Consider the following 62,512-nt stretch of genomic DNA (forward strand, 5'->3'; position numbering starts at 1 on the left):
GAGTATTCAGCTGCAAACAATTCAGCCTGTATAGCTATCATGCAACATGTAGCACAATAAACAATTAAAATATCTTCTCAATCATAATCTTCATTCTTACAGCAAAGAAAAAAGACAAGTTAAAAGTAATACCCAAAGCTGGCCATAGGCTGGCTTTAGGTATGAAATTACAAAAAGAAGTGATATCTAATCAATAACAGCCAAGCTATAAAAAAGGGTGTAGTCTCCAAAAATCCAGGGAGAAAATAGATGTGAAATCCAAGGCGGCAACCAAGAAATAGGTGTGATGGTAGATTAATGGCAAAAAATTTAATAACAATAATTCAGGTGAATTTGGTGCCAAATCCTAGTGAAACTTGGAGGAGGTAACGCAAATTCACCTGAATTGTTGTTATTAAATTTTTTGCCATTAACCTACCATCACAGCCATTTCTTGGCCATCACATTGGATTTCATATCTTTTTTCACCCTGGCTTTTTTGGAGGCTGCACCTTTTTTACAGCTTGGCTGTTTTTGATTTGCACCAAACTTGGTACTTTATTTTGCTGCAATACATTCTTAAAGCACACCAAAGCTCAAGAAAATTGAGGTACGCATTTGTATTTGTAAAGTGTGCGAAAAATAATCCAGACCCCTAGAAGTTAAGCCGAATTTTGAGGATGATTGTGTTAGGCAACCTTGGTATATGAGGTGCTGAAGGTGGAGGGCATTTGCAGTACAAAAATGATTCCAATTCAAGAAGGGAGCATGGAGCTACGTATGTGTGAAAATTGTTTTTATTTCTCTCTTCCTGTGAATATACTCATGGTGTGGCTCACCAGCTTTTTTGGCCACACAACACATGTGTCTTGATGTTATAGGGTACTACTAGTAGGCAGGCTTATTAGTTTATTACATCATTATTTTGAAAATTAATGGTATCTTTGCAGCACAATTTAGTACAGTGTATATATGCAAGGTTTATAAGCTTAAACATAAGATCAATGAAATAAAGCTTAAATGTGAATGAAAAATGAAAATAATAAATGTAAGATATATGGAATAAATATGCGTAAACACTGGGCTAGTTACAAGTAAAACTAACAGCTAACTACCTACAGCCTGTATATGTACAAGAACTAAACTACTTACTTACAGGGTAAATACTACAAAACTTAACCAAAGCCTATGCCATCCTCTGGACACAAAGCATAGCGTCTGAGAATCATACTGGCATTATATTTCCATAAGTGTTGCAGCAATCGTTTCCTAGCTATCTTTCGAGACAAATCATTTGTAACAGTGGTACAGTCAGCAATAGCGAATAGAGCAAAAGGTGACCAAACACCAAATGACTCACAAACCAGGGAAATAAAATCACTTCCGTGCATGATTGCTCACAGCAGTTTCCAAATAGTGGAAGTCCTTAGCCTCTTCAAATCAGTGCAATAGAGATTTATTATCTATATGTATGTTCATCCTGTGCTACTGCTGCTGCTGCTGCTGCAAACAATGACGACAATGATGATAATGATGGCGAGGATGACAATGATGATGACAATGACGATGGTGACGATGCTGAATGCATTCAGCTGTTTTTTGTTCTGTAGCTGCTTTTTGCATGTGCAGTACATCTACCAGCTGATGGCTACCTGCAAAAACTGCTGGCATAGTGCTTGGTTTGTAATTTTTTAAAGCATAAATGGCAGCTGTTGCCGTTTACTGGTGGTATTATTCTGTTGGAGATTACATTCTGAATCAGCCAAGCTAGCTAGTTGTTAAGCTAGCTATACAGTTAATTATTACAGTACATCTTAATTGCTATAATGTGTGTATTAAGCCAATCTGGATTGATTCCTTTAGCTAGGAAGTTAAACACCATGAAAAGTCACAAAGCTATGGTGCAGAGAAGTCAGTGCCCAAAGAATCCATTCTGAAGTGAAACCAGCATGCAGCAGGTATTGAAGCTTATAGGTTTTCGTATGGAACCATTTCACTCCGTTGACTTTTTACTTTTATACAGGTCAACCGGCCGGAGGTTTGTATTGGGCGTGTCTGTGACATATTTAACTATGAAAAAAAAAACTAACCAAATAAGGTAAAACTACGCGCATTACCACGTGTACATCATGCGCGTCTGGCGGTTATAAAACTGCCACCCCCATGATAACCTGTCTTCTTTTGGAAAGGTCAGTCATTAACGAGTAGCACAGCAAGTCGTCAAGCAGAGTGATGTCTACTTACAAGTTGTATTACTTTAATGCACGGGGTCGAGCTGAAGTTGCTCGCATCATATTCGCTCAGGCTGGCGTGAAGTATGAGGACATTCGATTCCAGAAGGAGGAATGGATGTCAAAGTATAAAGCTGGTAAGCACTGATATAGTTAGCTATCTACGCCGACGCGTGATAATGTTTCAGTTGTATGAACCAAAGTGTTACTGCCAGGATTACGTAGCGCAGGTTTTCAAAGAACGAGTCGAAACTCGGAAATACTGCTTTGTAGTCTACCGCGCAAAGTGTTAAAATGTGCTACTAAGGCCGTTTTACAGCTTCGCCAGTGTCTGCTGCCCTCTATAATTGTAATGACCAAATCAATCGCAATGTGTTACTGCCCGGATTGCTTAGCGCAGGTTTTCAACGAACGAGCCGAAAGAAACTCCGCATTGCACTAGTTAATACTTTTCCTTTGTAATCTACCGCGCAAAGTGTTACGGAACTGTTATAGCATCGTCTCTGCTGCCCTCCGCAACTGTAACGATTGAAGAAAGATTGGCTAAGCATCCGAGGTATAGCAAGCCAAACCACTTTTTTTTCTTTCGCGTGGGGCTTTTTTTCGGTTACCTCTTTTTCCCACCCCCACACAAGAAAAAACCCGCGGTCTGGTCCCAGAGGGTATCCGCCCTAGATGGGTTTTCTTCTCTCTCTCTCATTACAGATTGCGCATCCATAGTTACAAAGTTTCTAAAATATCCAATAAAATGTGTGCAATCTCATTCTCATTGAGTCATTTTCACATGACATCATAGACTTTGATGACCATTGATATACAATGTGTCTAGTGGATTTCCAATAGCAGCAGCCAGATCTAAAACTTTTGGGGATTATCCTATAATTATTTTTCCTATAGTTACTTTACAAATTGATCTTCCTGCTATGTGGGGTTATTAGTCTTGGAAGTTCTGAGCATAGGGTGTAAATCTAAAACTTTACCAGAGTATCTATGTATATTTTAAATATGTAGAAGAATTACAGGGATTTTGCTGATGCTTTATTCACAGCTGAAACAACTTGTTGCTCCTTATAATAGTTGCTGTTGACACCCTTGTGACAAGTCACAGTTTTCACGAGTTGTAAGCCTTGTTCTACAAATTAAGTGATTCTATTCTTATATCTGCCCTCATGATAAGGTAGCACCCTGGCCTTAATTTATTTAGGATTCGGATTTATTTGAGCCCTGCTTTAAAACGGATAAACACTATTTTAAAGCTGGGCTCAAAAACAGCCTTAAAACACTGTTTTGAAGGCTGTTTTTGAAATGGACAAACTACATAGTACATTTGTCTCTCTTTCAGAATCACCATTCGGACGTAGTCCATACCTCGAAGTAGACGGCACCAAAGTTGCTGGAAGTCTTAACATCGCGAGGTATCTCGGAGAAAAGTTTGGTGAGATATTGTTATATTTATGATATAGTAATGTCATATTAGTGTAGAATATGGTACAGCCTACATGCAACATTGTACAAAAGTGCTCATAGACTATATCAGACCTTGTAAAATTTGCCAGGTACACGAGGTTAGATAGAGTGCACCTTAATCTATGTATGTATGATTTAACTAAAGCATCTGAGCTAAGTTGCTGTCTAGTATTCATACAGTTGATAGTATTACAGCTACATACATGATTCACTAAAGCTCTAATGGAAAGATAGCTTATCAAAACATGAATGCTTACGTTTGGTAGATCAGGGCTTATAGTAAGTGTCTGGGCAAGCAAGAACAGCTGTAGCCGATTGCTCGGAGGTTAAATATATCAATCAATCAATCAGGACAAACTTCCTAACTAGCAGTTGGTCAGATAAACATGTAGTTGGTTGACACACCAATACACTATACTGGGCTTTCAGCACTTGCAATTTTGTACGAAATGCGTAGTGTGAATGTGTTTGCATGCATGTTTCGTAAGCGATTTATCTGGTACTATAATAGCAGAATAAATCGCATGCATATGTCCACATTTCAAGAAGTGCTGAAAAACATACTTTGCCTGTTGTGTGGCCAAGTACCACCTGGATGGTGTAGAGCAACTTTTATGGGGTTTCAGTTCAGTGGAGGGGTTGGCAAAGGTGTGTTTGTGGTCCCTCCTTTGGGTTGCAAGAATGTAGCATCTCCTAGCAACTAACCAGTAATTATTGTTAGTAGAGTAATTAGTCATGCACAGCTCAGACTGTAGGCTTCCCCTTAACTTTGAAAGGTCCTGCCAAATCCAATTGTGGCTGAAAATGTGGTATACCAACCTTACAGTGGTTTCAGCACTTGCAATTTTTGTACAAAAGGCATAGTGTTGTGTGATTGTGCATGTGTGTTCTATATTTGACTGTTCTTGGAATGAAATAACCCGGGCTAGCATATCTGACAATGAAATTGTCGTGTATACAGAAGCCTGAGGTGCTGAAATCACTGTATACTGCTGATCAATGCATGTGTGCATGCACACACCAATATATTAAAAGCATTTTGTTTCACAGAACAGGTTGCTGACGATTCCAGACATTAACAACTTGTTCTGTAAAATGAAACATTTTGAGTCCTGTGTGTGCATGCACACATGTCGCACAATTTTTAAAAGTTTGTGCAATCAGCAGTATAATAAACCCTGGAGTATTTGTGACATTGTGATGTCAGTAGGTAGTAGTGGTTGCATCTTGCCACCACAAGCAACTGCTTCTCTACATGGACTTGTGATCGGCTGTAGTGTACATAGATAGTTGAATACTAAAAAAATGGTAACTATATACAGTGTAGTTCATGATTTATGAGACTAGTCACCAACCTTCAAGATGTTGCATTTTTAGTGAAATGAAAAACTTGTTCACAGGATTGGCAGGCAAGGATAATTTGGGTAATGCTGTCTTGGGAGGAGCATCAGACTACATTGCAGACATTGGTGCTCATTTGGCAAAGATGTTCGGTGTATCTGATGAAGAAAAGGTTAGTATGCACGTGTGTTTTACATATACATGTGTGACTAGATTTTGGGAAATCAACCAGCAATCTTATTGTCATATTTAATGTTTGTGACCCAAATAAGGTACCAGTTTTGTATTAATTGACATTGTTGGTCACTACCTTGAATTACATGTAAAATATCTCAATGGGTGTGCAGTGTTGGGCTGCTACTTTTAAAAAGTAATATATTACTTATTACTCGTTACTGCCACTGCGATGAAATGCACAGTTATATATTACTTCAGTTTAATAGTAGCTAGTAATATGTTATATTATACAATGTATAAAGGTACTTCGTTAGGTAATAAACGCGCTAGTACTTCGTTAAGTAATAATATTACAGTAATGAGTAGTTTTGCGCTATTTAGTAATGCATTACTTATGTGAAGTAACTATCCGTTAGATGTTGGAAATGTAGTGCGTCGTATTACTTCGTTACTGCATTATGTAATAATATTACATAACGTGTTACTAAAGTAGCACGTTACGCCCAACACTGGGGTGTGTGACTATTTTATAATTATTTCATGTGTTACATTGTCTGTTTCTAAAAGTGATCACATATAGAGGTGGCTATCATAGGATATATAATGACAACAGTCTGTGCATGTTCACTATAGGCAAAAATGGCAGCTGAGTTTAAAGATAAGACTGTGCCTCAAATGTTTCCAGTTATCCAGAAACATGTGAAGGATGGACACGTCGTAGGATCTGGTGGAGTAAGTTTTTATTGTCGTGTGTAGTGGTCATTACATCATGTACATGTTGTTATTATTTCACTGTAGAAGTTGTCATGGGTGGATATTCAAGCCTACTTTTTGTTCGATATAATTTCAAAAGATTTTGGTGTTAACTTGACTGACTACCCTGAATTGCAGAAACTTGTTGATGGAGTGGCATCTGAGCCCAACATCAAGAAGTGGATTGAATCAAGACCCAAGACTGACTTTTAAAGGATACCGAACTGTGAATACTTAGCCATAGACATAGTTAGTAGCTGAAAACCCTTAGTAGAGAGCATCTTGTGAAAACTTTAGTTTTTAGTTACGTGTACCTTAGTCTCATTCAGGTATATCATCTGTCCTGCAGCTTGATAAGATAATCTTGAAAGATATGTCCAGTTACTCCACCCAACTCATCTTACTTGACAGCCACTATTAGTGTATGTGAAAGTTTGTACAACACATGGAACAGCTGCCCTTTTAATAGTGGGGGAGACAGGATGTGACTCAGCACATTCCTGAATACAATACAAAGGTCATCACAGTATAGTACACACATGCCTTAATTATGGCCACCACAAATCCAGCTATGACCTTGGACAGAACTGAAGAGTCTTGTGGTAAGCTAGGGTTGTCACCAACACAGCCTTGACCTTAGAAAATGATAAGTAAGTAATGTGTTTAAGTTAATAGTTTCTTATATTCACTAAGAGACAGACATTTCAACATGCAGAAGTGTCTTGGTACTAAGGGACTAAACCTCTGCACATGTTTATTAAGTAAGAAAATGTCCAGCAAATTAACTATAGGTTACTGCTTTGATAGCTGAACTAACTACCAGCTTTATGGCCCTATAATTATGCAGATTCCCAGCTTTCACCAAAACAATTCCTTTACCGCGGCAGGGTGTTAGTATTGCACTGATGCTAGACATGCCAAATAGCTAACTGGAACAATTGCTCAAGTTAATTGCTTGGCTTTCTTTGAAGTAGCATTATGTTTTTGAATGCCCTATTATCTATGACGAGAAGCCGCCTCACTAAAATTTTGTATACATATCTTATGGAAATTAGGATTTTCAATCGTGAAAATGGTGCCATTTATATTCTGCTCAGTTCATAAGCAGAGTCATAGGTTTTAAGTGGTTATACAGTGGAGGGTGTGACCACCAACTAACTAGCTCTAATTGTCTTGAAATGATAGGTGGCTATCTCACACCTGGCTGGCCATCTGTATATACATGTGCATGAAGTAACATCTAATGTTGCAAGATCTTGGTAATTATCTCCTGGTGTGCTAATGACTGCATGATATTGATGGGCCCAGGGTAAAAGATATTTCATTGTAGTATACTCATTAAGTTTACATACATACAGGTAGACTGGTGAGTTGTGGTGACTGTTCAGTGCCTTGACAATTTACCTGACTGCTGTATTAGGGTACCTTGATCTTGCTGCTACACTACTAAAGATGCGTGATCGTGAAAACTATTTGCTGTATTATGGTAGCACAAACATTATACAACTTATCCACCCTTATACAATTTCTTTTCATGCAGAGGGCAGATACTGGTATTCAAACAAAGGACACATGCAGATGTAGTATATCCTATAATTAATTCACGTGCATGTAATTCATGGAGGTGAGTATTATCACAAACTCACCAAGTATCTTCTCAGCTACTTTAATTTGTGTTATATTGCATTAAAATTTCTATTTTCTATTCAAACAAAGCTCACAACATAATTATGCTCATTGACTCATTCAACCTGAAGCGTTTTGCTTCCTCATAGCCTACAGGGCTAGCTATGTAGATTTGCAAGTATTAAAGAGTTTGCTGAGAAAGATGATGACAATACATTTGTGTGTACTCACACTAGCTATGTTTGTATTCCAATCCCAGGGTCACAGCTAGTTAGGAAGGTTAAAATCCCCCTTTGAAATTTGACGTGGGCTTACAGCAAGAGTACCAGTTAGTTTGACAACCAAATGTAGGGAATAGAGCAGAGCAGTATAGCTACAGTGTAATAGGAAACTTATTTACTCACAAAGTGACAAAGTTATGAAATGTTAATAGAAATTGAGATAGTCTAATAGAGCAGTCAGATGCATGCATTCTGACAGGTGTCAAACTACTCTAATAGAACATTCATAACGGAATACAATTTTAATGGGCAGCTTATAAAAGACTAGCTAGTTTGAAACAGTTGGTAGTTAGATCTTGAGTTTTTTTAATTGGAGAATTAGGATACATAATTCGGATCACTATACATTGAATTCCCTTACCAGTTATGATACTTTTAAAACTGATTAACTCAATTAATATAATTATGTTTATTAGCATCTACGGTACAGCATACAGTATAATTTTGATGTAAAAAAAAATCTGTCAGCTGCTGAGGACTGTCTCTGTTGTTATATTGTAGGACCACAGAGTCTACATGTGCCTTAATCAAGCAGACTTCTATACATGCACACATGTATGTTAGCTCTGAACAGTACATGGTCTGGCACTACACTTAATTCCTTTGAGCTTCTTCACTTGACACAAGAATTCATGTACCTTCCATGACACTTTAAACTGCAATAACCCATGGCCACTAGCTATATACTAAATTCAGAAACCACCTTGGAAAAAATCCCTCTATCAAACAGTATAATTAACTCCAGAGTAAAGCTTAGCTACTTATAGCTATGCAGAGATTTTTATACATGTGTCCATAATTATTATAGCTTTTGATTTCTCACACTTTGGAGATTATTGTGCTTATACATAGCTAGGTGTGGACAGACGTGCATAGTTAAACAAACATACATCATGCAGCTACATAACTACACATATTCATGATAAGGTTGGCCTGGGTGTCTTGCTTCTTAAATTTGTTTTTATAGCCTAGTATATGTACACATGTAAATGCATCACAGGCAGTAAGCTAGCTACGTAGCTACATTATAGCCTACATATATGAATAGCAAGTGAAACATTTGACTCAACTTAGTCATTTTTTTGGTAGCTACATGATGGTAACGTGTAATTGATTTACGTAATTATCTGACCCAATTCAGTAGTAAAATTTAATAAACATGGCATCAGGTGCACCTATAGTCTCATCAGGTGTAGCTAGCTAGTCTGGCATGGCCATGCAGTCACATTCGTGGCTGGGCCTGGAGGTGCTGCAGGATACCTGGTTCTTTTTATTTTGGAGTCACTATGCTGATCATAAAAACAGGTCTGTCAGGTCAACTGATGACTGATGAAAGTGGTAACTGCTGCTGGATTGGCCATGCATTACCATAGATTATATATACTACATACTGTAGTATATATAATCAAATAGTACTAGTCTAAAGACTCTAAACACCTAATTAAAATTAATTTATTTGCCTTTGTTGTTTTTTTAATATTTTTATTTATATATTTTTTCTATTGATCCAGCACCCCTTGCCACTACCCCTAACACTAGATGTTGAAGTGCTAGCCAATGGTTTTTGCCTTTGTTGTGCTATCCTCCAAGGACCTGTGAGGAGACCACTAGACAATCATACATTCTTCCTACTTCATCCACCAACATATCCCAGCAGAGTTTTTATTTCAGATCAATTCGTGATTGGAATGCTTTACCACCCAGATTAATTGATCATGATAACGTTGACTAAAATCCAGCAAATTTATAAGTCCTAACGTCTGTACGCATGTAATCATTGTAACTATGTTTGTAATTGCTATTTTTTTCATTTTCCTGAGCTAACCAGCACTGTGTGCTGCCTGCTCAGTAAATAAATAAAAAGACTGAGGCCTATATCTTGACATCACACCTACCTGAAATGGACTGGAGTTGATGTTTACATTCATACTTCTCACTAGCAATTGATGTTTTTCTACAACATTAACACAGCTACAGTTTATACCGTACATTTTAATCGTTTGGAACTGACATTGTTTCTGCCCGGTGATGATCAGTAGGAGTTCCAGCAAGGATATAAAGGGTAGCTACTTGTAAGACAATCAACATCCTGATTAATCCAATTTACGCTTTAGGCCATACTAATTAATTTACCCTCTAGTAGTGACCCAGCAGGTCAAAAATGTAAATCATTTCAGCTGCAACTGATTGCTTTGTTAGAGTTCATAATATGACTGCTTTATTAAAGTATTTCGATCTTGACAGTCCATTTCCTTCCCTTTGCTGCTATACCTGTTACCACTTGCACAATATTAAAGAGCCAAAAGCCATATTAGCACTCTTTTTAAGAGATCACGTGATTTACATTTATTTTTGGGTTTGCCAAAGCATTTGTCATGGCCTTACAGAAGTCTAGCAAAGCAATTAGCTATAGGTTGCTTTTCTTGGCTGCAAATTTAATGTAGAGAGTGACTTAAGTATTTCAAAGTACCCCATGTGGAACCAAATGGACATTAGCTATTTTATTTAGTACAAATACAATTACAAGGATCATAGAAAAAAGTAGGGAAACAAGCAGATATAATATCGACATTTAATCCCTTCAGTATATATTATACCTATGACTAAATTAGGGATTAACCGTCCACTAGTATATCTGCAGGTGTAGGTGACCTCCCTTGTTTACCTTATTTCTATGATCCCTAATCGTACTTAAACTTCCTAATTTTTCCTTGTACTTGTTTGTTTATATTTTTTGTACCCACGTGTACCGCATCAAAAGAAAGAATGCATGGCTGCTGAGTTATTGTTTTCATCTGAATGTGTGCCCCGTCAATTAATGACTCAAAACTACACTTCACTTTCAACTATGATCAGCCTGTTACACAGCCTTACAAACAAAGGACAACTCTGCAATCAATCCAGTCACTACAGAAAATATGGATGATTCCCATTTACAAATGTAGAAAATCCATCATGCTACTGTGAATCAACACCTTGGGCTGTCAGCAAATAGAATGGGACACAAAGTATATCCATGATGCGTGCATTGTACGTACTGTGGTATGCCAAAAGGCACTTGAAGCAGTGAAAAAAATCAAGGAAGGTATTGTGAAGTTGGTTTTGAGCAATATATTTGGTCAGAAAAACCCAATATACAGTACTACCGTACTGTATGATGACAATATTTTACAAATTATTCTCTCTTCTCTCTCTCTCTCTCTCTCTCTCTCTATATATATATATAACTGCATTTTTGTAACCCAACTGAACTTTTTATCGCACATACACACCCAAATAGGTAGTTGCTCAAGAGCATGAGAGACAGACAATCACAAGTTGCAAATGTGGCAAAACAGATAGCTTAAATTTGTGCTCTAATCCACATTTCTCAAATCAGGTCACTTATATTACCATAAAAGTGATTGTCATATAAAATTGTGTAGAGAGCACACTCGTACAGTATCATCTAAGCATCAGTCTTGGGTCTTGTTTCAATCCACTTTTTGATGTTAGGTTGAGATCCCACCTCATCAACAAGTTTCTTCAGTTCAGGATAGTCAGCCAAGTTAACACCAAATTTTTTTGAAATCCCATCAATAAGGTTGAATGCATGAATATCCACCCAAGAGAGTTTCTAAATCAAAACAATGAGTTTGCATATTAAGACAAAATACTGCAGCAAAATTGCTTACCCCACCAGATCCAATGAAGTGTCCATCCTTTACATGTTTCTGAAGCACTGGAAACATTTGAGGTACAGTCTTCTCTTTAAACTCAGCTGCCAGTTTCACCTGTATTCGTCATGTAATCAATGCTCTATAAGGATCAAATACAAGCATGCTAACCTTTTCTTCATTTGATGCAAAGAACGTTGTAGTAAGATGAGAAGCAAGGTCAACCAAATAGTCTGAAGATCCTCCCAGTAGAGCATTACCAACCTCATCCTTGCCAGCCATCCCTGTGCTTAACAACAAATTTTTATGATAGGTGTGAGTAGAGCACTGTAACCTCACCAAACTTGTCTCCAAGATACCTCAAGATGTTAATACTCCCACCTACCTTGGTAGTGCCATCCACCACAAGAAATGGACACTGTCCAAACGGTGCTTCTACACAAAGTGAGAAGTATCAGTAAAGAGTACATTATAAACTAACAATGGAGAGCATAGTTATACTGAATAACAAGCTTTATACATGCTACAAAATGTACTATACTAGAATCTTATCAGGGTCTGTTTTACTCAGTATTTCTTTCTAACAATTAATTTTCACAGAACTATGTTATTCTGCTAAAAAAATTCGTTATTCTAATTATAACTCTTATAAAAACACTTCCATTTTTTAAAGAAGCTATAGTGTGTTTGAGCAATTGTTACTAGAATGTCCAACAAAATCATCAGCTGGCGAGAAGTCAAAGTTCAGTGGAGAAAGCTAAACCGCATGTAGATTGGATGATCGCATTACCACTGGACCTGAGATCATTTCTCCATTCAACAGCTTCAGTGTTAATATTTGACTACCTGTATCTACAGGCTTTATTAGTCTCTTGGGGATCAAATTCACTGTTTTGACATATTTGATGCACCGTTTTAAGTTCTACATTTTTGCGTTTAAAACAAAGCACTGTGACATAAATTGCCTGACTGTTAGTGAAGCTTCAAAGGCTAAACCACATAACATCACTGTTGACCCATGTTTACCTGTGAAACTGAGCCATTTGTTTACTTAGGACAGCTATGAAATACCCAATCACCTATACATCACTAGGTAGTTCACAAGTTTGCCGTTGTGTAATAACTATTACAGTTCATGTAGGCTTGTCCTAGCCCTACAGGCTGCAGATGAATTGTTTTGATCAGTTGTGATGTGATGGTTGGGTTTAAAAGTTTAGGAGTGAGACTAAAATTAATGCAAACATAACTACATAATAAAAGATATGAAGTATAAGCAGCAGAAAAGGTATATGTTTGGTACGTGCTTTGCATGTGTGGAAACAAAATGTAAGCTATGTATTAAGAGAGATTGATCTCAAACACATCATTTAGCCAAGGTCATTCTGAGATACACAATATTATGACAAATATACATTAAATCTGCCATACACATCTGTACAACAACAATTCATTCTCCGGCCTAGATGGAATGCCCTTGCTACCACTCCCAGCACTGGCTATCAAGTGCTGGACAGCTAGTAGCCATTTATCTACCAGCTGCAGCATCTACTATCGACCAGAGGAAAATAATGACTTTTCCTGTAAATACGTACTTGTAATGAACCAGTGGAAGCAGCCATGTTAAGGTAGTGAACAGGAGTATGGGCAAAGACAATGTTCCTGTTACTGATTTTGAGTGTTTCAACCAGTCAGTCACGTATGTATTGTGTATATTAATCACCTGAAACTTGGTGGTCATGTACTTTAAATTACATACCATCCATGGACAAATGGTTGATAATGCATGTGTGGTAGTGTTGCTGGTTGATAACACGTGTTTTGCATGGTTTCAATCTAGTTCACGGAATGTTTAAACAAACCAGTCTATGAAAACTGCACCACTGCCATTGGGTAGCCCAAGCACCACTAAAGATGGTGAAAACTGGAAGTTTGTTGGACACTCCTATGGTGAGTTATGACTCAAGGGACAAAACTTGGTCATTATCGGTTGCTTACAATACCAGTGTCTGTTAATGAGGAAATTAGGCCCTCAAAATAGGCCAGATCAATGTAAGTTATTGTCTCTACAATGCATGCACCACAAGCATGCATACATAATCAGAACAAGCGTTGACCACAACCCCCCCCCCCCCCCCCCTCCTTTAAAGTTTTGTTTATTTATTAAGATTTTCTCCCCAACCACCCCACACACACACAAAAGCAAAGCCTTTGGCTGTCACAGTTGGTTACACCTACCCAGTGAACCAGCACCAGGACACCTGTGTGCTACTCAGGTGCTAGGAGTCAAAACCTCCTGGGGCATGAGTAACCCACAGGAGGTTGTACATGTCTCACAGGTGAAGGTGTGGGCACCCAAGGTCCTGGACCTTCACCTGCTATATACGAGATGTGGAAAGCTGTCCCCAGTTTACACCAGGTACCCATTGATGTTGCAACTTCCCCAGTTGGCATCAGGCCACCGGGTCCCCATTTTAACAGCTGGAGTATTATTATTATTATTATGTAATGGGCTGAGATGCCTAGGCAATGAATATTGCTAGGCTAGACCACACCTAGGCCTTTGTGTGTGCCCATATCTTGATTTCTTCCAATAATCAACAAAATGCTCTTTGAATGTCAAATGTGAGCAAACTTTCTTGCTCATGGAAACAACGCACACACACAAACTTTTCTGCCAACATGTGAGCTAAACTTCTTGTTATAAAGAACGGTATGAAGCACATCAGCTAAAATTTATGTCTAAGTAAAGAGTAAAAATCATAACTCAAAAATTAATTAGGCACACCCCTTCAGAACATTCAACGTGCTTAGCGAAAGCAAGCAGAAGTGAAACGTACCACTTTTGTATTTTGAAGCCCATTCTTCTTTTCCAAAGCTAATGTCCTTGTATTTCACGCCAGCTTAGGCGAAGAGAAGACGAACATTCTCAGCTCGTGCTCTTAAATCAAAATAGTACAACTTGTAGGAGGTCATGTTTCCTTTAGACTATTAAAACACTTCGTCATTGAGATGGCCTCGATCTGAATCAGGGCGCTTATTATAAGTGCCAAAAATAGCCTTGGCAACGCCATAGATTCATTAGCGCCTTATGCCGGTAATTCGAGGGCGTGGTCATGGCTTCATACAGGTTGTATTATTATGATGTAAGAGGAAGAGCTGAGAATATTCGTCTACTATTTGCCCAAGCTGGTGTAAAATACGAAGATATACGGTTTGGAAAAGAAGAATGGACTGCAAAATACAAAAGCGGTATGCCCCATCCATCACATACATACTCGCCATACCCACACCTAGCTACTATAAGTGTACTGATATTTATTATTATTATGACTGCAAAACCTCGCAAGCAAGTATAAAGGTACAAAAAGTTAATCAAAAATTAAAATCACAAAGCCACAGCACAATTTACTAGGCTACAATCAAACGAAAATGTCACAAGGGCGTTTAACTGTTTCATTAAGGCAATTTGTTCCATTTTGTAATGGTATAGCTAGCTGGAAAGAAACTGAACTTGTATGTATCAATCTGTGTAAAGCAAACAGTAAGTTTGAAATCATGACCTCCAATAATTCCAACCATAATATCAAGAGTTAATAATAGTAGGGTCTTGATAATATTATAACCTAAATATTTTGGGGGCAAAATTTAGAGGTTGAGCGATGTCACCTAATTTAAATTATTTTAATTGTGTGTGTGTTTTGTATCCATCCTTACCATGCCTACTTTGACTGGTCTTTGTGGTTGCATGTGACCGAGGAATCGTGCGTATAATTTAACACTTCATCTCATTTGATGATTTCCAAAAAAAAATTTTTTTCACAGATTTGCAAACAACCCCAAGATTACTGTATATGAAGGTCTAAATATTTCAAGAATAAAATGTTCACAGGTAACCCCCAAAACCTTGAAATCAGCAAAAAAAATTTCTCCCTCAAAGTACAGTATTTAGTAGGTAAGTCTATTACGGTGTCAGATGCATCATTTGTAGTCTAAGCGTGTCTCTACGATTGTGAAGACAGTCTCATCTTAGGGTATTAATCATCTCAGTAGCACTGCTTGTATACCGGTAATCACCAGTTACAAATCTCCGTTGCTGCTTGTCATGCAGATTCTAGTTTGTCAATGTTGTGTTTAGTGTGGGGAGCCCAGGAACAAACGGTGTACTATAAATTGGGCGAGTATAAATCAAATAGACATCAGATTTTATTTAATATTTGCATGTAGACAAGTTCCTCTTTAAGAAAGCTAAAGCATTGTGCTTTTTTACATACAGAGTTGATATGTTTGTGGAAATTAACTATCAATGACAATTCCCAAATATCTAGCTTCAACTAGCTTGCTAGCTTCTGACTATGTCTGTCTGGCTACTTGACACTAGCTAGTTGGTGCGTGAATCTATTTAAATGCACTGCAGTTCATTGGACTCCTTTGAATAATTATAATTAATACAGCATGATGATTTGCATCACTTTCACGTATTTGAATTTTTCATGATTGTGCCTTAATTATTACTAATGTTGATACTGGCTGAATGCAGAGGAAATAGGCTGTGTGGCTCCTCAGGTATTGACGTTGCATGCATTTGAGTGGTGTACCACACTGTATGGGCTGGGGCTAATCACGTAATATATACTAATACATCATTAGCAATGACTTTACAATTTGTCTGAATTACAAGGAATATGTTAGTCTGTGAAGTATTCAATTTCCATGAAAGGTATAAATTTTATTTAGTCATTATCATAATACCATACCTTTGGTGTAATCACCCTAATAGAGCATGCAGTTTACACAATCACAGATTCAGTATGTGTCTACCTCTTACTGACTGCTTATCTCACATTTTTCTTTATTCAATTAGAAGCATCATTTGGGCGGTGTCCATTTCTTGTAGTGGATGGCACTACCAAGATTAGTGGGAGTGCTAACATCATAAGGTATCTTGGAGAAAAGTTTGGTAAGGTTTTGGTAACTTTGCAAATGTGAGCTGCAACACATACTTCATACACGCACATATAGCATGCATAGGATTGAAGGTGTTTCTGCAGCTGTAAATTCCATGCCACCATGTGACAAACTAAGATGATTGTGTTAAGCTTGGTCATAAGAGTTTCAATGCAATGTTCATACATAGGGATGGCTGGCAAAGATGAGATTGGTAATGCTCTGCTGGGAGGAACATCAGACTATTTAGATGATCTTATTGCACATCTTACAACATTGTTCTTTGCATCAGATGAAGAAAAGGTTTGCATGTATATATTGCTATCCTTAGAGCATCATGTGTATTACATATGGATACAGGTGAAACTGGCAGCTGAGTTTAAAGAGAAAACTGTACCGCAAATGTTTCCAGTACTTCAAAAACATGTAAAGGATGGACACTTCATTGGATCAAATGGAGTAAGTAATTTTGCTTGGCATAAATATCACTACCTTTTGTATTATATTCCCAAAGCTAGCTATAGCCAACTGGTGTAACGGAATGAATAAAGATATTGTATGCATGTGTTTGTAATATTTCTATGAAAATTATTCATGATCACTCCTTATTTATTTACATCAAAGTTAACTCATAGATTTGTCTTTGCTTTAATATTGTGTCACACTTTTTAAAAGTCAATCAAATTACATGTTGTACTGTATGAAAATGTGCAAAAAAAAAAACTGTCATGAAAAGGGAATAGCGTAAACATATGCAGTCTGCTCTACTACACTGGCTATTTTGGGTGTACGACACAGAACTACACAGTATCATGTGTCTTGATGTATTATTATACTTCTTGTTTAGAAACTCTCTTGGTTGGATATTCATGCATTCAATCTTATTAATGATATTTCGAAAAGATTTTGTGTTAACTTGGCTGACTATCCTGAACTGAAGAAACTTGTTGATGAGGTGGGATCTCTACCTAACATCAAAAAGTGGATTGAAACAAGACCCAAGACTGATGCTTAGATGACACTGGACTCTACATATGTGAATATGGAACTTCTGCACATGTGGATGGTTATGCAATTTGTAAATGCAGGTTAAAATTAGGAAAACTGGTGTAACAAATGCTGTGAAAGCAGGTTTGGCAATATCCCCTTCATGTAGCATAGGCCGGTATTTTGGGTTTTATCAATGTTGTGACATGACATCACCTCCAGAGTTGCTACTATTCTTACCATTCCCCTCCCCTCCCCTCCCTTCCCTCCCTCCCTAATCTTTCCATTAACTTTTTAGGTTAGATAATATGACATGGTGGTGTTCTCTGTTACAGGATTAGCTGGAATTATCCAGAGCCTGAAATAACTTGTCCATGTTATTAGCCTAATAAGTAAGCATATTCTATAATATGTTGGCTCACACTTCCAGATTTTCTGAACACCACTGATATTCCCTTAATATCCTAATTCCCTTGAGCATCCATCCCCCCCCCCCCCAATTCTTTGATTGCTCAATACTATGATTTGTAACAAAATATCAAGGTACTCTAATAGAGCATGCAGTTAACCACTCTGTCACATCATGTATCTTTAAAAATTGTATCACAGTGAAATACTGTTTTTCAGATCTAAGTGGTCCCTCCCCTATACATGGTATGTTGAAACTCACATGCTTCAAACTCCACTGTGTAAGTAGAATTCTAGGAAAACAAGGAACTGATAAAGGTCATCATGTCAATGGATTTACAGCAGTAGTTGCAAGTGGGTAAGTAGAATTCGAGGAAGACGGGAACGGAAAGCGGGAACTGAAACGACCCATGGAAAATGCCTGATAAAGGTCATCATGCAATATACAAGTTGAATATAGGCTATATTTACAGCCCAATGTTTCTTTGCAGCATTGTTTGGATCCTTTCACTAAAATGATTGAAACACTCTAGTAGAGCAGTCACCTGCATTAAAATACTCTAATAGAGCAGTCAACAACGTACTATCCCATAGGGATCTGCATTAAATAAAAGCCTGGTAATTGATAGACTAACTGTCATAGATACAGACTAGCCAAGTCATCAACATTGAAAGTTAACTACTTCCTTGAAGCATGAAATTTAACCATAATAGCATGAATAGGTTTACAAAGGATTCTACTGAATTAACTGACGGTGCCTGCAGGGAGTTGTACCTGCAACCTCAGGAAAAAGTCACATGATGGGTATGTGGTAGCTGCAGTATTTGTAGGTGTATGGCTTCAATAAGGAGACTAAGGACATAAGGCATGTGAATAATAACTTGAAAAGCATACCAGTGCTGCTGGCATATACTCCCATCATAATTATGAATTCTTATCTGGAAGCAGAAGGTGCAGCTTTTGAAGCACATAATGGGTACTGTCAGTTTTCATTAATTTAATGTTTAATAGTTAAATATTTTAAAATGTAAAGAAGTAGTTAACTTTCAATATTGATGGTCTATATACCTAATCTATGACAGCTATAGTCCATTAATTCACAGGCCATCAATGTGAATCTGTGGTGGAATAGTTAACCAAACATTCTTGACTGCTCTATATAGAGTATTTTAATGAAGGTGACTGCTCTATTGAAGTGTTTCGATCATTTTAGCAAAAGGATCCAAACAACTCTGCAATGAAACACTGTGCTGCAAATATAACCTATACCCAACGTGCATATTGCATGATGACCTTTATCAGGCATTTTCTGTGGGTCATTCCCACTTTCCGTTCCCATTTTCCTCGAATTCTACTTACCTGTTGCAAGTTAGCTGTGCTATATAAAGCATTGTCCAAGTGAGTTAAATTCAACCAAAGTTTGTTGATATTCCTGCTTAATTGCTTATGATCTTAGCAGATTCGAGGTGATGAGTAGAGTTCAAGAAATACATGTAACCTTCAATCACGTCACTGAATTGTTTCTTTCATTGGCTATAAAAAGATACAATTAACAGAGGCTGCTTGGGCACAGTGACGTACCCACATTCTAGCAAGCAAACAGACAAGTACAAAAAGATGTATTCAAAATAAATACTCTAGACAAAGCCTCAAGGGTATTTTTCATTTCTGAATGAAAAATACTTTCCAATTCACTTTCGTATAATGATGCTGCTGTGTGATAGTATAATAACTAAGTTTGCAAGATCCTGTTACTTTAATCCCCTTCAACTAGATTTATAATCCCACATTGTGTATATGAGTATAGTTCATAATTTTAACACTGATAGGTCAGTCTATGCAAGCAAAGAAGGAACAATAACATAATAAGGCTTGTCCCTATAATGCTACAGGTTTAACTACAATACAAAATAGCCAACCTACTATCTACCTTATCACTATTATTACTGACCATACAACCAAAACTCTGATCAGCAGATAAAACTAATACCATCCATGTATCCAGTTTGCATGTGGCACCTGAGGAGGTGCTATCCCTAATCAGCAAAATCATATGGAGTAATGTGTGGAATACTGCACAACCCTTCATAGAAATGTTATAGGATTTTGACTTTGTAAAATACAATGCAATAAATTAACTACAATCAGCTTGCCATATAACTAAATCACCACTGACACATACGTGCTGCATACAGTTATACATAATAAGCTTTCACCAAACATATATACGCCCACTAGTATTATGTGCCTTAAGTCTTGGTAATAGTGATAAGTAGATTTTCTATCATAATTAACAAGTCTGTAAGTTTTACTCCACTCTGTATAGTTTAGTGTTGTAGCTATATACGTACCCAACAAGAATAATTATTTATCTGTTATCTTATTATAATTTGCATAAACAGTGCTATAATTTTTTGCAACACATGTTATGTCTGTAGCATGAGGTATAGCCTAGAGCAACCAGTTGTTAGTAATCACTCTTTGGTCGTTCCTCAACCCATTTCTTGATTCTTGGCTGAGAGGCAACTTCTGCATGAAGCTTCTTTAATCCTGGGTAGGCATCTACTGTGATCCCAAAATAATTGTTGACATCTTCCACCAACAAGTATGTTAAGATATCAATCCATGTGAGCTGTGTATACATATAAACAAGAATTTATTACTCTGAAAGTCTTTGTGTGCAAATATAATTAAAATACACACTGTCAACTACTTGGTGTACAATTTACATTCCTGACATTTTGAATGCAGGAATTGTGGAGTTATAATTAGATGACAAGATTTTAATTATAAAATAATTATATGCACATATTTAATTTTTAAAGACTGAGCAAAACAATCAGTTTTTAGTGTGTAGTTAACATTAAACCACACCTCTATGTTTAGCCTTTTAGAAGCTAGCCCCATGAAAGTTAGCCACCTTGTATATAGCTCATGCAGAAACAGGAAGAAATAACAATTTTCACACATATGTAGTTGGTCCCTTCTCTAAACTAGCTGGCTAGAACTCACATACTACTCAGCTGTTTCCAAGACATATACGGGAGCACAGGTCTGCTATTATTTACAAAAAGTACTATAAACTACAAATACATAACTTGATTGTTTTGACATATGGCACATATTAAGCATTATTACATAACGAAGCACTATTATCATTATTATGTAGATGTTTAACAAGGGGATCTGGTATGCTAGAATTGTGTTCAACACTATTTCCAGCCTGCTGTGCCAATTTTGCTAGCATAGCAAATGATGTTTGTCATGTAAAATAATGGCCAATAATATCTACACTGCCTTAACATCATTAATATTTGATTAGCATCAATATCATTGTAACAATTTCTTGGCAACCACTCACAATTTTTTTAACACAGGCTTTTAAAAAGCTTTTGCTAGGGTGTTATGGAAATTAGGATTAAAGTCGTATCAGGTTGTACCTTTGAACCAAATACGTATCCTTTTGGAGATCCATTAGCTTGAATGTGCTTCTCTAGTGTTTGCAAAACATTGGGAACTGTTTCATTCTTCAACTTGGCTGATTTCTCCTCCTACAGACATACAAGTGAAACTGAACTGAAATTTTCTGATGTACATAGATAAGTACATATTGCTGCAGAACTAGACTGTGATACATACATACATACATACACTTCTACATCATCAAGCTGCTTAATAAATTTCACAAGTGATCCAATCTGGGTCATACCCAGATATTCTATAGAGTGGACCATACCTGGTTGACCTGGACAAAATGTGACCCGGTTGAAACAGACGACCCAACCCAGTTTCAACCCTGGGGACGGTAGACAAGTATAAGTATACGCAGTTTCCCACTATTGTAATTAAGTTTTTTGAAACACTACACATCTTTCTCTTTATACAGAGTTCAGGGGTCGGGAATTCTACCACAAGGAGTCATGGTCGACCTATGTTCCTGCTATGTAAAGAAGACCATTTCATCTTTGGCGCCATGTTGTAAGACGGTTTCAGAATATCATTTTAATACACAAATGCAACGTGATAATTGTCCCCCCTTTGGTAATCAGTGATTATTAATAGTGTTCATGTTCCTACATATTATCATCAATATTGGCAGTACAGAACACACAAAGCTCATTAAAAAATAGCACCTCTACAGCTAAATACGTAACTGCAGCATAATGGTTATACAAGAGAATGTTCTTAACCTATAACTAGATTTGTCCTGTTATAACAAGCCATTATAGAAATATCCTGCTCAGTAGGTTTAGTGGTAGAACACACACTCAATTGAGCAATGTGGATTTCACACTGGCACAGCATTCTGTGCAAGTTTCTATTCTACAAGAGCTTGTACTGAGGTATTGTTACAATGTATTCTCTATGCATGAAGCATCCCAACAAGGATTAACAGCACTGATGTGACTATGCTGGTACAAAGCACACACACATAGCTAATCTAACCATGCTATTTGAGGGAGTTATAGGTTATAAGGTTTCAGGGTGCCTGTTATCTGCTTGACCCCACCTTAATGTGTAATAAATGATAAAATAATTATGTTTTTCTTACCTTTTTAACTTGATCAGGTTCATAAAAAAAAGTTTGAATAATGTTAAGATTAAGGTCAGTGATGTAATCTGAATATCCTGCCAACTGTGCATTCTCCAATTCATTATTACCAGCCATACCTGCAGAATATTAGTACCTTTAATTTGATCATATGTCACAGTCATGTAACATACTCAATAAAAAGGTTTAAAAACTAAAAAAGTATAAGAAATTTTTTCGTGGAATATGTTATGCTAGTCATAGAATATCTTTAGTTGGCTTAGCATCAAACTTTTGTCAGTAACTGCTATATACTGTACATGTAACATATTATACAGGCAATTTCAGGTTGCTTGCGAATGTGATCATGTGAATGTCACTTGCAATGTTTAAGAGAGCTTAGTATTATAATCAAAAACAGCCAAGCTGTAAAAAAAGGTGCGGCCCCCAAAAAGGCCATGGTGAAAAAAGATGTGAAATCCAAGGTGGCGGCCAAGAAATGGCTGTGATGGTAGGTTAATGGTTACATTTTAATAACAACAATTCAGGTGAATTTGGTGCCAAGATCAAGCGGCACAAAATTCACCTGAATTGTCGTTATTAAAATGTAACCATTAACCTACCATCACAGCCATTTCTTGGCCGCCACCTTGGATTTCACATCTTTTTTCACCATGGCCTTTTTGGGGGCCGCACCTTTTTTTACAGCTTGGCTGTTTTTGATTAGATATCACTTCTTTTTGTATTTGTATACTGCAAAGCCGGCCTATGGCTGGCTTTGGGGCTTCTTTAACCCATGTGTTTTTTTATTTACCACAGGAAGAAGAAAAGAACTTAAAGAAGAATTTTAGCACTTCAATTATTTTTGATTTTATTAGTAATTATACAAATTATATACATATATTTATTACATGCCCATTATGCCACACAGGATATTTTTTTGCAGCTGATCTCTCTACTGGGTGACTTGAAATGTAGCTGAACTATATACAGGATGGTTTCTTTGTAGCTGAACTCTCTACAAGGTAACCTCTTCTAGCTGGTCTCTCTACAGGGTATTTTGTTTCTAGCTGAACTCTCTACAGGTGATTTGTTTGCAGCTAAACTCTCTACATGGTGGTGTCTTTGTAGCCGAACTCTCTACATGATGGTTTCTTTGTAGCTGAACTCTCTATAAGGTGACTTCGTCTAGCTGAACTCTCTACAGGGTGATTTTTTTGTAGCTGAACTCTCTGCAGGGTGATTTGTTTGCAGCTGAACTGTCTACATGATGGTTTCTTTGTAGCTGAACTCTCTACAAGGTGACTTCGTCCAGCTGATCTCTCTACGGGGTGATTTGTTTCTAGCTGAACTCTCTACAGGTGATTTGTTTGCAGCTAAACTCTCTACATGGTGGTTTCTTTATAGTTGAACTCCCTACATGATGGTTTCTTTGTAGCTGAACTCTCTACAAGGTAACTTCTTCTCTACAGGATGATTTGTTGTAGTTGAATTCTCTACAAGGTGGTTTGTATGAGGCTGAACTCTCTACATGGCGGTTTCTTTGTAGCTGAACTCTCTACAGAGTGATTTGTTTGCAGCTGAACTCTCTACATGATGGTTTCTTTGTAACTGAACACTCTACAAGGTGACTTCTTCTAGCTGATCTCTATACAGGGTGATTTGTTTGTAGTTGAATTCTGTACAGTTGGTTTCTTTGTAGCTGAACTCTGTACATGATGGTTTCTTTGTAGCTGAACTCTTTACAAGGTGACTTCTTATAGCTGAACTCTCTACGGGGTAATTTCTTTGTAGCTGAACTCTCTATATGATGGTTTCTTTGTAACTGAACTCTCTACAAGGTAACTTCTTCTAGCTGATCTTTCTACTGGGTGATTTGTTTGCAGCTGAACTCTCTACATGGTAGTTTCTTTGTTGCTGAACTCTCTACAAGGTGAATTCTTCTACCTGATCTCTCTACAGGGTAATTTGTTTGTAACTGAACTCTGTACAAGTGCATTTTTTTGGGTGATCTCACTGCAGGTTGATTTGTTTGCAGCTGAACTCACTAAAGGGTGATTTGCTTGTAGCTGAACTCCTTACATTGTGTCTAGTTTCTAGCTGATCTCTCTACAGGGTGATTTGTTTCTAGCTGATCTCTCTACAGGGTGATTTTTTGTAGCTGACCTCTCTTCAGGGTGATTTGTTTCTAGCTGATTGCTCTGCAGGTTGATTTGCTTGTAGATGAACTCTCTACAGGGTAACTTGCTTGTAGCTGAACTCCTTACTTAGTGTCTAGTTTGTAGCTGATCTCTCTACAGAGTGATTTGTTTGTAGCTGAACTCCTTACATTGTGTGTAGTTTCTAGCTGATCTCTCTACAGGGTGATTTGTTTGTAGCTGATCTCTATACAAGTTGATTTGTGTGTAGCTGATCTCTCTGCAGGGTGATTTGTTTGTAGCCGATCTCTCTACAAGGTAATTTGATTGTAGCTGAACTATCTATAAGGTGATTTGTATGTAGCTAATCTCTCTGCAGATTGATTTGTTTTAGTTGAACTCTGATTTGTTTTTAGCTTATCTCTGTACAGGTTGATTTTTGTGTAACTGATCTCTCTACAAGCTGATTTGTTTGTAGCAGATCACTCTGCAGGTTGATTTGTTTCTAGATGATCTCTCTACAGGTTGATTTGTTTGTTGCTGATCGCTCTAAAGGTTGATTTGTTTGTAGCTGAACTCTCTGCAAAATGTTTTGTTTGTAGTTGATCTCTCTACAAGGTGATTTTTTGTAGCTGACCTCTCTTCAGGGTGATTTGTTTCTAGCTGATATCTCTACAGGGTGATTTTTTGTAGCTGACCTCTCTTCAGGGTGATTTGTTTCTAGCTGATCGCTCTACAGGTTGGTTTGTTTGTAGCTGAACTCTCTACACGGTGATTTGCTTGTAGCTGAACTCCTTACATTGTGTCTAGTTTCTAGCTGATCTCTCTACAGGGTGATTTGTTTGTAGCTGAACTGTCTAAAAGGTGATTTGTTTGTAGCTGATCTCTCTGTAGGTTGATTTGTTTTAGCTGAACTCTCTACAGGGTGATTTATTTGTAGCTGAACTCCTTACATTGTGTGTAGTTTCTGGCTGATCTCTCTACAGGGTGATTTGTTTGTAGCTGATCTCTCTACAAGTTGATTTGTGTGTAGCTGATCTCTCTGCAGGTTGATTTGTTTGTAGCCGATCTCTCTATAGGGTAATTTGTTTGTAGCTGAACTCTCTATAAGGTGATTTGTTTGTAGTTGATCTCTCTGCAGGTTGATTTGTTTTAGCTGAACTCTCTACAGGCTGATTTTTTTGTAGCCGATCTCTCTACAGGGTAATTTGTTTGTAGCTGAACTCTCTACAAGTTGATTTGTGTGTAGCTGATCTCTCTGCAGGTTGATTTGTTTGTAGCCGATCTCTCTACAGGGCAATTTGTTTGTAGCTGATCTCTCTACAGGGTGATTTTTTTGTAGCTGACCTCTCTTCAAGGTGATTTGTTTCTAGCTGATCTCTCTACAGGGTGATTTTTTGTAGCTGACCTCTCTTCAGGGTGATTTATTTCTAGCTGATTGCTCTACAGGTTGATTTGTTTGTAGATGAACTCTCTACAGGGTAATTTGCTTGTAGCTGAACTCCTTACTTTTGTAGCTGATCTCTCTACAGGTTGATTTGTTTGTAGCTGATCTCTATACAAGTTGATATGTGTGTAGCTGTTCTCTCTGCAGGGTGATTTGTTTGTAGCCGATCTCTTTACAAGGTAATTTGTTTGTAGCTGAACTATCTATAAGGTGATTTGTACGTAGCTAATCTCTCTGCAGATTGATTTGTTTTAGCTGAACTCTCTACAGGGTGATTTGTTTCTAGCTTATCTCTCTACAGGTTGATTTGTTTGTTGCTGATCGCTCTAAAGGTTGATTTGTTTGTAGCTGAACTCTCTGCAAAGTGTTTTGTTTGTAGTTGATTTCTCTACAAGGTGATTTTTTGTAGCTGACCTCTCTTCAGGGTGATTTGTTTCTAGCTGATATCTCTAAAGGTTGATTTGTTTGTAGCTGAACTCTCTGCAAAGTGTTTTGTTTGTAGTTGATTTCTCTACAAGGTGATTTTTTGTAGCTGATCTCTCTTCAGGGTAATTTGCTTCTAGCTGATCGCTCTACAGGTTGGTTTGTTTATAGCTGAACTCTCTACAGGGTGATTTGCTTGTAGCTGAACTCCTTACATTGTGTCTAGTTTCTAGCTGATCTCTCTACAGGGTGATTTGTTTGTAGCTGATCTCTCTACAAGTTGAATTGTGTGTAACTGATCTCTCTGCAGGTTGATTTGTTTGTAGCCGATCTCTCTACAAGGTAATTTGTTTTTAGCTGAACTGTCTATAAGGTGATTTGTTTGTAGCTGATCTCTCTGCAGGTTGATTTGTTTTAGCTGAACTCTCTACAGGGTGATTTGTTTGTAGCTGAACTCCTTACATTGTGTGTAGTTTCTATCTGATCTCCCTACAGGGTGATTTGTTTGTAGCTGATCTCTCTACAAGTTGATTTGTGTGTAGTTGATCTCTCTGCAGGTTGATTTGTTTGTAGCCGATCTCTCTACAGGTAATCTGTTTGTAGCTGAACTCTCTATAAGGTGATTAGTTTGTAGCTGATCTCTCTGCAGGTTGATTTGTTTTAGCTGAACTCTCTACAGTGTGATTGCTTGTAGCTGAACTCCTTACATTGTGTCTAGTTTCTAGCTGATGTCTCTACAGGGTGATTTTTTGTAGCTGAACTCTCTACAGGGTGATTTGTTTCTAGCTTATCTCTCTAAAGGTAGATTTGTGTTGATTTGTTCATTGCTGATCGCTCTAAAGGTTGATTTGTTGCAGCTGAACACCCTGCAAAGTGTTTTGTTTGTAGCTGATCACTCTAAAGGGTAATTTGTTTGTAGCTGAACTCTCTCCACAGTGACTTGTGTGTAGCTGAATTCTGTGTAACTGAATTCTCTAGAGAGTGACTTAATTGTAGCTGAATTCTCTACACAGTGCATGACCTGAACTTTCTTCAGTGTGACTTGTAATGTTCTGAATCTCTATAGTGATATATTTGCTTAATTCTCCACATGGTGACTGTCTTCTTGCTGAACTGTCTATAAGATTAACTGTTTGCAGCTGAACTCCCTATAGAATAACTTGTGATGTAATAAAATTCTATAATGGAATAAATAAATTAGCCGAATGCTCTATTAGGGTGACTGTTCTATTAGAGTATCTCGATCTCGCATCTGCTACACGGAGTTGGCTTTCGAATCATAACTCAGTGGTTTGTAATCCGATTCTTCTGTACTACTGCAAGGACTTTCTATGAAGATTATTCCAGCTATACACCGATTTTCAGCTCATTGCTCTAAGCGGTTTGCCTAGTAGGCGTGAAAACTAATACTTTTTTATTCATAAAAATCGATCGCGTAATTGTGACACAGGTTGGGTTTTGTGTCATATCTCCGTGGTCTTTATCTCGATTCCTTTCAAACCACCAAAAGGCACTCCTACGATGGTTACTCCATCTACATAGCAATTTTCAGCTCATTCCATGAAGCGGTTTACCCTGTAGGCGTGACAACAAATCGATCTTGTTTTACGTGAATAATCGGTCATAACTCCTGAACCATTCATCGGAGTTGTACCAAATTTGATGCTAGGATTCGCCGTTGGACTCCCTTTCTGTGTGCCAAATTTCAAGGCGATCGGAGTACGCGTTTGCGTGTTATAGCAATTTTTGCAAGTGTGCGAAAAGACGAAGAAGAAAAAAAAAAACGAAGAAAAAAAAACGAAACTTTGGCAGCTCGTATCTCGGAAATGGCTGGAGCGATTTCCTTCAAATTTGGAATGTAGACTCCCTTGGCTGGCGGGCAACTGTGTAGCAAATTTGGTTCCAATCAGATAAGTGATCACCGAGATACAAATGTGTGAAAATGACGTTTTCGTTCTTCCTGTCAATATACTCACGGGTGTGGCGCGCCAGCTTCTTGGGCCGCACGACACACTACCGTGTGTCTTGATAGTCTAACAATTTATAGTGGCAAGTAATTTGGTTGCATTATTGCAAGAAAATTGAAATAGCTCACACGTATGAAAATCATATGTTCAAATTGTTCAATTGCATTCACTGAAATAGACTGTATTATACTTGTTTGTAAGATTATACATGCACATGTGTCATAACACAAGTATGTACCATATGTAGCTGTACTAATTGAGTGATTTCAATATGCAAAATCATTAACATGTACTATAATTCAGTACTTTACTTTTTTTTGTTTGTGTTCATGGTCTATACATTTAGCGTAATGTGTTAAATTGTTATCATCAGTGCAAGCAACTTTGTGAGTGGCTACATTTATATAAGCCAAGCTAAAGGTTGTATATTATATTATATGCAAAGGAGTTACACTGCATCAACTCAACTATAGGTATATAAAATGTTATTGTCCATTAGTACATGTAGCCTGCTTAAGCAATGTATACAACATGTATAGTATTAAATTAGGCAATTTACTTACCATGTTTTTCACCAATGTATCTAGCAATGTTCACATGACCACACAGCGTCATATTACCATCCACTTCCAAGACAGGAACTTGTTGAAAAGGCATGTCTATGAGGTAAACATGTATTATTCACTACGATCTACAGCTATAGTTCATAACACGAGACACCAAGGTGTATTCATATAGTGTGCAGGAAAGGTGAAAACACTTTGAAATGCTTGCAAACTTCTGCAGTTGAAACCTTTCATGGATGTCCTTCATGAGTATAACTAATTGTACAGCCCCAAAAATTTCCCTGTAAATGTTTTAACTATATCACAGAAACTAGAACACGGCTATATAGGATATCATTTCCTAATGCTGATGGCTACATACTATAACTGTAGCTGAAAATCAACAGTTGGTAACTGTTAACATCCACACATAGATGTTTGTGCATGTACAGAACACACACATAAGTGCAGTTTACGCTGTTGGTCGGGGTTCAGTCAATTTGTAAGTAAACATGCATCCATCACCAAATCGAACTATAGACATCAAGAGTTGTCTTTGTCTGCATGGCACCACTCACTCCTTCAAAAAAAGTAAGGGTCTATTGAAATACAGATGAATTAGCTAGAGAGCATATGTAACTGCTGGTTACGTCAGATGATTTGTGTTGCCAAGGCAATTTGTGTGTGAACGTCATTGGCACACATTATTTGGCTAGTGTGAAATTTCAGCACTAGAATTTATGTGGGATCTGTATTTCACCAGCCAGACCCTGCGAAAGGGTGGGCAGAGCCAGACTAGAGTTGCCTATGTTTGAAAGAAAATAGATCACAGACACAAACATAATAGCATTGAATGCAGAAAAGAAAAAAAAATTATATTAAGCTATCATATTACCCAGTTATCTGAAGTCACACAGAGCCCATATGAATTTCTCAATTTAATCAGTAATATATAGTACACATGGGGGTGTCTCTCTCTTATTATTAACTCTTGCTATTACCTTTTTTTTTAAAAAATTATCTATGATGCAACTGAACAGTCCTCTGCATGCTACTGGTATTAAGTCTCCTCATATAAAGTAGCCTGACTAGCTACATATAAAACTACACGCACCTATAGGCTTGAATCACTTACTGATATCTTGATACCATCATAGAAATGGTTTGTGCGCGAAGCTGCCGACCCGAGTGCCGACCAAACCCGGGGCGGCTACAATACATGATCCGAGTACAAGATTGAGGCGGTCAGTCTATATGTATTCACAGCTTAATTACTTGGTTCGTGGTCAGTCAACCCTGATGGCATGCTCCTTACCTGGTTTCATCGCAGGCCACTCTGATCTTTGTATACGTACATCTTCGTAGGGTACACCAAGCTGAGCGAACAATAGGCGAATGATTTCGGCTTTTCCACGAAAATCAAAATAGGTCAGTTTGTAAGCCATCGTCTACCTCTCGACTACCAGCTAGGGATCAGTAATTAGCATAAATAATCTAAACTTTGTACTTCACTAGCCTCGCCCACCACCAATTACCGTATACTCGAGCTAGCCGAGGGGCAAATTTTTCCATGTTGATCAGTGTTGCTAAAAATAAAAGTTTCGCGGATTTGTAAACACTCCCAAACTGTATTAGACTATATGGAGGTCTAAATATATCAAGGATGACATTTTCACTGATAACCCGAAAACCGCGAAAATTTCCCCTCTCGAAATATTTTGGTACAAGACAAGCCAATGTAAATTAATGGGAAATTTATGTACATACAAATCTAGTGTTCTCTACAACTGAAAATCCTAGAAGACACTCTTGGGTCGTGTTTCCAACCACTTCTTGATATTAGGCTGTTCAGCCACAGAAGTGTGTAGCTTGCTGAGACAGGGGAACTGGTCGGCTGAAATCTTGAATTCAAAATACTCAGCAAGGTTGTCAATGAAAAGGTAGATACCAATATCAGCCCAAGTTAGCTGTAGGGTGGTAAAACAAATATCAGATATTCAAACTGAATGCTGACCTTAGCTTCATAGACAACACCATGTTTAGTGAAATTTGGTTGGATGTACTCTTCCAGTGTCTTCAACATGGCAGGTAGTGTCTTCTCACTCAGCTCAGCACCTGCAACTTTCTGTTAATAAGAAACAGTTTATCTGTCTGAATACTTACCATAGGTAGGTGAAATTTCAACCTTTGAGAATCAACTACCAAACCACCCACAGATGCTAGGCTGGTACCAATTACAAAATGTCAGATTGGTTCTATTTTTTGTTAACACCTTGTTGCACAAATCAGCTGATATGTTTACAAATCAAGTGAACCTTTGGCTATATCTTGAAGGAAACGTCTTTTCAAGCTGCGATGCTCACTCTAAACCTTTCTTAATAACTGTACTGTAAACCCAAATGGTCAGTGGCTGGATTGTTGAGAGTAATTTCCAGCTGTAGCATTGTGAAAACGAAATTTTGGACTCAAAAAAAAGTTTTGATGCTGCTGGAGCATACAGCATCAATGCCAAAGTATCCCTCCCAGGTCAAACAGGCCTGGCATGGGTTCAAATACTAGCTACCACACCAAATATCATCAAATTTCAAATTGTTTGCCATCTGGCTGAACTTGACGGCATTGAAAATTTTGTCAAAAATGCCAATATTATCAATGTGTAGCAACTTTTGCAAGCTTAAAATCTGCAAAAATGCTGATCTCGACCAATTTTTACCACATATAAGAAACTTTGCACATCACTCTGCTTTGCCTCTCTGAACTCTTGCTGTACCCATGGTTAGCTACATCCATCCACAGGCTGGCTCTGGCGGCTCCGTTAGCATGGTCAAAGTCCATCAAAAATGCCGATCTTGCCAATTTTCGTCAGGTATAGGAACTTATACAAGTTAAATGTGCTGCTCTTCCTCTCAAAATTCTTTCTGGAGCCTTCAATCGTCTTCATCCGTATAGACATGACATAGTTTCTTCAGTCTCTTGGCAATGTCAGAACACGGCAAATAGGCACCACTGAAATACCGCTTACTGTGTATTTTGTTACACAGAACTCATTATTTCCATGAAAGAATCACAAATAAAACCTATAGAAATCAATAACAAATAATTTAGAACTCAGAATAAAATGGAGTTAGCCATTGCTCTTCACATGAATGGAAATACCGATTGTGGTTTTCAGTAATCATTTGCATTATCAAACATGATCCAATTATGTTGAGCCTTTGTAAGCAAGATAAAGTGCATGTGTGGTGAGGTAGTTGGGTCTGCCACACATATTTCCATCCTTGAAATCCCTGTAAAGATCTAGATACTGTAGCCATATACTCTAATAGAACAGTCATTTATTGTACAAACTAAGCCATACTGCATGAAGGCATTGACAGCAATATTCTAATGTGTGTGTATGTGTGTGTGTGTGTACAGTTTTCTTGTTTTGTTTCAGTTTTCATTTGCTGACTCAACTACACTGCATGTAGCTAATGAATTACTAATGATTCAAAGGTGGTGGCTACTGTTAGCTATGCCTGCAATCATGTTAGCTATGTCAAATTAGATGCTTGGTGGCCAAATTACAGTTAACCTGCTTCGCATGGTTTAGTTAGCTAGCTGCTTGATGACGTTGTGGCAGAATATCCTGATTTTCAGATCACTAGAATTTTCTTGTGCTATAGGTAAGGTATACATGAATAAGATGATTTGAATATTTCTAATTTTATACGAAAACTTTAACTCCATGCTCTTCTTTTGGCATGATGTTTCCTGATTGCAACACTTCACTTGAATGTTCCAGCTCCGCAATTGATAGCTCAGAATAGCTTGCTATATAGTTAACTAAAAGCATGAACTGGTCTGATTAGCCATACCATTACAATGATGACATGCACAGCATGCCTCCATGCCTGACCACCTGACAAGGATACCTCTGCATTATTTTTTGTACTGACGATTGAAAAAAGATAATTAGCCAAGTGCATTATGATTTGAGTTTTATTCTAATAAACAAATCAGGTAGCTATATAGCTACATTCCAAACACTAGAAAGGTTCAACATAATTGACATGTTTGATGAATGCAAAATGATTACTGAAAACCACAATTGGTATTTCTATGAAGTGCAATGGCTAACTCCAATTTGGGTTCTAAATTATTTGCCATTGATATATGTTATTTTTCCATGGAATTAATGAGTTCTGTGTAACAAAATACACGGTAAGTGGTATTTACTAGCTGCCAGACCAGGTGTATGGATGAAGGCGACTAACCAATGGTCTAGCAAGGCTTTTTAGAAGCAAACTAGCACATTATGCTTGCAAAAGTTGCTACATGTTGATAAGATCTGAATTTTGATGAATTTTTGAAAGCCGTCGTGTTCAGCCAGATCAATTTTGAAATTTGATAATATTTGGTGTGGTAGTAGTTGAACCCATGCCAGGCTTGTTTGACCTGGGAGGGATATTTTGGCATCGATGCCGTATGCTCCAGCAGCATTGAAACTTTTTTTGAGTCCAAGATTTTGTTTTCGCGATGATGTGGCTGGAAATCACTCCTGGCAATGTAGCCACTGACCATTTGGGTTTAGAGTACAGTTAGTAAGAAAGGTTGAGAATGAGCATTGCAGCTTGAAAAAGACATTTTCCTTCAAGATATAGCAAAAATTCACATGATTTGTAAACGTATCGGATAATTTGCACAACAAGGTGTTTATGAAAAATCATGCCAATCTGACATTTTCCAACTGAGCCGTACCTAGCCTAGCATTTGTTGGTGGTTTGGTAGTTGATTCTCAAAGGTCAAATTTTCACGTTTCGGACCCTACTATAGTCTGCAACTCTCTTGGATATCTTACAACTTTCCATATTTTGCTGGTTATTCTTCCATATACATCCAACCACCACAATTTTAATATCATCAGGCACAAGCCCAGCCTACTGTGGGTGTGCACCGGGTTTCATGAAGATGATTAAATTATGCTTGCCCATCTACACACCCACATGAGCAAACAAGCTTCAAGCTATACAAAGGAAGCCTTCATTCTATAATTTGGATTCTACTAATGAAAGTTATTTTTACTAACTGCATTATACACTACACTACACACATGTGCACACACACATGTGCACACACACACACACACACACACACACACACACACACACACACACACACACACACATGTGCACACACACACACACACACACACACACATGTGCACACACACACACACATGTGCACACACACACATGTGCACGCACACATGTGCACACGCACACATGTGCACACACACACATGTGCACACACACACATGTGCACACACACACACACATGTGCACACACACACACACATGTGCACACACACACACATGTGCACACACACACATGTGCACACACACACATGTGCACACACACACATGTGCACACACACATGTGCACACACACACATGTGCACACACACACACATGTGCACACACACACATGTGCACACACACACATGTGCACACACACACACACACACACACACACACACACACACACACACATGTGCACACACACACATGTACACACACACACATGTGCACACACACACACACATGTGCACACACACACACATGTGCACACACACACACATGTGCACACACACACACACATGTGCACACACACACACACACACACACGTGCACACACACACACGCACACACACACACACACACACACACACACACACACACACACACACACACACACACACAAAGGTTGCCTTTATTAACAGCTGTTTTTGTTGTGCTTACTTGAAGGGCTCGTAACAGAAAACATTTAATGGAGGCTTGCCTTTGTTCTGTTGGAGTGTTTATCAAGGTGAATATTCTCTTTATGGGATTTGTACCGTAACAAGAATAAGTGAAGCATTTCTACTTTTATTTGGTGGTAGACATGGTCGTATCTATTGCATTCTACATATTATTGTATGACTGTATATACAAGTGATCTTAGCTAGCTTATTTGCTATAACTATCAATTACGTTCTGAAATAGCGAAGTGGCCATTAAGCTTCGTTTTCAACTATGTTCAGCCTGTTACACAGCATGAAGAACACTATGAGAAGGACATCTGCAATCAATCCAGTCACGATGGAAAAGCACAAATGAGAACACAGGTACGTCCATGAAGCATGCATTGCACATACTGTGGTATACCAAAAGGCATCTGTTAGGCTGAAGCAACATTAAACATCAAGCCCGTGGCCTTGGTTGTTATAGAGTTTTGCTTGTCTGAAGGAATCAGTCAGTCAGGCAGGCAGTCAATAGAAAGTTTCACTAAATAATAATGTTGTAGCAACATATTGGAAGCATTTCAAGCACTGAAGGCACTTTTGGGCTTGCAAGGCCACGGCACCACGCAGATATTGTGAGGCTGGTGATAGTTTTGGCTGAAGTCTCATAATCCTAACATAGTACTGTATGATGATCCCCACTCAAATTTTAAAATCCTAGTACGTATTTGTTGTCATTCGTACCTTTTCATATTACCTTTTTCTCTCACTAGTCACTACATGTTCAGTGCTATACCGTTAATCTTTATTTTCTCATTGTGTACCTACTTACATACACCTGTTTAAAAACACCAACAGTTTTGTCTTAATGAGTAAGTGTGACAAGTATTAGAGATACAGGTATAAATACTGACCTGCTTTTCCTTATCAGTTTCCTTCATTACGTTTTCACAATTTTTCCCGATATCCGTAACAAAATCCATTAGGGAACCAATTTCAGCATTTTGCAGGTCATTGTCTCCAGCCAATCCTGCAACAGTACAAAGGCACATACAACAGTATACCATTATTGACAGACCAAAGAAACACTAATCAGGGTCATACATTGCAGAATCCAGTAAGAAACAACATTACATATCAGAATACAACAAGAGGACAATTAATAACACATAAAAATATCGCACACTTACAGACAGACATACCACATATACATACATACAGGTATATAAAATTTTTCCTAAAATCAGGCATAACATAAACAGTGTACACGAGTATGTAGTATTGTTCTGTGCAGTAAACTCATATTTGATTATATAACACAAAAGCATGCCTCGTAAACCTGTTAAGCATATTCTTTAATAGTAACACCTATCATTGACAGAAAACATCAAAGGCAAGTATACCATATTTCTTCATATAATATCTTTCCCTTTAAACCAGTAAGGCCATTGTATTTTAGACTGGGTGATTTTGGATAGGTTCATATGGTGCCCGGTATTTAAACAAATCCAATTACAATTAACAGAGAGAACCTTTAAGCATTGTTTTATTATAAACAAATTTAGACAAACTGTTGTATGCAGTGGCGATTCTAGACCTGACCTACAGGGGGGGCCAAGTAGGGAACAGCATAACTATTGTTGATTGGCTATGGTATAAAGTAGAATTTTCAGGGGGGTCTGGGGGTGCAACCCCCAGAAGCTGCAGGATTTTTGCAATTTAAAGGCTTGATGACAGCCTAAAATTTGTTCTAAAAACATGAAAAATGCTAAAAATAACAATGCCAATCTATACGGCAACTTTTCCCCAAGATTTTTTAAAAGTTATTTTTTAACAGGGAGGGCCATGGCCCCCCCTGGCCCCCCCTTAGAATTGCCTATGGTTGTATGATACATTGCATGTGGATGCATCTTCCAATTTTCATAAATTTTGTGTGATAAAACAAGGAAATAATTAAAGCCACCAACTATAGACCAGCTCCACTAATAGCCTGGTCCCAGGGCTTATATTAGAGACCAGGCATTTATTTTCCCAATGCGCTGGAAGCCCCCTGGCTTATAATCAATACTGGCATTTATTCAAATGTGGCTTTCAAAAATAACAAAAAAATTCACCTAGTTATTACTAGTTGGATGGACACTTCAGTTCACACACTCACTCACCGTGACGTTCAGCAATGAAACGTGCGATGTTGACACTGCCACAAACTTCTACTCCATCCACACTCAATATGGGAATGTGTCCAAATGGTGCCTCTGTGTGACAAATAGCAAGTACAACATCATCAACAACATCAGTTAATTATAGAGACAATGGACATATATGTTAATAGGTTATTTAATGACCAATAAAAAATCCATAAAAATATATAATATTTCGCTTCAGTTTTCTTTCATGCACACACCCCAGTTTATCATCACCCCAGTTTATCATCACCTCACATTATTCACTGTGTCAAAATTTCCTGAGGATTATTATAATGGCTATTCATCACGCTAAAGCTATCCACCACTACAGTACTTATTATACTATAACCTTGTCACAATTTGGGATGAGATAAGCTGTTGACAAATTACTGTGATGAAGAGTACCCCACACAAAGAGGTAATTGAGTGGGTGAAGGAGGTCATCATGTGGCCAGTACGATGTCATTACAACTGAATTGGCATGTTATTACACAAGCTTTATATTTTTTATCGCCCACACCCAATGTACATGCTAGCTATTTACAAGTCAAGATGAAAAACAGTGGGACATTGTGAAGTACCATATTAATGGTTTAGTATTACAGCCAGTCTCATATAAACACTTGGTTCTGGGTGCACAACACAAATAAACTCTGGGTTTTGAATAAACACCGGGTGCAAAAATTCTGTATAGATAATAGCTACTTTGTATTATCTGTGGTGTCCAACATTAACAACAAAGTACCAAGTGCTCATTAGTCTTCCTAATCTGTAGTATATGTTGAGAAATACATTAAGGTGAGTACAACTCAGAGGTATGAAGATTACTTGTTTGCTGGTCTCTTGTGTAGTCACCGGGATAAAAAGATGCTTGAAAGAAATAAAAGTCCAGACTATAATTTGAAACAATACAGTAATTGTATTATGATTATTAAACCATGTGCACCCATTCTTTCTCACTGTCTAATGTACAGCAGCTAATATATTGCTATTTGTTGTAGTTGCTTGTTGCAATCTGTCACATGTGTTGTAATACTGCATGGTGAGTGAACAGCTATCACTACAGTGATACCTGTCCTCCAACCTGTAACTGTTATCTGCCTATTATGGTTGGGTTAGCCTTGCAGCACCCGACCCCCTAGGTCTGGTAAAACTGTGTACAAAAAGTTTGGCGCTGCCAGAATGTTGGCAGTTAAAATCAAATCGCTACATATCAAGTAAGTTGATTATCTAATGTGTACGTTTCAAAGGATTTGCGGTTAACTTTACCACTTGACTTATGTGGGCACACAAACACCTATCATTTATGTTGATTCATTTGCCATCAGGTTGCTTCTGTAAACGGATCTGGTTTGATTAATGTTACAGGTCGGTTGTCAGTTGTACAAAAATTCTGAATGGGACTCATATGAAAACCGACCAAGATAGGTGGAGAGACTTTTTCAAATTCAGTATCTGGTTGGCTGTTTTCCATGTGTGTGTGTAAACACATAAACGTACATCCTTTTGAGCTCAAACTTTTCCAGACCCCTTTAGTGGGGAGGGCGCCGCGAGACTAGTCTTAAGGGTAGTCACTTTGCGAGCACTTTGTACATCCCTTTTTTGTATACCATTTGAGGATAATCACAGTTACCAGTGACCCCATGGGTAGGTTCACTGCAAAAGTACGTACTTGGTTTCATTTCGGCCCACTTATCCTGTCGTATCCGGATGTCTTCGTATGGAACACCCGCTTGAGCAAACACCAGCCTAGCAGGCTCCGCCTTTCCTCGAATATCGAAGTAGGTGAGCTTGTATGTGGACGACATCGTTCTCTACAGCTTTTCTACTCGCTTCTCTCTACGGATCTTGTAACGCGCTTGCGCTTCTTACTGGATAAAACGAATTTATTAGAGGCAATGTAACAGCTATGATCTGCATTATTCTTGTTGCAGGGCACAGTGCTCTGCTTGAGGCTGAAATATTGGTGAGTTATGTTTTGTTATGCATGCTGACAAATATACTTGGCTAATATTTTAGGCGGACAAGTCTGGCAAGTATACACATTTGATTGGAGTGCCCAAAGCGCTGCTACCCGCCAGACCTGGTCACTCTCAGGAGACCATTCTGGACTGCTGGTGGAATGTTGTCAAAAGGTATCAGCACAGTGGGCACACGTACATTGCATGCTTGTGAACCCATCCAATTGACTGATATAGCTTCCAAGTGGCTACAGTAGAACCTCTCGATCTTAACAAACTCCCCGATATGCAAAAAGTGGCATGTCTATAATAGAGATGTTCCACTGTGATCCATTTACTGAGTTACTTTATCAACAAAGGTGCATCACTTTACTATGATCTGTGAACAGCGGTCAAAGCTGATTTTCAATGAAAAAAAAAATTTTCACTACATTCTTGTGCCCTACTTACTCACGCAACTTTGACTGTGCTGGGAAAAAAGGCTGACCATTTGTTGTCCAGTCCATCATGTAACATCAGCCTTGTTTGTCTTTCACTTTGACCACAGTCACAGATCATAGTACAGTGGTTATTGGCCTTGTCTCAGTTATGGTTTTTTCTCATCTGTAGTCACGTGGATCCTATAAATGTCCAACTTAAGTCTTGTTACAATACATTAAATATGCTTTACCTAAGTTGTGTCATTTTGCATATCACCTTATATTCCTCATTGTATTATTAACTAACTGATCACTGGCATGAATGTATGCATGTGAGTTGTTTAGATATTTGGTAATTTTGTTTTGTTTTCTTTACAGCCGCAACCAGTTTAGTAATGTTTACCTGGTCACCAATGCTGATAAGTGAGTGAGCACGCATGTAGATAGATTTTTCTTTGTTGTTGCTATGGTACAGCACATGTGACCTCCATGTACGTGCTGTACAAGGAAATTAACGTGACAACTTTTGTTTTCTTAAAAAATACTAAACCATTTAACATTTATGTATACAGGTATATGTATGTATGTCTATCCTTACCATTATTGTTGCTTACCAGTAGTACCTCTCAAATAGAACATTCATTTTTGATGAATGTGCTATTGATGTCATGATGTGGTTGTTAGTACTAGAGCTTGTATGTGGCATGAAGTTGTGCTATATTGTACTTCTAACAGATATAAGTATTTTGAACGTTGGGCCACTGCCAATGAGTTTCCTGTTAATAACTTGATCAATGATGGTACCACTACCCTTGAAAACAGGTACAATGTGTGTGTTGTTGGTGTGTGTAGTGTAGTGTAGTGCTTTGTGTATGTATAATTCGGGATCAATCACATATAAACGTGTCGTTACAACATCAAACAATCACGTGATTCTATATCATGCCTAATACAATTATGTGCATGTGCAAGGCTAATAGTCTGTTCACACTACAGTGTGTCTGTGTCTTTGTCTATGTGTCAGAGGATACTTTTGTGTGCTTGAATAAGATAGGATTGTTTAAATTTAATTAAATTTATGATATTGTCACAAATCTCATGATCCTGTGTGTCTAGATACCATTTAAACTACGAACATGTACACACAGTAAAATTTGTTGTCCTAATTGATATGTCATATCTACAATATAATAAGGGCATATACATTAGGGCAAACCCAAAGCATTTGAGTACTGTAGTATTAATGGTTACAAGTACCCAACTATTTGATCAATGTCTGTGTGACATGTTTTTTACTGGACCATAAGCAGTTTGCAATTTTACACACACACACACACACGCACACACACACAGAGGCATGCATACACACATTGTGTTGAAGTACCCTTGCAAATATGTATATGGTCCTGACATGTTTGCTGTCTATACAGTTTGGGTGCTGTTGCTGATATCGAGCTAGCTATCAGGAGTAAGGGAATAGATGATGACATTATGGTGGTGTGTGTTCTATTGAGTGTTTGTTTAGTGACAGTGGAGCCTCTGTTAAAGGACCCTCCGTGTAAAGAATACTGTCTCTATAAATGACAGTTTCTGAAGATAGACCTCTATCAATACAATCCTTATAACAGTAAAATTTTGTCAAAATTGTTTGGTCTCAAAGTGTCCATTATATAGAGTGGTTCCACTGTATGTGTATGTGTGTGTTCTGTGGTGTGTGTAGTATAAGTGACTAACTGTATTATATATACTTGTATACACATGATTTGTATACTGTATGTATTTCATTTTTGTACAATTTTGAGCAAGCAGTTTCATGGACGTGTGCATCAATTTGAGGATTTTTATAGCTTATGACAAAGTGCACAGGTTACTATTTCAAGGATGATTAATTTTGTGGACAACCAAGCCACTATAATATAGTGTCATTTACTCTACGTGTTTGTATCTGTGTGTGTGTTTTTCATGTGTTGTACACATTGTGCTCCACAGTTATCAGGGGACATGTTGTGCAGTCATAATTTTGATCTTGGTCAAGTACATGACTTCTTCAGGAAGAAAGTGTGACTCGTAATATACGCACGTAGTTGTCTTTTACTGTTCACTACAAATACACAGAAAGGAGAACTGGCCATTTATTATGAGTTAGAACCAGGAGAGAGTGTAGAGAAAAGAGGAATAATTGAAATGGATCACATGACCAGCAAGTGAGGCCTTGTGTTGAGTCCATTCATGAATAGTGTAACAGTCCCCATATTAGAGTAATCCTGCGGGAGTTTGTATACAAGCACATGAACCATATGGTATACAGACCTTTAGCTTCTGTAGTTAACATGTATATACCATTTAAACTGTTATGTTTATGTAATTACTAACTTGGCATACAATCATGTGTTTTATTTATGTATAGAATTATTCGATTCTTGGAGAAGCCCAAACCACATGAGACCACTTCAAAGTGTGCCAGTGTGGTAAAGCAGCCACATGGGAGCTACTGTATATAATATTGTCTTGTACAGGTGTTCTACTGTTTCAGAAAGGAGATTCTACCGATGATATCCCAGTACAGTAAAAGCAATACTAGTAGACAGACCAGAGTATTGGGCCAATTCATGGTAACTGCCTTTTACCATTTGTACCATATGTAATTGTATGTGTTTTACAGAGTTGGTTGGTTTCACAGTCTCCAGTTTATGCTATGAAACTACCCACTCCTTTCCAGCTGATTGGTCAAATTGTATGTGTCTGTTGTGTGTTTATCTGTACACGGTTTTGTTTAACGATATTGTTTGAAGTGTTGCATAATAAAATGAGGTATTTACATGGACAACAGGAATATTATGCTTTTGGTGAATTATCAATAGCAATAGCCATTTAAGACCGGATTGCTCACATTGTATTTTGAGTGTGTGTGTGTGTGCGTGCATGCATGCGTGCGTGCGTGTGACTGAGTTCAAGAGATGTTCTCAACTACTCTAATAGAACATACATGATTGAAATACTCTAATTGAGCAGTCATGATCTCTCGAGTAATAAATGTGTATTTTGTACTCTAGATATTGGCTGAAACTTTTAAATATTATAGTTTGTACATATATAACTCTCCTCCTTAGGGTCTAGCAGAATATGAGAAGTGGATTAAGGTGTTCTCAGACCGGACCACAAAGAGCAAAGGTGATTATGAGGAAATAACATGTAGGAGCTATGCAAGGTATTGTGTGTATTGGAGTAGTTCATTACTTCAACTGTCATTTGAAATTAATTGATTTTACGTATTATGATTGATACAGTTTATACATGTTTTTACGATGATCACTTTGTATTGCAATTATTTGCACTAGTGTACAGCATCTTCCTGAAATACTCTTTTAAACTGTTTTCAGTCCTACTGTGATACTGTGAACAGTACTGTAGTTGCCATGTTTACAAAGCTATTTATCGTCAAACATTTGAAAGGACATTCATTTACATTACCATCCCACATGTCAAAATCAAAATTCATTTGTGATCATGTGTTGTGATTAGGGCTGCAATGAATGTCAAACTTAGTATCCGGATATTTGGATGTCTTAACGAACGAATACCAAACTATTTGATAACATTTAGATTAAGGTAAAAAATGCTGCTAGAATTCAGGAACTTTTTGCCACATACTTACCACTTTGTTCCTAAAATATATGTAAAATTAATAGTAGTTGACTTTATAATCAGTTTTACATACCAGAACAGGCTATCTTGTAGAAATATAGCTGGTAACCAAAGTCATTTCCACTGTACACACTTGTAATATACTAGTAACCGAATATCCGAATGGTAAATTTAGTATTTGGATAAAATCTTGACAAACGAAAATTGTTGCAGTCCTAGTTGTGATTATACAATTGTGTTCACCCAACCCAGAGACGTGTATTTATTATTAATTTAGGATAGGACTAATGGGAAATCCTTCTGATGGCTTTAATGGGAAAACAATTTCATTGACAATATCAAACTTCTGGGCTGATGCTACTCTTACTGAGAGCACTAAATTGGTAAGTAAAATGTCCAAGTCTCCAATTGTTGTCTATTTGTGTTCAGTAGCTGTGTCTTGTTGACATAATTGTATGTTGTTTTTACTTTTTAATAATCCAATTTCATTTCAAAACAGTGCATTCAACATTAATTTTGGTGTGTGTGCTAATAATACTTCACAGATTTTTTTTAAATACACCAATAATTTTTTTTTTTGTTAATCTTCCAATATTTTTTATCTCCTAGTATTTGAATGTTCAGTAAATGCACATGTTTTGTGATTTTAATTTCCATAACCATGATAACATTTTCATGCTGGTATTGAATATTACATACAGCCATATGTTGTGTGGTATTACATATTATTATGTGGTAAGAGAAATCCCACTAACTAATTTGGCACATGACAGTTTGGAATTGAGTTACACCACATACTGTGTCTTTAGTGTATTGCTTAAAATTGTAGTCATACAATGGAACCTCGACGCTCCCTGTAAAGGACACTGTACTCCTATAAAGGACAGTTTCTGAGGTCCCTATAGACCTTTACCAACACAATTTTACCTCTGAAAGAGGACAACCTCCTTATAACAGTAAAATTTCATCTAAATCAGTTAGTCCCGAAGTGTCCGTTAAATAGAGGTTCCACAATGTGCATGTGTATGCACGTATATAAGTTCATATTGTTTTCTATAGAAACTTATTCCACATCCACTGTATGATCCAACTGATTTTGGTAGCTTGTCTGATCTTGATGGGATCACAAGGAAGGAAGGGTACGCATGATGACATTAATGATTTATTAAAATCTTACAGCATTGTGAATGAGTTGTGTTTTTATTCTCAAGTAACCCTTCGAATTAGGAGATCTCCCCAATGGTATCCATCTTCCACTATGTATACATACATGTACAATTTCTTTTATTAGTGCTTTAAACTGACTATACAACTAGAGTATTTACTGGCTTGTGTTATTAGACACAATATGCACAGATGTATTGCTACATAATTGTGGTGATCACTTCATAATATGAGAGGTTGTGTGTGATAGCATGGTTATACGTAGTAAGACGTAGATGAAAAATTACTTATTTTGGTTGTGTGTGTTACAGCAAGCAAACATATTTACAATAGTGATCGAATTTTGTTAAATTCACTAAATTTTTGGTGACATTTATTGTCTTTTGTGTCTAAGATACTTGGGTGGACTCCGATTACTACAAGCTACTTGTAAGAAGTTTTATCAGTACTGTGTGGAACATGGGTAAGTGTAGATGTGTGGATGTTGGAATGTAATTGAATAGTACACAATACTACACATACATATATTATACTATCAAATATTACAGTAGAGAATCAGTTATTTGAACCTTGATTAACTGAACATTTAATAAGTGTATGTTTTATTAGAGTAATTGAACAATACTCTGAATGGATCTTTACAAGCAGCCTAGCTTCCTGTCACATTATTTCAGATATTGACTCTTCACTGTAATGATATACAATACTGTTCATTGTATTAAATTTCTTTTAGAATTGCATTGCCAAAAAAGAACTTTACATTAAAGTACGAAACCAATGTTCCTAGGCAAGTGGTATGTTCAATTCTATATCTGTTTGTAACTATGAAATTCTGTAGTGGTTTGCTTGTCACATGTACCTACATAACTTGCTATGTATTATGTTAACTGTTAAATTTGGTGTTGTGTTTTCTTTAATAGGGTCTGGCTGGGAGCAGGTTAGTATCCAACGTTATACAGAATTTAAATGCAGTATATGTAATATGTATAACAACAAATTTTGGCAATAGATTAATTGATGAATATTTGCCAAACTGCCAATTTAAAATTTGTCATTATTGTATACCTTGTGTCCAAGCTTTTGATAGCAGTTGTGTGGCTTCATGGTTACTTACAAACTTAAACACACTTTGCTGATAACTTAGCATGCAAGCAAGTAGATATGATACATGATGACAGAAGCTACCTGCTGTAAGACTAGACTAGAACTCGTATTCTACTAGTATAGGTGTGGCTTCGTGTAAGCTTGCAGACAGCAGCAGATATGGATTTGTGCACACCATTGATAAATGGGAAAGGCTCCAATAAGGTTTGTGTTATGGGTAGTAGATTAAGTCAGGTATCCGAATATGCCAAACGTTTTGTTATATGTTGATTGCAAGGATAGAGAACTATTGACTGCATTTCCAAACAGTCTAGAGAGTGATATCAATATTCCATGCTGTATTGTCATGTTCATTTATTCACCAGTGCCATAGTGACAGCTGTGTTACGTTGTTTGATGAAGTACTATCATCTCTCTGATAGTGTGAGTGTTCTATGTGTTAATGGTTGTTCTCATGTGCTGTAGAAATAACCTGTTCTTGTTTCCACCACGGAAGCAGTATTCCACAGAATACAGAATAGTGTAATGGCAGAAAGCGAAATTATATTCAAATTCTCTATGGTGTGTATACTCTACTCAACTTGTTAAGAAAAATGCAACAAGAATTAGGGGTCCACCAATAAAAAACGAAAATACGGTAGTTTATGAAGGAAATCCCTACTTGGTATTGTAGCAAAGTGGGAAAATCCCTAAAATGGCATGTTAAGTTGGATTATATTGCTAAACAAACCATTCCTACCTGTTTGTAGGACATGCCCAAGCAAATACAACCCAAATTTGTACTAGATGTTGAGAAAAGTGAACTATGCATCCAGGCTGGTCTACAAGATCGTGTGGTACAGGTCAGTGATCTTTCACAACTGCCATACAGTATGTAAAAAGCTAGATGGTTTACAGGTCTATGAAGGATTAGTATGCATGGACTTCAGTGAGAATGTAATGAAACAAGGATATGGTAAGTTATACCTATACATAGTCATGCATATTGGGCAGAACTTACATACAACATATACATGCAGGGTACATGTATGATAGTGCACACTTTGTCCCATTCGTATAAGCCTGGATACTACATAAAAACTCCCTCTTGAAGTTGACCTCTAGTTGATCTATATTGAATTTATTTTTAACCCAATCACTTTCACAACTGCCATATGGCATAATCTCCTGTAACTCCTGTTCTGTAACTTCTGTATAACGTTTTTCAGTAGCCCCTGTGCTTATCCTGTAATGGACATGCCCGATCTCTTGTGCACTAATATGGGTAAGATGACATCATCGCATACTTTTTGATGGTGGATAATAAGCACTGTAAATGATTCTTCGCAGTGATAATGGGGTAAGATGACATCATCGCATACTTTTTGATGGTGGATAATAAGCACTGTAAATGATTCTTCGCAGTGATAATGATACTACTAATGAAGAGAAACAGTAAATAGAAGGATTATATAGGTTGGAATGGCATGTTGCTTTTTTTGTACATCTCGAATCAGTGGCCTCACGCATATGTGCCCATGCGCACTTGCTCAAATGCCTGAAAACCAGACTTAGAGATAATCGCTTCAACTACAACAGGTTAGTGATGTCTATTTGTGTTATAATAAGCAGTGCTGATATTTATGTGTGGTTTTATGGAGGCTGATTTTTGCACTTTAGCGTTATATGGTGTTATGGTTATTGTTGTGTAAACAATAACTAGACAATCGAACTTCTTGTTCTATAGTGATATATAGGATTATATTGTATTGTTTATAAGTGATAGCAATTTAGAAGCAGTTTAACAATGAGAGAGGGTTAAGCACCTCTCAATGTTGTAATAATTATTTTCCATACCAATATAATAGTACATAGGTAAATAAATAGTATATTAAAAATTTAAAAATGAAGTAGGAATCCAAGCGATAAAAGTAGTGAAACAAGAGATGAATAATGGTAGCTATTACAGCATGGCTCCCTACTTTGGCATTGAACACAAAATAATTGCTATACCATGCCAAAGTAGGGATTTCCCACCGAGCTATGCTACCATCATTCATCTCTTGTTTTACTACTTTTTATTGCTTGGATCCCTACTCCATCTTTAAATTTATAATTTTTAATATACTAGTTTGTTTAGTTTTTTTGTTAAACCATACAGCTAGCTATAAACATATGACTGTTCTATTAGGGTGACTGCTGTATTAGAGTATCTCGAGTCAGCTAGCCTGCAAAGATGTACGCTTGAAAAGGGACATGGTTTCGATAGATTATTAGAGCATGCCAAATCAGCCTACCGACTTGAAGGTGTGTGGTCACTAGCTATTCCGTTATAAATACAGCTAGCGTAAAAGGGGTGTGGTTATCGTGGTTTCAATCGATAATGCGTAGAGTAAAGAATGGGCATGATCTTGTGACCTATCTAGTACCGTACCCCTTAAATAATCATGTGGCGTCTATTATGCTGCTTAAAGAAAGTGTTGATACTGAAAATTAACGCCTTGATATGGTTTCGTTGGATGAAGAAGAAGACAAGCAGCCTGATTGAAGATAAAAGAAAAGACAAGGTGCAGAGGGTACATACTCGTCAGAACCCCAAAAGGCATACCCCACTGGTGAGTTTGTTATTGTGGCGTAAAATGGTGGCCGTGCACTGCTTCATTTGGCCTGTGGTCAGTCAGTTAGGCAGTCAGTCTAAAATTCGAGCTTTGGCGATTTTAAAAAATTCTATATCCGGCCACCTGTAAGTATTTTGTTATATATTATGTATTATATTATTCTGTAAAGGTGATTTTAATCTCGTAAGATGTCTCTAGGATGATTTTCAAAGGTTTTTGGTAACATGCGAAATTTTCACCCTTACCGTACCGTTTGATAACAATACATCATCAGCGATGATTCAGTGTCTATTAAATCAATTAACTGCTTTATATTATGCTTGCAATTTGCAGTATGCATTGTATTGCTTACTTGGTTGCAGGGAACTACAGCTACTTGAATGTAGACATTCCACCATTGTGGCTAGCTTATCTTGGAGACCCAAGTGACTCTGGTAAGTATGTAAATATACATATACATTTCCTGCTAAGTATTTAATATGTTGAACATCATTTTATTGTGTTTTTGATATGCCAGTGATTGTTGTATTATAATGGTTTCAATGACTGCAAACATGGTTTTACTGAGGCAGCTTTGACTAGAGTTTTTGGGCCACTTGACTGTACTTATGTGGAAATTGTGAGTTAAAGACTTAGATCCTATATACTATATTTTACAGGTAAAATTCACAGTGATGTCAAGGTTAGATGGGATAGAGGTCAGTGACAGAGTATTACTATTATGTGTATATATGCTGTTAATAATTAGTTATAACTTATAATAAAATTTAGTATGTACATATGTATGTATGTGGTTAGGTGTCTGTCTATTATGGCAGAATAATCATACTGTATGGTAGGGACCACAAAGGTTTGAGTGTGGCCAATGAAAAAACATCACCCAGCTTAACTTTTCCCTCAATAATGAGGCAGTATAGGTTAAACCCGAACAAGCCTTCAGATCAACCCAAAAAGCTTTCAACAAGTTGCTATGGAATTTTATTATACAGAATTTTCTAGTGACTGACTGACTAACTAACTGATGCCTTCAGACAAGTGCAACTCGCTAACGATTAAGGATACGGGTTTGAATTTTTCACTGTTCGACATTGCTTCAGCCGGACACGTGCCTTTTGGCATACCGCAGTACGTACAATGCATTCTTCATGGACTTACCAGTGTCCTCCTTTGTGTCTCTTTCATCTTTAGTGTCAGCGAGAGGTGTCGATTTAGCGGTAGCTCGTGATGGTTTCCCTTTGCAACAGAAATCGCTCGTATTTTTCATAGTGGCTACTTTGATTGCAAAGATGCTTTTCAAACAGTTCTTGATTCATAATGCTGTGTAATGGGTTAAACATAGCTGACAACAAAGCATAATGAATACTTTACTTTTCAGATGACAATTGATAGCTGGGGTAATTGGCACCATTTCTTTCTTTTGATCAAGGGGGTGTCATGTAGGTATATACATGCTGTAGGTAGATCTGTGACCATAGTCAAAGTCTTGACCTGCCAAAATTTTGCTTTAACCTGTGACTAAGTGCCTTTTTCAATCTTCTACCAGTGACTTAGTGATTACTTTTCGATTGTAGGTTGGAAATTTTTACCCTTGACCGTTGACTTGCCACTAATTTGCTGGCCTTGACCTTGATTTAGACTTTGACTGCGGCTGCAGATCTACCTACAGTGAGTGCCTATGTGTCACCCTCCTTGTTTTGATACGGTATGCGTGGATTCACCAGTCATGATAATTTTATTTTACATAAAAGGTTAACAAACAAGTACACAAAAGATTTTGGAATTTTCAACTAGAGTAAGGACCATAGCACATCGATAAAAGGTACTGAAACAAGCTGGAGTAGTGCATGATATTAAATCACATTAAAACAATAAGAAGTGTTATATCCCTACTGTGCTCAAGATACCATAATGGAAATGCACAGTAGGGATATAAAAGTACTTCTTATTGTTTTACTATGATTTAATATCATGCACTACTCCAGCTTGTTTCAGTACTTTTTATCAATGTGCTATGGTCCCTACTCTAGTTGAAAATTCCAAATTTTTTTGTGTACTTGTTCTTATAGGAGTACAATAACTAGAAATGATACCAGGATAAGTTTTAGGAATGAAGTTAACATGGTAATACCTTTGAACATAATAGTCTAAACCAAAACAACCAAGCTGTAAAAAAAGAGTGCGGCTCCCAAAAGGCCAGGGTGAAAAAAAGATGTGAAATCCAAGGTGGCAGCCAAGAAATGGCTGTGATGGTAGGTTAATGGCAAAAATTTCAATAACTACAATTCAGGTGAATTTGCGTTGCCTCGGCACCAAATTCACCTGAATTATTGTTATTAAAATTTTTGCCATTAACCTACCATCACAGCCATTTCTTGGCTGCCATCTTGGCTTTTTTCACTCTGGCCTTTTTTGGGGCCACACTCTTTTTTTATAGCTTGGCTGTTTTGGTTTAGATATCACTGTTTTTTGTTTTGCAAGCCACAAAGCCAGCCATAAACTGGCTTTGGTGCTTCCTTTTAACTTGCTTTTTTTCTTCACTGCAGGAATTGTGGAACAAAAGAAGCAATTGTGTGTATACCTTTTTGTCTGATTAAATATTTGTATATTTAACACTGAATGATTATCACATAGGTAATAAGATGACTTCTTACATAACTGAACTGTAGCTGAAACTCTCATCTCATTGTTTGTAGTTGAACTCCTTTCAGGGTGACTTGTTTCTAGCTGAACTCTCTACATGGTGGTTTGTTTCCAGTGCATATTTCTACAGGGTGATTTATTTGTAGCTGATCTCTCTATAGGGTAACTTGTTTCTAGCTGATTTCTCTACAAGGTGACTTGTTTCTAGCTGAACTCTCTGCTGGATGACTTGTTCCTAACCAATCTCTTTACATGGTGATTTGTTTCCAACACGTATTTTTTCTACTGGGTAATTTGTTTGTAGCTGATCTCTATACGGGTTACTTGTTTCTAGCTGATCTCTTTTCAGGGTGACTGCTCTATTAGGATGACTGCTCTATTAGAGTATCTTGATCTTGCACTTGCTACACCAAATTGGATTTCGTGTTATAACTCTGTGGCTTTAAGTCTGATTCTTCTACACCATTGAAGAGCCTTTCTAAAATAATTACTTCATCTGTACTACAGCAATTTTCAAAGCATTAATCCAAGCGGTTTTTTTGGTAGGCGTGGCAAGTAGTCGTTTTTTATTAGCTAATCTTGATTGCGTGATTGTTACACACTGTTGGTCTTTTTGTTGTATCTTCTTGGTTTTTAGCTCGATTTCTTTCAAACCACAAAAGGTTTGAGGTTCAATAGTTTAATATTCATGCACCAATTTTCAGCTTCTTCCCATTAGCAGTTTACCCTGTAGACGTGACAACATATTGGTGTTATTTTTCGTGAATAATTGCTAATAACTCTTTGCCTGTTTATCGTATTCCAGCTAAACTTGGTACTAAGATGTGCCATTATACCCCCCTTCTATGTGCCAAATTTCAAGACATTTGGATATGCATGTCATTCGCTTTTTATGGCAGTTTTTGTAAGTGTGCGAAAAGACAAAAAAAAAATAAAATAGAACAAAGAAACTAAGCCAATTTTTGAAGTCGCATATCTTGGGAATGCTTGAAGTGATGTCGCTCCAATTTAGCGTGTGGAGTACTGGCGTTGGCGGGCGTGTCCACAGCAAAAATCGTTTTGTTTCGTAAAAGCAGCACAGAGCTATGGAGGTACGAAAATCTCGTTTTCTTTCTTCCTGTCAATATACTCATGGTGTTGTGCACTGGCTTCTACCTTGTGTCCTGATATAAAAAGTGAACTCTTGACATAACCCATTTGCAAGACATTCTAACAAAACAGTCGCTTTAATATAGCAGTCAACCTTTAGACCATTAGTCTAATATATTCATTTTTATGTAAAACTCTCTTGACAATTTGCTGACTATTTTTATTGTGGGAATAATACGTGAAGAAAAATTTTCAGAAGGAGTGAATGGAGCATAATAGAAAAGTATGTTATGGTGCTCAAATTAAACTGACACTTATCTAGTGTACCCTTCTCCTACACTAAGTTGGCTTTAATTTTTGACATCTATTCGTCTTGCATCAATTTTGTAGTCTGCATTGCATAAACCTAAGAGTGTGAATGTGTAAATGTAGTAGTTGGTTTATCAACTCTACTGTGTTTTGTAGGTGATAGTGATGTGATACAAGCAATGAAAGAGTTCGCTTCATTGACTGTTAGTGCAAAGTATGTATACATACATACATGACTACAATATATGTATGGCAGCTGTTACAAGCATCGCAATTCTGATTGTTTGCATGTATTGTCATGTAATAGTTTTATTTCAAAGAAAGTGATTTCTTATAATTTAGAATGTGGCAGGATACAGTTTCACAACCAAAAGATGACAATGCAGACATGGCTTTGACTAGTGATCACATTGTATTATTCACCCACTATTAATTGTCCGCCTACCACAATGTAAACTTTATGTACTTATACAACTTTATCACAGCTTGTTTACTGTAGTGATTACAGCTGCTAGCATATGTATTGGGTTGCTTATCTGGGTAAGTAGAATTCTAGGAAAGTAGGAACTGACCAACGTATTATAATGTAGCTGAACTCTCTACGGAGTGACTTGTTTGTAACCGAACTCTCTCGAGTGACAGTAATGTGTAACTGAACTTTTCTACAGGATGACTTATGCCATAGCTGAACTCTCTATAGGGTGATTTCTTTGTACCTGAACTCTACAGGGTGACTTTCCTTGTAGTTGAACTCTAGATCTCTACAGGATAACTTGAAATGTACCTGAACTCTCTACAGGGTGACTTGTATTATACATGTCCACTAGTATATCTGCAGGTGTAGGTGACCTCCTTTGTTTCCCTACTTTTTTTTTCTATGATCCCTAATCAAACTTAAAATTCTTACTTTTCCTTATACTTGTTTATTTACTTTTTTGTAACATTATTATGACTGGTGAACCAGCACATACCGCATCAAAAGAAAGGATGGCACCCAGAGGTGATATCAGTCCTTTTTCTTACCAGTTGTTTAACAGATTGATCATGGTAAATATTCCAATCTACTTGGCTGCAACTTGATATCAGTCCTTGTTCTTACCAGTCATGTTAAAAATCTTGTTTGATTGATCCTACTTTACTTGGCAGCGCCCTTTTTTTACAGCCCTAGAGCTGTTTTTGTTTTAGGATTATAATTACTAACTTGCTGCATATATCGTATATGACCGTATAGAAGCCCGGGCGTTTATTTCCTATAAATCATTTTTGACCCGGCGTTTAAACGAGACCGGCGTTAATTTGGACCCGGGCATTTATTTCTTACTAGCCACTCGTTGAGAATGACAGGTGCCAGTACAAGTACCTACGAAATACGAAATCCATAGCCCATCACGTACATAAACCCATTTAGACTCCTCTGCTGGGTGAAACATTGGAAGTCGGGCGGAAAGATGACAATGACCACGATAAATATGCTATGGCCATCACCAGAAGAGAAGGCATAGTCGAACAAGACAAGACATCATAAGACTGGTGACGAGACATCACTGTATAGTTAGCAGCTGACACGAGTTTAGAACCCCTTTCAGTGCATATCATTAGCACCCCGGCGTTTAAATGAGCCCCGGCGTTTATTATGACAGTTCCCTAGCTGTACCCGGCGTATATTTGAGCCCCTGCGTGTATTTGAGCCCTGCTTTAATACGGTCTACGGTATGTATTTAGTTGTACTTTGCTTGCTTTTTTATTGTTTATGTGTACGAATTCTAACTTGACACTTCTAAGACTACAAGCTAAAGAATTTATAATTGTATGAGGAAGTAGCATCTAAACATGCACATATTTGGATTACCATGATCGATTCAATCATAGGACTTTTAATCTATTGTACACTTTACAATTGGTTTCAAGGAAATAATCACCCTTTCAATGCTATTGCTATTGTTTGTATTATCTCAGTATCCATATCCATTGAATCAACTACTGGCAAGGCAGTAGCTGGTCCAATCCTTCAAAATCTGGGCTGCTCTTTTAGAACATCTCAGAGTAGTGTGAATGCTCTATTAGAGTATTTCAATATACTAATAGAAGGAGCTGTAAAGAAGCATTTTGGCATAAAATCCAACTCATATATTGAGTTAGTAGCTATCTCAGTTGTTGTTTCTGTTCCTGTCTTGTTCCCACTTGCTGCTTGCTCCTGCTTTACTGGCCAGTGTTGATAAGGAAAATGTTTGTTGAGCATTTTCTGACTTAATTCCTTGCCAATGTGGTATATTAACTACTAACCACAGTGGTATACTATACTGTGGTGCAAGTCCACATTTGAAGTACAATGTATATTTGTATCAGGGATGCTTTAGAGAAGAACGATTATGCACAATTGGCTGATCTTATGAAACAAAACTTTAGTACAAGAAGGTACAGTGCATAAGTGTATGTGTATCATACGTGTGCCATTAAAGCAATGTATTTGCAGAAAGATTTACGGTGATAAGGCTCTAGGAAGAGACAATCTAAGGATGATAGAAATAGCTCACAAGGTACAGTAAGTACTAGGGCTGAAATGATCATGATTTTTTAGTATTCAAGTACTCTCTAGAATTAACAATCAAGTACTCACGAATACTAGTTGCATGTAGTCATACCCATTTGACATGTTTTGTACCAACCTTAAATGGTTTACAGCTTTTCAAGTAACAACAATGATACACACACTGTATTAAAGTACTGATGTTAGTCTCTCTGACAAAATAATTATGCCAATCAAACTCTACAGCCTTTATTGCATCACTCCCTGATGGCAAATACATCATGTGAGCTGGGTCACGTGATCTTAATGAGTACTCGAGTACCAATTTTGCTATCCGAGTACCAAAATCCTTAACAAGTACTCGTCCAGTATTAGTATTTGTTTCAGCCCTAGTAAGTACATATGTACACATAAAGCTGCGATGTTTTCAATACAGACATAGGGAGGGATTTATAAATCACTTGCTTTGAAATTAGAGTTACACCAATAATCAGTATCTGGCCGATAGGCTACTAGCCATGTAGTATAATGATGTGGGGGAGGCTAGACATAAGTTATTTGGCATTTTAATTAAGTCATGTGTTGATGGTTTAGTGGTGACTACAAGCCATGCCCATAATAAACTGTCAGGGTTTAGGCCATGCCCAACAGTAAACTGAGGTTTAAGGTTTCTATGTAGCACCAGCCATTTGTCTCAACCATATAGCAGTAGTAAAATGTACTTAAAACCTTGTCAACATGAGTAGCTTTTGCTTGTGGTATACATATAACTTTACATTTTAGTCTAGAATGAGCTGTAAATCAATGCTTATGTCACTAATGTGAGTCATTTAATGATGAGGTTGAGAGATAGTGTTATTAGTGTATATCGGATCAGTTATCAGTATCGGCTGCTTAATATCGGTTATCGGAATAATCGGCTAATTTGGTTATCAGTGCAACACTATTTGAAATTATAGAAGTGCATGGCACTAAATATTAACTTTGGCAGCACAAAAATGCAGGAGAGTAAGTATAGGAGCAGCACAGTATATTTGTGGCAATGTGAAACTTTGCAAGGGACGTATATGTGCTCTTCCTCACCAAGAATACAAAGCAGTTCAGTCAATTAGAACAGTAGGAAAGACTTCTTTGAAGGCAATACAATGGCATGCAAATGTGGGGTCCTTTGAAATGAATGTACCATCTTCAATGGGACAGCTTCCTCATAGACCTTTACTGTTAGGAATACATCTACCCGTCTTCAGCAAATTGCTATGCTGTATGTCCAGTTGTAGTATCAAACATGCTTTTAGCACTGCACAAATCCTACCATGTGGAATATCTGTAATTGCCTCTTGTGCTTGCAAAGGTTTACCTGATTAAACATCTGTCTAGTAGCCAGTTTGCAGTTGAAAAATTGGGTGTGAACTCTATGACCATTGTGGATTTTTTAGCGGTGTGCTTACATATGTAAGAAAATTGCTTGCCTTTCAGTCACAATATTAATACAGATGCTATTCTCTCTCATTAAGTACTGTATACAAAGCAGGTGAATATTGAATGAAAAAAAGTTAGCAGAGGTTTCAATATTGTAATTAATGTCATGTTGTATAATTACGTTGTATAGTATGGGTCTGCAGTAAAGTTTCCAGGTAGTGGTGGAGCCGTAATTGGATTGTGTTTGAATGAGCAAAAGAAAGTTAGTCGATAACAAATTAACAATGGTATATATGTATGTACTTGGATATGTATAACTTTTAGTTGGAGATGATGCAAGAATTTCAAACAAATGGATTTGTAGTTTGTGATATCAATCCTTTCATTCCTCACAATTGATCAAATAGTCCAACAGTCAAATTGCCACTGTGATGGAACCTATAATTTTTAGTTGATTGTACTATTACAGCTGTGTCACAACGTATTTTTAATTTTTTTTTCCACAGCATATTTTTTCATTGTGAATTGTTACAGTAAATGTAAATCAAAACTCAATCATTGATTTAATTACAAACTGGTCTTTGCATAAGGTAATTTATACATTTTCAGTTGAAAGGGACAGTATGTCAAGCCATACAAGTGTTAATTTTACATCCTGTAAAATGTGTTCATGGTGTAATAACTTGTTGCGTTTTATTGCATCATGCCACAAAATGGTGTACTTGTGATTTTCTAATAGGATAATTGTAAACAAAGTGATGGTAATAGTATAAATTTATGCTATAAGGTATCTCCCCTGCAGTTTACATCGTTGTTTGGTAGTGAAAAGAACTGCTCTATAAAGTGTCACCCTTAGGGATTGCAGAGGCACTTCTTGCACTGCTGTTAATTTATAATGGGTGGAACATGCAATTTATTTTAACAATTGGTGGATTAATTGTAAAATACTATCCTGCAAGCAGCCCAAGAGAAACTAGGATACTAAAAGCCTAGCTATGACTACCTTTCTATATAGTTGCTATTGTGTGAGAAACCATTACTTAGCTAAAGGTTTTAAATGTGTCCTGTTCAATGATAAATTCCAGATTCTGGAAACCTATAAACTTTCAGTATAGTGTGTATAGTCCAAAGAGGTTTTATGAAACTCCCCTGGGTATGCCCCTGATTGGAGAAGCATTAATAAAACTTGCAGGGCTTCTCTCCAGACATTTGGGTAAAGTGCTTGAAACACTTCCCAAGCACTTGCAAGCACAAATTCAATATAGCAAATGCTTAAATTGCAAAATGAAGCGCTATAGCTAAAAGTGCCTGATTTAAATGCAGTTGGTTCCATTAATTAGCTACAGCATTACAACATACTTCATCACTTCAAAGTAGTATGAACAACAATATTGCTGAAAAAGCAGCAGATGGCATATAGCAGTTGTTAGTGTGAATTTACAAGCACACACTGAATCTTGATGGGAATGACTTATGAACAATTAGTGTTACAATAATAGGGAAGCTTTACAAATATTCCATCACAAAGGAAGTTAAGGCCACACCAAGTCAAACCTTAGTTTCTGGTCACCCGCCCGCATGGAAAACTGGAACCCCAGTTTATGAGGACTATTATTAATATTACAAGCGCTTAAGTGTACGTGACCAAGGACAATGATTTTTAAACACTGCAAAAGATCGAGATACTCTAATAGAGCAGTCAGGGATTCTAATAGAGCAGTCACACTACCCCTAACTCTAATACTAGAATAGACAGATACTACTATAACGTTTTTGACTTGTCCTTGATTAGCTATATAGCTAGCTATTAGTAATGCTTCTGTTGCCAGTAAGTAACTTCAGTACAGTATGTATGTAGCATTGATCACTAGCCTAATGATCAGATATAGCTACCATAGCTTTAAACTTTCCTAACAATTCAGATGTAGTTCTCTAATGATTAGTCTAGTAACTCTTCTAGTGGATCTAAACTTGGACTTCCTTATCACTGATCACTGATATACTGACTAGAAATCCGGTAACGTTTAGTGAGCTCAAACTTCAACTTTTCCATGGTTACATAATTGCAAGTATGGTCCTAAATTAGCAAGTGCATGACATCCCTTAGTTAAAACATTAACTTAGCTTTCCCACATGATCACTGAAAAACACTAGCCTGGAGCACTCAACAACTCAACTCAAAACTTTGACAGCTACTTTACTCAAGGTTTACTGTATAGAAGGCTGGAAACGCATGCATATATAGTTGGCTAAGACTTCACATTTGAAAGAGTTTCTGATGATGTGTTAATATAGCTTTGGATTATTATTAGCTAGCTAATAAATAATAATTTCCTGACATAGCTAATGAAACATTTCATTTGTAAAGCAAAAGTAGCTACATGAGCAGACCTTTCCTTAGTGTTAGCTACACATTGTTGTGCTCAGCAGTGTAGCAAGCCATCAACAATTTTCCTGGTGCATTTTGCAGAAGCATAATTAACTACTTATGCTATAAGAATGTTGGTTAAGCTTGGTTGTAAACTCAATATGAAATGGGTAAATTGAGCAAAATTAATAACATTATAGTATTACTGGTGTATATGTAAGAGTCTATGATAGTCCTGAAGTCCTGATCATCCGCCCGCCCGCATCCTTTTGTTGGTTAGGGAGTGACCAGAAACTAAGGTATGACTTGGAGTGGCCTAAATCTTAACAATAAAAATGTATACCAGTATATAAGAGGAATTTCATATTTGAGTTGGGATCTTAATAAGCAAGGGAGGTCATCATCTACACCTGCAGTTATACTGGTGGACATTTAATCCTTTATTTATTTTATTAAATGATTTTCAACACACAGCAATTACAACAGTTTATTGCATCAAGACACACGATAGTGTGTCGTGCGGCCCAAGAAGCCGGCGCGCCACACCGTGAGTATATTAACAGGAAGAAAGAAAACGCAATTTTCACACCTATGTAGTTCTGTGATACCTTATCCGATTGGAACCAAATTTGCTAGAGACGTGCCGCCCAGTTAGGGGAGTCTACATACCAAATTTGAAGAAAATCGCTCCAGCCATTTCCGAGATACGAGCGAACAAAATTTCGTTTTAATTTCTTCGTTCTTTTCTTCTTCTTCATCTTCTTCATTTCGCACACTTCGCAAAATTCGCCATAAAACACGAATGCGTGCTCGGATTGGGCTGAAATTTGGCACACTTAAAGGGCTCATTAAGACGGATCTCCGTACCAACTTTGGTAGGAATCCGATGAACATTCACGGAGTTATGACCGATTATTTGCGTAAAATAAGGTCGAAGGTCTGTCACGCCTACAGGGTAAACCCCTTGGAGGAATCAGTTGAAAATTGATATGTAGATGGAACAACCATCGTAGGAGTGCCTTTTTGTAGTTTGAAAGGAATCGAGATAAAGACCATGGAGATATGACACAAAACCCAACCTATGTCAAAATTACGCGATCGATTTTTATGAATAAAAAAATTATTAGTTTTCGTGTCTACCAGACAAACCGCTTAGAGCAACGAGCTGAAAATCTGTATGTAGCTGGAATAATCATCATAGAAAGTTCTTGCAGTAGTACAGAATAATCGGATTACAAATCACTGAGTTATGATTCGAAAGGCAACTACGTGCAGCAAATGCGAGATAGAGATACTCTAATAGAACAGTCACCCTAATAAAGCATTCAGTTGTATGTATAATTTACTCAGTTATATTACATTGCAAGTTATTCTGTAGGGAATTCAGCTACAAACAAGTCACCCTGTAGTCAGATCAGCTAGAAGAAGGTACCTAATAGAGAGTTCATCTACAAAGAAGCCATCATGTAGAGAGTTCAGCTCAAATAAATCACCCTGTAGAGAATTCAGCTACAAACAAATTGCCCTGTAGAGAGATCAGCTAGAAGAAGTTACCTTGTAGAGAGTTCAGTTACAAAGAAACAATCATGCAAAGAGTTTAGCTGCAAACAAATCACCCAGTAGAAAGTTCCGCTATGAACAGATCACACTGTAAAGAGTTCAGTTAGAAACAAGTCATCCTGTAGATAGATCAGCTAGAAGAAGTCACTTTGTAGAGAGTTCGGCTACAAAGAAACCACCATGTAAGAGAGTTCAGTTGCAAACAAACCACTCTGTACAGACTTCAGCTACGAACAGATCACCCTGTAGAGAGATCAGCTAGAAACAAGTCATCCTGTAGAGAGTTCAGCTAGAAGAAGTTACATTGTAGAGAGTTCAGCTACAAAGAAACCACCATGTAAGAGAGTTCAGCTGCAAACAAATCACCTGTAGAGAGTTCAGCTAGGAACAAGTCACCCTGTACAGAGATCAGCTAGAAACAAGTCACCTGTAGAGAGTTCAGCTAGAAGAAGTTACATTGTAGAGAGTTCAGCTACAAAGAAACTACCATGTAAAGAGTTCAGCTGCAAACAAATCGCCCAGTAGAGAATTCAGCTACAAACAAATCACCCTGTAGAAAGAAGAAGTTACCTTGTAGAGAGTTCAACTACAAACAAATCACCATGTAGAGAGTTCAGCTAGAAACAAGTCACCCTGTAGAGAGATCAACTAGAAACAAGTCACCTGTAGAGAGTTCAGCTAGAAGAAGTTACATTGTAGAGAGTTCAGCTACAAAGAAACTACCATGTACAGAGTTCAGCAGCAAACAAATCACGCTGTAGAGAATTCAGCTACAAACAAATCACCCTGTAGAAAGATCAGCTAGAAGAAGTTACCTTGTAGAGAGTTCAGCTACAAACAAATCACCCTGTAGAGGGTTCAGCTACAAACAAGTCATCCTGTAGAGAGTTCAGCTAGAAGAAGTTACATTGTAGAGAGTTCAGCTACAAAGAAACTACCATGTACAGAGTTTAGCTGCAAACAAATTGCCCTGTAGAGAATTCAGCTACAGACAAATCACCTTCTAGAAAGATCAGCTAGAAGAAGTTACCTTGTAGAGAGTTCAGCTACAAACAAATCACCCTGTAGAGAGTTCAGCTAGAAACAAGTCACCCTGTAGAGAGATCAGCTAGAAACAAGTCACCATGTAGAGAGTTCAGCTAGAAGAAGTTACATTGTAGAGAGTTCAGCTACAAAGAAACTACCATGTACAGAGTTCAGCTGCAAACAAATTGCCCTGTAGAGAGATCAGCTAGAAGAAGTTACATTGTAGAGAGTTCAGCTACAAAGAAACTACCATGTAGAGAGTTCAGCTGCAAACAAATTGCCCTGTAGAGAGTTCAGCTAGAAACAAGTCACCTTGTAGAGAGTTCAGCTAGAAGAAGTTACATTGTAGAGAGTTCAGCTACAAAGAAACTACCATGTAGAGAGTTCAGCTGCAAACAAATTGCCCTGTAGAGAATTCAGCTAGAAACAAATCACCCTGTAGAAAGATCAGCTAGAAGAAGTTACCTTGTAGAGAATTCAGCTAGAAACAAATCACCCTGTAGAGAGTTCAGCTAGAAACAAGTTACACTGTAGAGAGATCAGCTAGAAACAAGTCACCCTGTAGAGAGTTCTGCTAGAAGAAGTTACATTGTAGAGAGTTCAGCTACAAAGAAACTACCATGTACAAAGTTCAGCTGCAAACAACTTGCCCTGTACAGATTCAGCTACAAACAAATCACCCTGTAGAAAGATCAGCTAGAAGAAGTTACCTTGTAGAGAATTCAGCTAGAAACAAATCACCCTGTAGAGAGTTCAGCTAGAAACAAGTCACCATGTAGAGAGTTCAGCTAGAAGAAGTTACATTGTAGAGAGTTCAGCTACAAAGAAACTACCATGTACAGAGTTCAGCTGCAAACAAATTGCCCTGTAGAGAGATCAGCTAGAAGAAGTTACATTGTAGAGAGTTCAGCTACAAAGAGACTACCATGTAGAGAAGAGAGTTCAGCTGCAAACAAATTGCCCTGTAGAGAATTCAGCTAGAAACAAATCACCCTGTAGAGAGTTCAGCTAGAAACAAGTCACCCTGTAGAGAGTTCAGCTAGAAGAAGTTACATTGTAGAGAGTTCAGCTACAAAGAAACTACCATGTACAGAGTTCAGCTGCAAACAAATTGCCCTGTAGAGAGATCAGCTAGAAGAAGTTACATTGTAGAGAGTTCAGCTCCAAAGAAACTACCATGTAGAGAGTTCAGCTGCAAACAAATTGCCCTGTAGAGAATTCAGCTACAAGCAAATCACCCTGTAGAAAGATCAGCTAGAAGAAGTTACCCTGTAGAGAATTCAGCTAGAAACAAATCATCCTGTAGAGAGTTCAGCTAGAAACAAGTTACACTGTAGAGAGATCAGCTAGAAACAAGTCACCCTGTAGAGAGTTCAGCTAGAAGAAGTTACATTGTAGAGAGTTCAGCTACAAAGAAACTACCATGTACAGAGTTCAGCTGCAAACAAATTGCCCTGTACAGAATTCAGCTACAAACAAATCACCCTGTAGAATGATCAGCTAGAAGAAGTTACCTTGTAGAGAGTTCAGCTAGAAACAAATCACCCTGTAGAGAGTTCAGCTAGAAACAAATCACCATGTAGAGAGTTCAGCTAGAAGAAGTTACATTGTAGAGAGTTCAGCTAGAAGAAGTTACATTGTAGAGAGTTCAGCTACAAAGAAACTACCATGTACAGAGTTCAGCTGCAAACAAATTGCCCTGTACAGAATTCAGCTACAAACAAATCACCCTGTAGAAAGATCAGCTAGAAGAAGTTACCTTGTAGAGAATTCAGCTACAATCAAATCACCCTGTAGAGAGTTCAGCTACAAACAAGTCACCCTGTAGAGAGATC

At 37.5% G+C, this 62,512-nt stretch overlaps 5 protein-coding genes across 7 annotated transcripts; 3 read left to right on the forward strand and 2 right to left on the reverse strand.

Annotated features, from left to right (window-relative positions):
* Positions 1–2,137: 2,137 nt before the first annotated feature.
* LOC136250569 (glutathione S-transferase 1-like) lies at positions 2,138–6,322 on the forward strand. Its single transcript, XM_066042781.1, has 5 exons — positions 2,138–2,347; positions 3,553–3,645; positions 5,078–5,190; positions 5,829–5,927; positions 5,994–6,322. The coding sequence occupies exons 1-5, from the start codon at positions 2,212–2,214 to the stop codon at positions 6,159–6,161; spliced, it is 609 nt and encodes a 202-aa protein (XP_065898853.1). The 5' UTR covers positions 2,138–2,211; the 3' UTR covers positions 6,162–6,322.
* A 4,867-nt stretch (positions 6,323–11,189) lies between these two features.
* Positions 11,190–14,546, reverse strand: LOC136250570 (glutathione S-transferase 1-like). Of its 2 annotated transcripts, none has more exons than XM_066042782.1 (5): positions 14,349–14,546; positions 11,851–11,946; positions 11,683–11,795; positions 11,530–11,628; positions 11,190–11,471 (listed from the first exon to the last, which is right to left on the reverse strand). In XM_066042782.1, the coding sequence occupies exons 3-5, from the start codon at positions 11,791–11,793 to the stop codon at positions 11,304–11,306; spliced, it is 378 nt and encodes a 125-aa protein (XP_065898854.1). In that variant the 5' UTR covers positions 11,794–11,795; positions 11,851–11,946; positions 14,349–14,546; the 3' UTR covers positions 11,190–11,303. The 2 variants fall into 2 exon arrangements, with proteins under 2 accessions (XP_065898854.1, XP_065898855.1); XM_066042783.1 differs by having other exon boundaries at positions 11,683–11,800.
* Positions 14,547–14,574: 28 nt separating this feature from the next.
* Positions 14,575–17,550, forward strand: LOC136250568 (glutathione S-transferase 1-like). Its single transcript, XM_066042780.1, has 5 exons — positions 14,575–14,760; positions 16,373–16,468; positions 16,646–16,758; positions 16,816–16,914; positions 17,303–17,550. Exons 1-5 carry the CDS (start codon positions 14,625–14,627, stop codon positions 17,468–17,470), a joined length of 612 nt encoding a protein of 203 aa, XP_065898852.1. The 5' UTR covers positions 14,575–14,624; the 3' UTR covers positions 17,471–17,550.
* A 2,664-nt stretch (positions 17,551–20,214) lies between these two features.
* Positions 20,215–38,740, reverse strand: LOC136248447 (uncharacterized). The gene is made up of 10 exons (XM_066040228.1): positions 38,522–38,740; positions 36,826–36,918; positions 35,578–35,693; positions 30,917–31,027; positions 30,702–30,869; positions 30,218–30,350; positions 28,921–29,016; positions 22,404–22,522; positions 21,292–21,402; positions 20,215–20,483 (listed from the first exon to the last, which is right to left on the reverse strand). Exons 1-10 carry the CDS (start codon positions 38,655–38,657, stop codon positions 20,319–20,321), a joined length of 1,248 nt encoding a protein of 415 aa, XP_065896300.1. The 5' UTR covers positions 38,658–38,740; the 3' UTR covers positions 20,215–20,318.
* On the forward strand, positions 38,187–56,317 carry LOC136250571 (uncharacterized). 2 transcript variants are annotated; one of them, XM_066042784.1, is made up of 26 exons: positions 38,194–38,815; positions 38,869–38,984; positions 39,608–39,652; positions 39,965–40,051; positions 40,660–40,726; positions 41,219–41,287; positions 41,345–41,433; positions 41,637–41,697; positions 41,746–41,841; positions 41,892–41,963; positions 42,340–42,437; positions 43,152–43,257; positions 43,934–44,013; positions 44,433–44,501; positions 44,772–44,832; positions 44,959–44,975; positions 45,508–45,565; positions 45,892–45,984; positions 46,040–46,097; positions 48,102–48,173; positions 48,399–48,437; positions 51,934–51,991; positions 54,124–54,192; positions 54,251–54,314; positions 55,914–55,985; positions 56,048–56,317. In XM_066042784.1, exons 1-26 carry the CDS (start codon positions 38,759–38,761, stop codon positions 56,120–56,122), a joined length of 1,848 nt encoding a protein of 615 aa, XP_065898856.1. In that variant the 5' UTR covers positions 38,194–38,758; the 3' UTR covers positions 56,123–56,317. The 2 variants fall into 2 exon arrangements, 1 of the variants encoding a protein (XP_065898856.1); XR_010698581.1 differs by lacking the exons at positions 51,934–51,991; positions 55,914–55,985; positions 56,048–56,317 and having other exon boundaries at positions 38,187–38,815.
* Positions 56,318–62,512: the final 6,195 nt, after the last annotated feature.

This window comes from Dysidea avara, chromosome 3, assembly GCF_963678975.1.
Source record: "Dysidea avara chromosome 3, odDysAvar1.4, whole genome shotgun sequence".
Taxonomy (NCBI): Eukaryota; Metazoa; Porifera; class Demospongiae; order Dictyoceratida; family Dysideidae; genus Dysidea; species Dysidea avara.

Coding starts and splice junctions, on each gene's coding strand:
- LOC136250568 (XM_066042780.1), top strand. CDS start 14,625: ATGGCTTCATACAGGTTGTATTATTATGATGTAAGAGGAAGAGCTGAG. Junction 14,761..16,372: donor GACTGCAAAATACAAAAGCG/GTATGCCCCATC, acceptor TTATTCAATTAG/AAGCATCATTTGGGCGGTGT. Junction 16,759..16,815: donor TTGCATCAGATGAAGAAAAG/GTTTGCATGTAT, acceptor ATATGGATACAG/GTGAAACTGGCAGCTGAGTT.
- LOC136250570 (XM_066042782.1), bottom strand. CDS start 11,793: ATGGCTGGCAAGGATGAGGTTGGTAATGCTCTACTGGGAGGATCTTCA. Junction 11,629..11,682: donor TTGCATCAAATGAAGAAAAG/GTTAGCATGCTT, acceptor TGACGAATACAG/GTGAAACTGGCAGCTGAGTT. Junction 11,472..11,529: donor ACTTCATTGGATCTGGTGGG/GTAAGCAATTTT, acceptor GTTTTGATTTAG/AAACTCTCTTGGGTGGATAT.
- LOC136250569 (XM_066042781.1), top strand. CDS start 2,212: ATGTCTACTTACAAGTTGTATTACTTTAATGCACGGGGTCGAGCTGAA. Junction 3,646..5,077: donor GTATCTCGGAGAAAAGTTTG/GTGAGATATTGT, acceptor ACTTGTTCACAG/GATTGGCAGGCAAGGATAAT. Junction 5,928..5,993: donor ACGTCGTAGGATCTGGTGGA/GTAAGTTTTTAT, acceptor ATTTCACTGTAG/AAGTTGTCATGGGTGGATAT.
- LOC136248447 (XM_066040228.1), bottom strand. CDS start 38,657: ATGTCGTCCACATACAAGCTCACCTACTTCGATATTCGAGGAAAGGCG. Junction 31,028..35,577: donor AAACTGATAAGGAAAAGCAG/GTCAGTATTTAT, acceptor TCTTATTAACAG/AAAGTTGCAGGTGCTGAGCT. Junction 21,403..22,403: donor AACCTGATCAAGTTAAAAAG/GTAAGAAAAACA, acceptor GTATGTCTGTAG/GAGGAGAAATCAGCCAAGTT.
- LOC136250571 (XM_066042784.1), top strand. CDS start 38,759: ATGATCTGCATTATTCTTGTTGCAGGGCACAGTGCTCTGCTTGAGGCT. Junction 39,653..39,964: donor CTGGTCACCAATGCTGATAA/GTGAGTGAGCAC, acceptor TACTTCTAACAG/ATATAAGTATTTTGAACGTT. Junction 44,502..44,771: donor CAGTACTGTGTGGAACATGG/GTAAGTGTAGAT, acceptor AATTTCTTTTAG/AATTGCATTGCCAAAAAAGA.